The 72,089-nt window shown below is 43.0% G+C and overlaps 1 protein-coding gene across 1 annotated transcript; it reads left to right on the forward strand.

Moving 5' to 3' along the window:
* Nucleotides 1-48,375: 48,375 nt before the first annotated feature.
* Nucleotides 48,376-52,333, forward strand: LOC123166304 (ribose-phosphate pyrophosphokinase 2, chloroplastic). Its single transcript, XM_044584088.1, has 8 exons — nt 48,376-48,613; nt 48,688-48,882; nt 49,249-49,497; nt 49,980-50,123; nt 50,252-50,416; nt 50,718-50,787; nt 50,883-50,964; nt 51,897-52,333. The coding sequence occupies exons 1-8, from the start codon at nt 48,494-48,496 to the stop codon at nt 52,075-52,077; spliced, it is 1,206 nt and encodes a 401-aa protein (XP_044440023.1). The 5' UTR covers nt 48,376-48,493; the 3' UTR covers nt 52,078-52,333.
* Nucleotides 52,334-72,089: the final 19,756 nt, after the last annotated feature.

The raw sequence follows: 72,089 nt of genomic DNA on the forward strand, positions 1-72,089 counted from the left end.
GTGGGAAATTTTCATATCAACCTTGTGTAAAAAATCAGAATTTTATATGCTTCTGTGATTTTTAAAAATTCTGCGACTGGCGCACAGAGTTTCTGTTTTTCAACAAGATCAAATCAGCTATCACCCAACATGATCCCAAAGGCTTTGCTTGGCACAAACACTAATTAAAACATAAAAAACACAATCATATATAACAGTAGCATAATTGTGCAAACACTCAAGAACAGAAAGAAAAAGACAAAAATAAATTTTATTCATTGGGTTGCCTCCCAACAAGCGCTATCGTTTTACGCCCCTAGCTAGGCATAAAGCAAAGATTCAAGTATTGTCATCTTTATTTCTAGATCCATAAGATGCCCTCATGATTGATTCATATGGTGGCTTAATTCTTGTTCTAGGCAAGTGTTCCATACCGTTCCTTAGTGGAAATTGAAATTTAATATTGCCTTCTTTCATATCAATCACGGCACCAATAGTACATCATTAATTCTTCCCATAGACTTTTTAATAGTAGAATCCGCCAAGTGTAAATTTAAAGAGCATTCTTCAATATCCATAAGACCAAGCACATCACATACAGATTTTGGAATTGTAGAAACACTAGCACCCAAGTCACACAAAGCAAAACACTCATAATTTTTAATCTTGACTTTTACGATAGGTTCCCATTCATCATGTAATTTTCTAGGAATTGAAATCCCTAATTCCAACTTTTCTTCCAAGGCTTTCATCATAGCATCAACGATATGTTTAGTAAAATATTTATTTTGTTCATAAGCATGGGGTGAATTTATCATGGATTGCAACAAAGAAATACAATCAATCAAACAGCAATTATCATAATTAAAGTCTTTGTAATCCAAAAGAGTGGCACATCACTAGTTAAAGTTTTGACCTCTCCAAACCCACTTTTATCAATTTTCTTAACAAGATTTTCACCATCCAAATTATCGGACGCCTTCTAGCTAAAGTTGAGTCTTCTCTAGTCCCTTTATCATCAATTTTAATTTTACTAAACAAGGAATCAATAGAAGAAACACCAATCCTTTTAAGATCTTCATCATTTTTATGAAAGCAATCGCTAGAAAATGCCTTTTCTAAAAAATTCTCTCTTAGCTCTAAGCATAGCGATTATTTTCTTACTTTCATCCATAGAAACATATAAAGCTTTAATTCTACCAAAATTTTCATCCTTAGGCACAAAAAATTTCATCCTTTTATGGTCTTCTTCAACCTTAGGCACAAATATTTTCATCTTGAGATTTTCTACATCATGCGAAATTCTACCAATGCTTCTAGACATATCATCAATCTTACTCAACTTTTCTTTTTATCGTAGTATTAAAATTATTTTGAGCATTGATAAATTCTTTAATATTATTCTCAAGATCAGAGGTGTTCCTATTATTATTATTATAAGAAGGATTACCATAATTATTATAGGAATTTCCCGAAAAGATCTAGGATTAAAATTACCTCTATAAGCATTATTATTAAAATTGTTTCGCGAAACAAAATTCACATCTACGGCATCACTATTTTGCTCAATCAATGTATACAAAGGAACATCATTAAGATCAATAGGAGCATTTTTATTAGCAACCAACTTCATAAGAGCATCAACTTTTTCACTCAAAGAATTTATCTCTTCTACCGAATTAACCTTTTTACTAGTAGGAGCTCTTTCGGTATGCCATTGTGAATAATTTGCCATAATATTGTCAAGCAATTTAGTCGCTTCACCCTATGTAATTTCCATAAAATTACCACCCACGGCGGAATCTAAAATATTTCTAGAAACAAAATTCAATCCCGCATAAATTTTTTGTATGATCATCCAAAGATTTAAACCATGAGTAGGACAATTTCTTAGCATCAATTTCATTCTTTCCCAAGATTGTACAACATGTTCATGCTCATGTTGTTTAAAATTCATGATTTGTGTCTTAAGGGAAATAATTTTCGCGGGAGGAAAATACTTAGTAATAAAAGCATCTTTGCACTTATCCCAAGAATTGATACTATTGCGAGGCAAAGAAGAAAAACAAATTTTTGCATGATCTCGCAAAGAAAACGGGAATAATTTGAACTTCACAATATCCCACATCTTTTTTCTTTTGCATATCGCATAATTCCACGAATGTGTTAAGATGGGACGCGGCATCCTCACTAGGAGTACCGGAAAATTGATCTTTCATAACAAGATTCAACAAAGCGGCATTAATGTCACAAGACTCCGCACTAGTGGAGGAAGGAGCAATCGGAGTGCTAATAAAATCATTGTTGTTGGTACTGGAGAAATCACACAACTTGGTGTTCTCTTGATTCATCGTGACTATGCAACAAGATTGCACTAAAAACAGATCTGACGAGAAAAGCGGCGAACGAAAAAGTGAAGGAAATATGCCCCAGAGGAAATAATAAAGTTGTTATTTATATTTCCGTATATCAAGATCAATGTTTATTATTCATGCTAGAATTGTATTAACTGGAAACTTAGTACATGTGTGAATACATAGACAAACAGAGTGTCCCTAGTATGCCTCTGCTTGACTAGCTCGTTAATCACAGATGGTTAAGTTTCCTAACCATAGACATGTGTTGTCATTTGATGAACGGGATCACATCATTAGAGAATGATGTGATGGACAACACCCATCCGTTAGCTTAGCGTTATGATCGTTTAGTTTTATTGCTATTTCTTTCTTCATGACTTATACATATTCCTCTGACTATGAGATTATGCAACTCCCGAATACCGGAGGAACACCTTGTGTGCTATCAAACGTCACAACGTAACTGGGTGAATATAAAGATGCTCTACAGGTGTCTCCGAAGGTGTTTGTTGAGTTGGCATAGATCGAGATTAGGATTTGTCACTCCGAGTATCAGAGAGGTATCTCTGGGCCCTCTCGGTAATGCACATCACTATAAGCCTTGCAAGCAATGTGACTAATGAGTTAGTTGCGGGATGATGCATTACGGAACGAGTAAGACTTGCCGGTAACGAGATTGAACTAGGTATGATGATATCGATGATCGAATCTCGGGTAAGTAACATACCCATAACAAAGGGAATGACGTATGTTGTTATGCGGTTTGACCGATAAAGATCTTCGTAGAATATTTAGGAACCAATATGAGTATCCAGGTTCGGCTATTGGTTATTGACCGGAGATGTGTCTCGGTCATGTCTACATAGTTCTCGAACCCGTAGGGTCCGCACACTTAACATTCGATGATGATTTGTATTACGAGTTGTGTATTTTGGTGACCGAAGTTTGTTCGGAGTCCCAGATGAGATCACGGACATGATGAGGAGTCTCTAAATGGTCGTGAGATAAAGATTCATATATTGGAAGGTTATATTCGGACATCGGAATGGTTCCAAGTGATTCGGGTATTTTACCGGAGTACCGAGAGGTTACCGGAACCTCCCGGGGGGAATATTGGGCCTTAGTGGGCCTTAGTGGAGAGAGAGGAGGGCCGCAAGGGGTGGCTGCGCCCCCCCCATGGCAGTTCGAATTGGACTAGGGGGAGGGGGCGGCACCCCCTTTCCCTCTCCCTCTCCCACTCCTTCCTTTTCCCTCCGATGGAGAAAGGAAAAGGGGGGAGCGGCGAATCCTACTGACTCCCCCCATGGCGCGTCCCTCCTGGCCGCTGGCCTCCTCCTCCCCTCCTTTATATACGGGGGTGAGGGGCACCCCAAAGACACATCAATTGTTCTCTTATCCATGTGCGTTGCCCCCTCCACAGTTTACTCCTCCGGTCATAGCGTCGTAGTGCTTAGGCGAAGCCCTGCGCGGATCACATCACCATCACCGTCACCATGCTGGCGTGCTGACGGAACTCTCCCTCAACTAGATCAAGAGTTTGAGGGACTTCATCGAGCTGAACGTGTGTAGAACACGGAGGTGCCGTATGTTCGGTACTTGAATCGGTTGGATTGTGAAGACGTTCAACTACATCAACCGCGTTAATCTAATGCTTCCGCTTTCGGTCTATGAGGGTACGTGGACACACTCTCCCCTCTCGTTGCTATGCATCTCCTAGATAGATCTTGCGTGATCGTAGTAATTTTTTTGAAATTGCATGCTACGTTCCTGTACAGTAGCATCCGAGCCAGGTCTATGCGTAGATGATATGCACAAGTAGAACACAAAGAGTTGTGGGCGATAATAGTCATACTGCTTACCACCAACATCTTACTTTGATTCAGTGGTATTGTTGGATGAAGCGGCCCAGACCAATATTACATGACCATGTTCATGAGACCGGTTCTAGTGTTCTACCGACGTGCTTCACACACAGCTGAATCGAGTTTGACTATGGCCGGTCCTTGTTGAAGGTTAAAACAACACACTTGATGAAAAATCATTGTGGTTTTGATGCGTAGCTAAGAATTGTTCTTGCTAGAAGCCCGTAGCAGCCATGTAAAACTTGCAACAACAAAGTAGAGGACGTCTAACTTGTTTTTGCAGGGCATGTTGTGAGGTGATATGGTCAAGACGTCATGAGATATAAATTGTTGTATGAGATGATCATGTTTTGTAAAAGTTATCGGCACCTGGCAGGAGCTTTATGGTTGTCGCTTTATTGTATGAAATGCAATCGCCATGTAATTGCTTTACTTTATCACTAAGGGGTAGCGGTAGTCGTAGAAGCAATAGTTGACGAGACGACAACGACGCTACGATGGTGATCAAGGTGTCAAGCCGGTGACAATGGAGATCATGACGGTGCTTTGGAGATGGAGATCAAAGGCACAAGATGATGATGACCATATCATGTCACATATTTTGATTGCATGTGATGTTTATCTTTTATACATCTTATTTTGCTTAGTATGACGGTAGCATTATAAGATGATCCCTCACTAAATTTAAAGGTATAAGTGTTCTCCCTGAGTATGCACCATTGCTACAGTTCGTCGTGCCGAGACACCACGTGATGATCGGGTGTGATAAGCTCTATGTTCACATACAATGGGTGCAAGCCAGTTTTGCACGTGCAGAATACTCGGGTTAAACTTGACGAGCCTAGCATATGCAGATATGGCCTCAGAACATTGAGAACGAAAGGTCGAACGTGAATCATATAGTAGATATGATCAACAGAGAGATGTTCACCATTAAAAACTACTCCATCTCACGTGATGATCGGACATGGTTTAGTTGATATGGATCGCGTGACCATTTAGATGACTAGAGGGATGTCTATCTAAGTGGGAGTTCTTAAGTAATATGATTAATTGAACTTTAATTTATCATGAACTTAGTACCTGATAGTTTTTGCATATCTATGTTGTTGTAGATCAATGGCCCGTGCTACTGTTCCCTTGAATTTTAATGCGTTCCTAGAGAAAGGTAATTTGAAAGATGATAGTAACAACTACACGGACTGGGTCCGTAACTTGAGGATTATCCTCAATGCTGCACAGAAGAATTACGCCTTGGAAGCACCGCTAGGTGCAAGGCCCGCTGCAGGAGCAACTGCGGACGTTATGAATGTCTGGCAGAGCAAAGCTGATGACTACTCGATAGTTCAATGTGCCATGCTTTACGGCTTAGAATCGGGACTTCAAAGACGTTTTGAACGTCATGGAGCATATGAGATGTTCCAGGAGTTGAAGTTAATATTTCAAGCAAATGCCCGAGTTGAGAGATTTGAAGTCTCCAACAAGTTCTATAGCTGCAAGATGGAGGAGAATAGTTCTGACAGTGAACACATACTCAGAATGTCTGGGTACCATAACCACTTGACTCAGTTGGGAGTTAATCTTCCTGATGATAGTGTCATTGACAGAGTTCTTCAGTCACTGCCACCAAGCTATAAAGGCTTCGTGGTGAACTATAATATGCAAGGGATGGAAATGACAATTCCCGAGCTCTTCGCAATGCTAAAGGCTGCGTAGGTAGAAATCAAGAAGGAGCATCAAGTGTTGATGGTTAACAAGACCACTAGTTTCAAGAAAAAGGGCAAAGAGAAGAAGGGGAACTTCAGGAAGAACAGCAAGCAAGTTGCTACTCAAGGGAAGAAGCCCAAGTCTGGACCTAAGCCTGAAACTGAGTGCTTCTACTTGAAAGGGACTGGTCACTGGAAGCGGAACTGCCCCAAGTATTTGGCGGATAAGAAGGATGATAAAGTGAAAGGTATATTTCAGCACCAAGACTCCATGGGTGTTAGAATCATTACTGTGTAATCTAGATTATTGACTCTAGTGCAAGTGGGAGACTGAAGGAAATATGCCCTGGAGGCAATAATAAAGTTGTTATTTATATTTCCTTATATCATGATAAATGTTTATTATTCATGCTAGAATTGTATTAACCGGAAACTTAGTACATGTTTGAATACATAGACAAACAGAGTGTCCCTAGTATGCCTCTACTTGACTAGCTCGTTAATCAAAGATGGTTAAGTTTCCTGACGATAGACACGTGTTGTCATTTGATGAACGGGATCACATCATTAGAGAATGATGTGATGGACAAGACCCGTCCGTTAGCTAAGCATTATGATCGTTTAGTTTTATTGCTATTGCTTTCTTCATGACTTATACATATTCCTCTGACTATGACATTATGCAACTCCCGAATACCGGAGGAACACCTTGTGTGCTATCAAACGTCACAGCGTAACTGGGTGATTATAAAGATGCTCTACAGGTGTCTCCGAAGGTGTTTGTTGAGTTGGCATAGATCAAGATTAGGATTTGTCACTCTGAGTATGGGAGAGGTATCTCTGGGCCCTCTCGGCAATGCACATCACTATAAGCCTAGCAAGCTATGTGACTAATGAGTTAGTTGAGGGATGATGCATTACGGAACGAGTAAAGAGACTTGCCGGTAATGAGATTGAACTTGGTATGATGATACCGACGATCGAATCTCGGGTAAGTAACATACCGATGACAAAGGGAATGACATATGTTGTTATGCGGTTTAACCGATAAAGATCTTCGTAGAATATGTAGGAACCAATATGAGCATCTAGGTTCCGCTATTGGTTATTGACCGGAGATGTGTCTCGGTCATGTCTACATAGTTCTCTAACCCGTAGGGTCCGCACACTTAACGTTCGATGACGATTTGTATTATGAGTTGTGTGTTTTGGTGACCGAAGTTTGTTCGCAGTCCCAGATGAGGTCACGGACATGACGAGGAGTCTCGAAATGGTCGAGAGGTAAATATTCATATATTGGAAGGTTATATTCGGACATCGGAATGGTTCCGAGTGATTCGGGTATTTTACCGGAGTACCGAGGGGTTACCGGAACCCCCCGGGGGAAATGTTGGGCCTTAGTGGAGAGAGAGGAGGGCCGCAAGGGGTGGCCGCCCCCCATGGTAGTCCAAATTGGACTAGGGGGAGGGGCGGCGCCCCCCTCTCCCTCTCCCTCTCCTTACTTTTCCCTCTGGTGGAGAAAGGAAAGGGGGGGCGAATCCTACTAGGACTCCCCCATGACGCGCCCCTCCTGGCTGCCGGCCTCCTCCTCCCCTCCTTTATATACTGGGGTGAGCGGCACCCCAAAGGCACATCAATTGTTCTCTTAGCCGTGTGCGGTGCCCCCCTCCACAACTTACTCCTCCGATAATAGCGTCGTAGTGGTTAGGCGAAGCCCTGTGCGGATCACATCACCATCACCGTCACCATGCCATCATGCTGACGGAACTCTCCCTCGACCCTCTACTGGATCAAGAGTTCGAGGGACATCATCGAGCTGAATATGTGTAGAACACAGAGGTGCCATACGTTCGGTACTTGGATCGGTTGGATCGTGAAGACGTTCGACTACATCAACCGCGTTAATCTAACGCTTCCTCTTTTGGTCTACGAGGGTACGTGGACACACTCTCCCCTCTCATTTCTATGCATCTCCTAGAAAGATCTTGCGTGATCATAGAATTTTTTTTGAAATTGCATGCTACGTTCCCCAACAAAAAGAGGGCGAATAAAACGATTTTTTTTGTGAAGTGGGGAGATGAAAACAGAAGGCAAATGGAAAATAATGTAAATTGCAAGGAGATTAGATTTTTTATTAGGAACCTGGTAGATGTTGATGATGTCTCCCCGGCAACGGCGCCGGAAATTCCTTTTGATGCGGCTTGAACTACGTCGGTATTTCCCGAAAGAGGAAGGGATGATGCAGAACAGCTATGGTAGGTATTTCCCTCAGTGATGGGGCCAAGGTTATCGAACCAGTAGGAGAACCACACAACACTATGTAAACGGTACCTGCACACAAAGAACAAATACTTGCAACCCGACGTAAAAGAGGGGTTGTCAATGCCTCCCGGGTAAAAAGATAAATAAAATTGTAGTAGATTGGATAGATAGATCTCGCGGGAACGCGAGATAACATAAATAACAAAAAATTGCAGCAAGGTATTTCTGGGTTTTTGGATTAATATATCTGAAAATAAAAGCAAATAAAAATATATCTCGAAGGCAAATATGATAAAGAAGAGACCCGGGGGCCGTAGATTTCACTAGTGGCTTCTCTCGAGAAAAATAGCATGCGGTGGGTAAACAAATTATTGTTGGGCAATTGATAGAACTTCAAATAATTATGACGATATCCAAGCAATGATCATTATATAGCCATTGCGTCCAAGATTATTAGACCGACTCCTGCCTGCATCTACTACTATTACTCCACACATCGACCGCTATCCAGCATGCATCTAGTGTATTAAGTTCATGGAGAAATGGAGTAATGCAATAGGAACGATGACATGATGTAGACAAGATCTATTCATGTAGGAATAGACCCCATCTTGTTATCCTTAATAGCAACGATACATACGTGTCATTTCCCTTTCTATCACTGGGATTGAGCACCGTAAGATCGAACCCATCACAAAGCACCTCTTCCCATGGCAAGAAAAATCGATCTAGTCGGCCTAACTAAACCAAAGATTCAAAGAAGAAATACGAGGCTATAAGCAATCATGTATATAAGAGATCAAAAGACACAAATAACTTTCATGGATAAAAACATAGATCTGATCATAAACTCAAACTTCATCGGATCCCAACAAACACACCGCAAAAAGAGTTACATCAAATAGATCTCCAAGGGACCATTGTATTGAGAATCAAAAGAGAGAGAGGAAGCCATCTAGATAATAACTACGGACCCGTAGGTCTACAATGAACTACTCACGCATCATCGGAGAGGCACTAATGAGGATGATGAACCCCTCCGTGATGGTGTCTAGATTGGATCTGTGGTTTCTGGAACTTGCGGCGGCTGGAATTGTTTTTCATCGATTCCCCTAGGGTTTCTGGAATATTGGGGTATTTATAGAGCAAAGAGGCGGTGCGGGAGGCCACCGAGGTGGGCACAACTGCTACCTCTTGAGCACTACGTTGGTTTTCCCTTAAAGAGGAAAGGGTGATGCAGCAAAGTATAACGTAAGTATTTCCCTCAAATTTTGAGAACCAAGGTATCAATCCAGTAGGAGACCACACGCAAGTCGCCTCGTACCTACACAAACAAATAAGAACCTTGCAACCAACGCGATAAAGGGGTTGTCATTCACTTCACGGCCACTTGCAAAAGTGAGATCTGATAGAGATAATAAGATAATTTTTTTGGTATTTTTTATGACAGATTGAAAGTAAAGAATGCAAAATAAACGGCGACAGAAATAGCTAATTGCGGGAGATTTAATATAATGGAAGATAGACCCGGGGGCCATAGGTTTCACTAGTGGCTTCTCTCAAGATAGCATAAGTATTACGGTGGGTGAACAAATTACTGTCGAGCAATTGATAGAAAAGTGCATAGTTATGAGAGTATCTAGGCATGATCATGTATATAGGCATCACGTCCGTGACAAGTAGACCGAAACGATTCTGCATCTACTACTATTACTCCACACATCGACCGCTATCCAGCATGCATCTAGAGTATTAAGTTCATAAGAACAGAGTAACACATTAGGCAAGATGACATGATGTAGAGGGATAAACTCAAGCAATATGATATAAACCCCATCTTTTTATCCTCGATGGCAACAATACAATACGTGTCGTTTCCCCTTCTGTCACTGGGATCGAGCACCGCAAGATTGAACCCAAAGCTAAGCACTTCTCACATTGAAGAAAGATCAATCTAGTAGGCCAAACCAAACTGATAATTCGGAGAGACTTGCAAAGATATCAAATCATAAATAAAAGAATTCAGAGAAGATTCAAATATTGTTCATAGATAATCTTGATCATAAACCCACAATTCATCAGATGTCGACAAACACACCGCAAAAGAGTTACATCGAATAGATCTCCAAGAAGATCGAGGAGAACTTTGTATTGAGATCCAAAGAGAGAGAAGAAGCCATCTAGCTAATAACTATGGACCCGAAGGTCTGAGGTAAACTACTCACACATCATCGGAGAGGCTATGGTGTTGATGTAGAAGCCCCCCGTGATCGATTCCCCTCCGACGGAGTGCCGGAAAAGGCCCCAAGATGGGATCTCACGGGTACAGAAGGTTGCGGCGGTGGAAATAGGGTTTCGTCGTGTTCTCGGATGTTTTCGGGGTATATGAGTGATACGTCTCCGTCGTATCTACTTTTCCAAACACTTTTGCCCTTGTTTTGGACTCTAACTTGCATGATTTGAATGGAACTAACCCGGACTGACGCTGTTTTCAGCAAAATTGCCATGGTGTTATCTTTGTGCAGAAACAAAAGTTCTCGGAATGACCTGAAACTTCACGGAGATTATTTTTGGAAATAATGAAAAATACTGGCGAAAGAATCAAGGCCAGGGGGCCCACACCCTTTCCACGAGGGTGGGGGGCACGCCTGCCCCCTGGGCGCGCCCTTGCCTCGTGGGCCCCCTGGAGCTCCACCGACCTCAACTCCAACTCCATATATTCGTGTTCGGGGAGAAAAAAATCAGAGAGAAAGATTCATCGCGTTTTACGATACGGAGCCGCCGCCAAGCCGTAAACTCTCTTGGGAGGGCTGATCTGGAGTCCGTTCGGGGCTCCGGAGAGGAGAATCCGTTGCCGTCGTCATCATCAACCATCCTCCATCACCAATTTCATGATGCTCACCACCGTGCGTGAGTAATTCCATCGTAGGCTTGCTGGACGGTGATGGGTTGGATGAGATTTATCATGTAATCGAGTTAGTTTTGTTAGGGTTTGATCCCTAGTATCCACTATGTTCTGAGATTGATGTTGCTATGACTTTGCTATGCTTAATGCTTGTCACTAGGGCCCGAGTGCCATGATTTCAGATCTGAACCTATTATGTTTTCATGAATATATGTGAGTTCTTGATCCTATCTTGCAAGTCTATAGTCACCTACTATGTGTTATGATCCGGCAACCCCGAAGTGACAATAATCGGGACCACTCCCGGTGATGACCATAGTTTGAGGAGTTCATGTATTCACTATGTGTTAATGCTTTGGTCCGGTACTCTATTAAAAGGAGGCCTTAATATCCCTTAGTTTCTGTTAGGACCCCGCTGCCACGGGACGGTAGGAAAAAAGATGTCATGCAAGTTCTTTTCCATAAGCACGTATGACTATATTCAGAATACATGACTACATTACATTGATGAATTGGAGCTAGTTCTGTGTCACCCTATGTTATGACTGTTACATGATGAACCACATCCGGCATAATTCTCCATCACCGATCCAATGCCTACGAGCTTTTCACCTATTGTTCTCCGCTTATTTACAATCACTACAAAACCCAAAAATATTACTTTTGCTACTGTTACCGCTACTTCCATACTACTTTGCTGCAGATATTAAGTTATCCAGGTGTGGTTGAATTGACAACTCAACTGCTAATACTTGAGAATATTCTTTGGCTCCCCTTGTGTCGAATCAATAAATTTGGGTTGAATACTCTACCCTCGAAAACTGTTGCGACCCCCTATACTTGTGGGTTATCAAGACTATTTTCTGGCGCCGCTGCCGGGGAGCATAGCTCTATTCTTTGAGCACTTGGGATTTATATCTGCTGGTCACTATGAAGAACTTGAAAGACGCGAAAACAAAAATTTATCCCTCAACTACGAGGGGGGGTAAGGAACTGCCATCTAGCTCTGCACTTGATTCACCTTCTGTTTTGAGTAAGCTTGCGACACCTAAACCTGCTTCTGCTATTAATTCTAATATGTCGCATGTTATTGATGATGCCACTTCTGCTATGCATGATACTTATGATGAAACTACTTCTATGCTTGATACTACTGTGCCACTTGGTGAATTTCTTGATGAACAACTTGCTAGGGCTAGAGAGAATGAAATTATTGAAACTGATAATATTGATGAAAGTGATGATGAAGATTCCCCCTAGATATGAATTGCCTATTGTGCCTGAGGGCTATGTTATGGATGAAGAAACTGCTAGAGACTTTCTTGCTTGCAATGATAGAAGTGATCTTAAGAAATTATTAGCTAAGCTGAAACAAAAAACTCTGAATGCTAGAATGAAATATGATCCTGCTTATGCTACTTCACCTATCTTTGTTACTGATAAGGATTATGAATTCTCTGTCGACCCTAATATAATTACTTTGGTTGAATCTGATCCTTTCTATGGCTATGAATCTGAAACTGTTGTGGCACACCTTACTAAATTAAATGACATAGCCACCCTATTCACTAATGATGAGAAAACTCGCTATTACTATATCCTTAAAATATTTCCGTTCTCATTAAAGGGTGATGCTAAGATATGGTTTAATTCTCTTGATCCTGGTTGTGTGCGTAGTCCCCAGGATATGATTTATTACTTCTCTGCTAAATATTTCCCTGCTCATAAGAAACAAGCTGCTTTAAGGGAAATATATAATTTTGTGCAAATTGAAGAAGAGAGTCTCCCACGAGCCTGGGGGAGGCTTCTCCAATTACTTAATGCTTTCCCTGATCATCCTCTTAAGAAAAATGGAATACTTGATATCTTTTATAATGGACTAACCGATGCTTCCAGAGACCACCTGGATAGTTGTGCTGGTTGTGTTTTCAGGGAAAGAACACCAGATGAAGCTGAAATTTTATTGAATAATATGTTGACCAATGAAAATAATTGGACACTTCCTGAGCCAACTCCTAAGCCAACTCTGAAGAAAAGGGGTATTCTATTTCTAAGTACAGAAGATATGCAAGAGGCAAAGAAATCTATGAAAGAAAAGGGTATTAAAGCTGAAGATGTTAAGAATTTACCTCCGGTTGAAGAAATACATGGTCTTAATTTACCGCTTGTTGAAGAAATACATGATTTTAATCCATCACCTATTGAAGAAACACATGGTCTTGATAACCCGACACAGGTAGTAAAGGTAAATTCTCTCTATAGATATGATAAAGCTGAAATCCCTCCTACTAAGTTTGCTAGCCAATGTCTAGATGAGTTTGATAATTTTATGGTTAAGCAAGAAAACTTCAATGCTTATTTTGGTAGAGAATTAAAACACAATGCTTATATGATTGAACACTTGAGTGATTATATGTCTAGAGTTAAAGGTGAACTTAAACTCATTAGTAAACATGCTTCTATGGTTACCACTCAAGTAGAACAAGTACTTAAAGCTCAGAATGATTTGCTCAATGAATTGAATAGTAAGAATAATGACTTTGTTGTTAGAGTTGCAACTAGAGGAGGTAAAGTGACTCAGGAACCTTTGTATCCTGAGGGCCACCCTAAGAGAATTGAGCAGGATTCTCAGAGAACTAATTTAGATGCACCTAGTCCTTCTAAAAAGAAGAAAAAGAAAAATGATAGGACTTTGCATGCTTCTAGTGAACCTGTTGCTGACACACCTGAGAATCCCAATGATATTTCTATCTCTGATGCTGAAACACAATCTGGTAATGAGCATGAACCTAGTGAAAATGCTAATGATGATGTTCATGTTGATGCTCAACCTAGCAATGATAATGATGTAGAAATTGAACCCGCCGTTGATCTTGACAACCCACAATCAAAGAATCAACGTTATGATAAGAGAGACTTTGTTGCTAGGAAGCACGGTAAAGAAAGAGAACCATGGGTTCAGAAACCCATGCCTTTTCCTCCCAAACCATCCAAGGAAAAGGATGATGAGGATTTAGCGCTTTGCTGAAATGATTAGACCTATCTTCTTGCGTATGCGTTTGACTGATATGCTCAAAATGAATCCTTATGCTAAGTATATGAAAGAAATTGTTACTAATAAAAGAAAGATACCGGAAGCTGAAATTTCCACCATGCTTGCTAATTACACTTTTAAGGGTGGAATACCTAAGAAGTTAGGAGATCCAGGAGTACCCACTATACCATGCTCCATTAAAAGAAATTATGTTAGAACTGCTTTATGTGATCTTGGAGCCGGTGTTAGTGTTATGCCTCTCTCTTTATATCGTAGACTTGACTTGAATAAGTTGACACCTACTTAAATATCTCTGCAAATGGCTGATAAATCAACTGCTATACCTGTCGGTATTTGTGAGGATGTGCCTGTTGTGGTTGCAAATGTTACTATTTTAACAGACTTTGTTATTCTTGATATTCCCGAGGACGATAGTATGTCTATTATTCTTGGAAGACCCTTTTTGAATACTGCAGGGGCTGTTATTTATTACAACAAAGGCAATGTCACATTTCATGTTAATGGCAATGAGCATACGGTACACTTTCGGAAGAAACAACCTCAAGTTCATAGTATCAACTCTATTGGAAAAATTCCATCGATTATTTTTGGAGGTTTTGAATTTCCTCTACCTACTGTCAACAACAGATATGATATTCTTATTATTGGGGATGTGCATATCCCTGTTGAGGTAACATAGTGTTATTCAAAATTTCTTCGGTTTCATGCGATTCGGAATGAGTTTGTTAACAAGACCTGATCAACCTTGTTACTGGATTCCTTTTGATGAGCATGAGATGGATGAAGCTAGAAGGCACAACCTTCTGTACCCTCCTTTTACTTTCTGTTATTTAGTTGAAATAAAGTAAAAATAGTATGGTTCCTCCAATGGTCCAATTAGTTTTTGTTCTAGTGCTTTATTCATTGCAAATTTGTGCTGCCTAGGTGACCATGTTCTTGAGCTTTCATGTCAAATTTATATGGTTCCAAGTAGTTCTAATGCATGATATAGTCTCTAGGCACTTGTGGGAGTAGTTGCTATCAATTTTGTTGAGCTTGGTTCACTTTTATTTGAAGTTACTAAAAATTTCAGAAATTTTCAGAAAATGATGAAGAGATTTTTGAGGGGCCCTTCGAGCCGAAGCTCGAAGGATAAGCAAAGTGAAGAAGAAGAGAGGCCCAAATATAATCTGCCTCGCACCACAGAGGTTCGGCCATGTGAATGGCCTTGTGATGATTTCTTGAGAGCAGCCGGGATTTATGATGATTTTTATGAATTGGCTGAGAAGCAGGCCTCACCGACTTCCTCCGCGACCAACGCAAACAGTGTCTCTTACTCACTAATACCTTTGTGCAAAATTTTCATTTCCATTCTAGGAGGTCACCACCTACGGTGGATTTTTATTTATATGATGAGTATAAGGAGATGACCCTTCGTGAATTTTGTGAGGTTTGCAAGCTTCCCTTTTCGGGCATCATAGAGGAACCACATCGTGACGATGTGGATGGGTTTATTGATACACATTGCTGTAGGGGAAACGAGGAAGGTTTCTGATGCACAAATTACTAGCATACACTTTCCTGTTCTACATTACTTTGCTATATTTGCTAGTAGATGCTTAATTGGTCGCAGAAACTGTGGCAACCTAAGTGCCCCTGACATTGTTATTTTGTTCCATGCCTTGTTTCGTGATGACACATTTAGTATGGGTGCTATTGTTGCAAAGCGGTTAAATCTTAACCGTACTAAGGGCCCTATCTTGGGAGGCATCTTCGCCTTGCGCCTCGCTGCATACTATAACATACTTATTAGGCACTATGAGAAAGAAGAAAAATTGATGCCTACTGTTTTTCTAGACTATAAGAGTATGGTAGCGCATGATTTATTGTTAAGAATAGGGAAAGGGCGCTTAAATACAAACTGTTATTTGATAAAAATCACCCTGAGACTATTACCTTGCCTGCTCCTTCCTTGTTTGATTTATCTGCATGCCAGTATCTCGTTCCGCTGGCGGCCATCCACGCCTACCGGAACCCTACATCAGCTACAGAGCCAGAGCCGGAACCACAATTTGATCCTCCATGACAGTCTGATTACCAGTGGGATCTGGAGGTGATTGCCAACTAGTGGCAATCCGAGGCTTCTTCTCAGTACGACCCCAACTATAACTTTGGATATCCGCCAGGCTAGCCGTGGCAATAGACCAACTTAGGCCAAAAGCCTAAGCTTGGGGGAGTACGTATTTCTCACCGACATTACATTCATGTTCACACACTCATTGCTAGTTGTCGGTGCTCATACTTTTTCACTGTAATATCTATGCTAGTTTATTTTCCTTTTTCCTGCTTTCTTCCTGTGTGTTTGAATAACTTTAAGAAAAACCAAAAAAATAGTTGTAGCGTTTAGCTAGTTTACTTTTCTTGCCGTAGTAGTAATAATTAAAAAGAAAACCCAAAAAGATTTCGTGTTCTTCTTTTGCTTGTTGGGAGCTTTCCCGTGTAAATAGTTTTATTTCTTTTCTTTTCTTTGGGGGTCGATAGGAGAAGACCATAATGAAAATGTTAAAGTGGCTCTTATATGCATTATTGTTGATTTAACCAAGAGCCCGTATTGCCTTGTCTTCTCCTGTTTATTGAATGCTCACAGATTCCAGCTTAGTCCAATGCACGTGCACTATTATTATTATTCACATCGTTCGGTCGTGCAAGTGAAAGGCAATTATGATGATATATGATGGACTGATTGAGATGAGAGAAGCTGGTATGAACTCGACCTCTCTTGTTTTTGTAAATATGATTAGTTCATCGTTCCTGATTCAGCCTATTATGAATAAACATGTTTGCAATGACAATTAGAGATTATAGTTGCTTATGCCATGCTTAATTTGCTAGGAGTTTATAATGGTTTACCTTGCGTGCCAACATGCTATTAAAATGGTTGTGATGTGGTATGATAGGGTGGTATCCTCCTTTGAATGATTCAAGTGACTTGACCTGGCACATGTTCACACATGTAGTTGAAACAAATTAACATAGCCTTCACGATATTTATGTTCATGGTGGATTATATCCTACTCATGCTTGCACTCAATGTTCATTAATTCTAATGCATGTTCATGACTGTTGTCGCTCTCTAGTTGGTCGCCTCCCAGTCTTTTGCAAGCCTTCACTTGTACTAAGCGGGAATACTGCTTGTGCATCCAATCCCTTAAACACCAAAGTTATTCCATATGAATCCACCATACCTTCCTATATGCGGTATCTACCTGCCGTTCCAAGTAAATTTGTATGTGTCAAACTCTAAACCTTCAAATGAAATTATGTTTTGTATGCTCGAATAGCTCATGTATCAACTAGGGCTGTCTGTATCTTCCATGCTAGGCGGGTTATTCTCAAGAGGAGTGGACTCCGCTCCTCACTCACGAGAAAATGGCTGGTCATCGGGATGCCCAGTCCCATGCCTTATGCAAATCAAATCAAAATAATTGCAAACAAAACTCCCCCGGGACTGTTGTTAGTTGGAGGCACTCGTTGTTTCGAGCAAGCCATGGATTGATGCTTGTTGGTGGAGGGGGAGTATAAACTTTACCATTCTGTTTGGGAACCGCCTATAATGTGTGTAGCATGGAAGATATCGCCATCTCTTGGTTGTTATGTTGACAATGAAAGTATGCCGCTCAAAATATTATTTATCCCTGCTTTAAAATCGAGCTTTGGCACCTCTACAAATCCCTGCTTCCCTGTGCGAAGGGCCTATCTATTTACTTTTATGTTGAGTCATCGCCCTCTTATTAAAAAGCATCAGCTGGAGAGCACCGCTGTCATTTGCATCCATTACTATTAATTTATATTTGGGTATGACTGGATCTCTTTTACCATGAATTACAATGTTTAGTCAGTCCTTGATCTTTAAAGGTGCTCTGCATTTATGTTTTGCGGTCTCAGAAAGGGCTAGCGAGATACCATCTTGTTATATCATATTATGATTGTTTTGAGAAAGTGTTGTCATCCGAGATTTATTATTATTGCTCGCTAGTTGATTATGCCATTGATATGAGTAAACATGAGACCTAAGAGTTATTGTGAATATGGTTAGTACATAATCTTTGCTGAAAACTTGAATGCTGGCTTTACATATTTACAACAACAAGAGCAAACAGAGTTTGTAAAAGTTTTTCTTTATCACTTTCAGTTTATCAACTGAATTGCTTGAGGACAAGCAAAGGTTTAAGCTTGGGGAGTTGATACGTCTCCGTCGTATCTACTTTTCCAAACACTTTTGCCCTTGTTTTGAACTCTAACTTGCATGATTTGAATGGAACTAACCCGGACTGACGCTGTTTTCAGCAAAATTTCCATGGTGTTATCTTTGTGCAGAAACAAAAGTTCTCGGAATGACCTGAAACTTCACGGAGATTATTTTTGGAAATAATGAAAAATACTGGCGAAAGAATCAAGTCCAGGGGGCCCACACCCTTTCCACGAGGGTGGGGGGCACGCCTGCCCCCTGGGCGCGCCCTTGCCTCGTGGGCCCCCTGGAGCTCCACCGACCTCAACTCCAACTCCATATATTCGTGTTCGGGGAGAAAAAAATCAGAGAGAAAGATTCATCGCGTTTTACGATACGGAGCCGCCGCCAAGCCCTAAACTCTCTCGGGAGGGCTGATCTGGAGTCCGTTCGGGGCTCCGGAGAGGAGAATCCGTTGCCGTCGTCATCATCAACCATCCTCCATCACCAATTTCATGATGCTCACCACCGTGCGTGAGTAATTCCATCGTAGGCTTGCTGGACGGTGATGGGTTGGATGAGATTTATCATGTAATCGAGTTAGTTTTGTTAGGGTTTGATCCCTAGTATCCACTATGTTCTGAGATTGATGTTGCTATGACTTTGCTATGCTTAATGCTTGTCACTAGGGCCCGAGTGCCATGATTTCAGATCTGAACCTATTATGTTTTCATGAATATATGTGAGTTCTTGATCCTATCTTGCAAGTCTATAGTCACCTACTATGTGTTATGATCCGGCAACCCCGAAGTGACAATAATCGGGACCACTCCCGGTGATGACCATAGTTTGAGGAGTTCATGTATTCACTATGTGTTAATGCTTTGGTCCGGTACTCTATTAAAAGGAGGCCTTAATATCCCTTAGTTTCTGTTAGGACCCCGCTGCCACGGGACGGTAGGACAAAAGATGTCATGCAAGTTCTTTTCCATAAGCACGTATGACTATATTCAGAATACATGACTACATTACATTGATGAATTGGAGCTAGTTCTGTGTCACCCTATGTTATGACTGTTACATGATGAACCACATCCGGTATAATTCTCCATCACCGATCCAATGCCTACGAGCTTTTCACCTATTGTTCTCCTCTTATTTACTTTTCTGCTGCTACTGTTACAATCACTACAAAACCCAAAAATATTACTTTTGCTACCGTTACCGCTACTTCCATACTACTTTGCTACTAAATACTTTGCTGCAGATATTAAGTTATCCAGGTGTGGTTGAATTGACAACTCAACTGCTAATACTTGAGAATATTCTTTGGCTCCCCTTGTGTCGAATCAATAAATTTGGGTTGAATATTCTACCCTCGGAAACTGTTGCGATCCCCTATACTTGTGGGTTATCAATGAGTATATATAGGCGAAGGAAGTCGGTCAGGGGAGCCACGAGGGTGGGTTGCGATCCCCTGGGTGCGCCTCCTTGCCTCGTGGCCTCCTCGCTTCTTTCTTGACGTCCACTCCAAGTCCCCTGGATTGCGTTTGTTTCAAAAATCACTCTCCCGAAGGTTTCATTCCGTTTGGATTCCGTTTGATATTCCTTTTCTGCGAAACACTGAAGTAGGCAAAAAAAACAGCAATTTGCACTGGGCCTTTGGTTAGTAGGTTAGTCAAAAAATAATATAAAAGTGTATAATTAAGCCCATTAAACATCCAAAACAGATAATATAATAGCATGGAACAATAAAAAATTATAGATACGTTGGAGACGTATTAACAACCCACCAGGGCGTGCCTGGGCCTCCAGGCGCGCCCACGTGGGTTGTGCCCCCTCGGAGCACCCCTCTGGTACTTATTTGGCCCATCCTGTGTCTTCTGGCCCAGAAAAATTCTCCAAAAAGTTTCGCTGCGTTTGGACTCCGTTTGGTATTGATTTTCTGCGAAGTAAAAAACAAGCAAAAAACAGTAACTGGCACTGGGCACTATGTCAATAGGTTAGTCCCAAAAATGATATAAAGATGCTATAAATGATTGTAAAACATCCAAGAATGATACTATAACAGTATGGAACAATCAAAAATTATAGATACGTTGGAGACGTATCAAGGGTCACCGTCTGTCTAGTCCTTCGTCGTCGCGTGTCATCGTAAAGGATCATATGGATCATGATCAATGGGTATGGATACGTCCATTTTGCATCACTATTTCCTATTATAATTCATCCTATTTCAGTGATAATTTTCCCATTATGATGCCATTCTAATGTATTTTTTATCTTAAAATACAAGGTAAACAAAGACGGGAAATTGTGTTTCTTGAAGTGGTTGAAATCCTCTTGAGGGCACATGTGAATTTTGAGTTGTCGTTTATTGTTTTGATAAGTGTTGTGTGGGTAAGGAACTACCCTTACTTGGAGGAGTACCTACTTATGATTATACCCTCCATGTAAACATCCACAGATATAAGAGAAGTAATTAAGATAATCTAACCATAGCATCAAACTTTAGGATCCAAAACATCCCCTTATGCAACAATTCATAAACTAGGGTGTTGGTTTTTATCACTCCCGCAATCCATCATCTATAAAGTGATTCCATAGTGCCTACTCCTACGCCCAATGATGGCGAAGTATCATGTAGTCGATGTTCATATAACATTACTAAAGGAAGAACTCCACAACATAATATCAAACAATTAAATGGTATTCAACTTCACATGATTACTAGCAACAAGACTTCACCCATGTCCTCAAGAACTATTGAATCTACTCACAAGCGATCATCTGGATCATGATCAATGGCTATGGATATATGGTAAATGTTACGTCCATTTTGCATCACTATTTCCTATTATAATTCATCCTATTTTAGTGATATTTTTCACGTTATGATGCAATTCTAATATATTTTCTAATTTAAAATACAAGGTAAACAAAGAAAGGGAAATTGCCGGACATCGGGAAATCTAGACCTAATTTACAACAAAAGAAGAAGTAATTTTTTGGAGATCCAAAAATGTCAGGGATTTTACCAAATTATTCCAGAAAATATGAAGATTGGAGATCGAAGATGGGTCAAAGCGGACCCACCAGGGCCCCACATGGCCAGGCCTCGCAAGTCACCCCCTGTCCGCCTAGGGTGGTAGTGTGGAGGCCTAGTGCCCCCCTCCTAATGCCCTTTGGCCATAAAATCCATGACCTAGAAAAAAAATCATATAAAATCCTTCGGACTTTCCACCGCCGTTTGCAAGGCGGAACTGGGGCGGAGCACTTTGGCCTGTGGAAGACGATGGGCGAAGGGCTCGGGTGGGGCACAAAGATCCCCATCTTGGCCAGGGTATTAGGAAAGATGATATTTACTCTGCTGCCACCATCCATCAGAATGCGAGGAAGGTGGAAGCTTTCCATGCTCGGATCTACTACCAAGGCGAACTTTCTCGGATGGGGAGCATAAGCCAGAACGCCAGCACGGTTGAAGGCGACCATGGAGTCGAACCACTCCAGGAACTCCGTGGGGGCCAGTGCGACCCCGTAGATAGCGCGTCGGGTGAGCTTATGGGCCCGACATGTTTCGGTGATTTGGAAGATCATGTTGACACTTTTAGAGCGAGCAGGCTAACGGGTTGATGAAGGCCTAGCCGTGGCGAGATTGGTTATGGATGACCTTGCCTCCGCGCTAAGGGTGATGGAGGGGCGCGAAAGCATATGGTGTCGCTGTGTTGATCAAAACGGAACTTGAGGCTCCCAAAGTGCATGTTGTCGATGAAGGCTGACGGCGTTACATCGTAAAGCAGCACCCAACAGTCGTCGATGAGATCGAAGGGGTCGAATATGAAGGTTTGGCACGACACGTAGTCGTTGGGCATGAACATAGATCTGATTTGGGCCCGTTCTTCTACAAACAAAACCCCTGCCGGGCGCACCAACTAATGGTTCGGGAAACCGTCAGTACCCTTGGTAGGGTAGTGAACACAACCATAAGTACTAGAAGGGAGTTCGCACAAGGGGGTTACCCAGGTTCAGGCCCTCATGGTGAGGTAACCCCCTGCGTCTTTGGATTTGTATTAATGGTAGCACCTTGTGCGAGGGGGTTATAGTGGAGAGGATGTATATGGCTACCGAGAGTATAGTCTACATTGTAGATGGTAATGGCTACCCCTAGCCCCGTCATATAGATGGCGAGGGCTAGGGTTTACATGGGGTCCAACCGATCTCATCCCACCGCCATGCCAAGATGATCTCCTAATCTTCTGCCCCCTTACGCCGGATCTTTGCCAGGCCACCTGGGCTCCGGGGCAGGCCTGCTATCAGGCATCACACCGAGGGGCCATCCTCGGTGCATTACACCGTTAGGGGCTACTGCATCGACGTTTCTCATGGTTTTTACGTGCAATATGGATTTCAGAGGAAGATTTCGATCCTCGGGTCGGCCATTTGTGCCCGAGCTGAGTCTAGGGGTCTACCGCATATCCGTTTGTTCCAAGTTAAAGTCTTCGAGCATGGATTCGATCCTCCATCGATTTTTTTCCAAATCGACCTAAGTCTCGGGGGCTACTAGATGAGCGGTCTCATTTTAACCATAAGCTACTATCCGAGGAAGATTTCGATCCTCATATCGAACACAATCGTCCACTCGTGTCCTTCCTAACTCTAGGGGTCACTACACATTTCATTTTTTCTTGCTAAGTCTAATGTTAAACGACTCACACTCTGGCTTGTCCCAAGCCTGATCACTCCTTAGGTGTTGCAGTGCACAAAAGTGCTAAGTATACAAAGAAAAGCTCATGGCACAGACCGGATCTAGCGCCAATCTGAACCTTGATCACTACTGGCTATATAACTCGGCAAAGAATAAATTGCACCAATAAAAAAATCCGCAAAAAATCAGCTCGGGGCGAGCCGGCTTGGAGGAAAAAAATGCGGAGGCCGGCTATCCTCATCGATAATTCAAGACCAAGGTGGTTTGCATCATTTCGGAGGCAGGTCGACATCTGGAGGCCGATTGCATACGAATGCTTCTAAGGATGCTTCGCTGAACCATTTCAAGCCTGACGACAGAAGACGACGTGCAACTCGGAGATTGCCGAGGTGCGGCCCAGGTTGAAGACCGGTTCAGGGGCTACTGACCGTGTTCTATCCAAGGGGTCTCTCACCATGTTGGTTCTCGGCCTGATGGGCTGGGCTGAGGACCCCTAAGTCGGTTCCGTCCTGGGCCACATTGACGGCCCATGATGTGTTATACAAAGACTCCGGAAGCCTTATCGTCCAAGACAAAGGAAGCCAGATACATGGAGGACTTGCATTCACCAATGTAACCGACTAGGACTCTTGTAATCATAGTCCTCCGGTATCATATATAAGTTGGGGTCGGGCTAGCCAATAAGACAACTTTGATACATACAATCTCTCAGTACTTTACCCGTACTCTATACATACCCAACGCAATATACAAGAGCATGACGTAGGGTATTATCTCCTCCGCGAGAGCCCGAACCTGGGTAAACCTTGCCTCTTATTACGTGCCAATCACATAGGTAGGATACCCTACCGAGGGATCTGCAATATCTAGCTTTGACAAGTAGCATGGCTATTTCATACTTTAGACCATGACATTTTTTAATTAGACCATGAAAATTTTAGTAATTAGAACATGGAAGTTTTTTTTGGAGTTAGCATGGCAATTTCAATATTTAAACCATGAAAATTTTATTAATCATACCATGATATTTTTCTCTGTCTTACCAGTATTTTTGGAAACATGGAAAAAATATTGGATGTGCAAAGAAAAACATATCATGGTAAATTCTTTTTTGTACTATCAGATTATTGACATGAGAAATTTCTGCCTTCTCACAAACTTAAACCTTTTTTTTGCAACGCAAAATTGGGCGTGCGAATGCTACATTTTTTAAATATTTGCCATGTTTTTTTAGAGAAACCAATTTTCTTATTAGCCAGACTTGTTAAACACTCCTACTTTTTCTATTTTTTAACCATGATTTAGATAAACATTTTTTGTGTTGAAGTTGCCTTCCGACCATTCTGAATATACCATGGTAAATTTATAATTAGTGGATGACAATTTTTATAAAGGACAACATGGCACTTTTCATAAATTAGACATGACGACTGTAAATTTATGTTTCTGTGGCTTTTAATATATGTAAGAAAAATATTCTTTTGTTCATGGATTTTTTTGCCGCAAAACACCATTAATAACCGGGCCTGTGTGCCAACTGAGAATGTATTAGATGGGGTTTAATTTTGAACCTGATAAGTGACACGTGTGACACGAAGCAATTTTGCCTGTTTTTTTGACAAGTTTAGTTACCCAATAATGATAACTTTAGTTGTGAAGCATGGTAACTTTTTGTTTAGATGGCAAGTTTCAGTTTTTTTGGGTATTTTTCTTCAGATGGCAATTTTAGTTATAAAAGTGTCAGGGCGGCGTTACTTCGTGCCACACGTATGGCACTTATCATTTGGGTTAATTTTTCAAACTAGATACTTTTCTCAACTATTACCTCACTTATTTCAGCGACCGTTAATGATGAGAACTCTATTTGTAAAGTATGGCAAGTTTAATTACCCGATGATGAGAACTCTATTTGTAAAGTTTGGCAAGTTTAATTACCCGATGATGAGAACTCTATTTATAAAGTATGGCAACTTTTTGTTTAGATGGCAAGTTTCAGTTTTTTTTTTGTGATATTTTTCTTCAGATGGCAGTTTTAGTTGTAAAAAGGTCAGAGCGGTATTACTTCGTGCCACACGTGTGACATTTATCATTTGGGTTAATTTTCCAAACTAGATATTTTTCTCAAATATTGGCTCACTCATTTCAGCGACCGTTAGTTCGGAACGGAGACGATATTACTTTTGATGAATACGCTAGAGATGTTCTTATTAGCTTGCCAAATAGCATGGGCGAAAGAACATCTGGTAGCAGCCGCAAAGTGTGCACTATACACGTTTTTTTTAGAAATGAATATATACACGGATTTAGATGAGAACATCTAGCGACCGCGGCAGCTCGTTTTGCACTTGCATTCGTAGTCTTGGTCTCGTCGCAAGCAGACAAGTCATGGCACAGCACGCCCCGGTGAATAGATAAGCGATCCTGTATTATCCTCGTGACAGTTCAGTGAGATACCGACAACTGAGACGGGCAGCATATAGCCATGCTCGGCACTATTTGAGGTTTTCCTCCAACTTGTGCAGGGCCGCCAGAGTGCGTGGATGGATGCGGCTCCTCGTAGAAGCGGAGAGTGGGCTGCCCAATGGCGATGTGCAAGTTTTTTCGGTGTACCGTACCTTTTATTTCTCCGTTCCTAAATATTTGTCTTTTTAGAGATTTTAAATAAACTATCATATACATATGTATATAGACATATTTTAAAGTGTAGATTCACTCATTTTACTTCATATATAGTCACTTGTTGAAATTTGTAGAAAAACAAATTTTTAGGAATGAAGGGAGTAGTTGTCAAGAAAAAAAAACTTGTCTAGGGTGCAGGTAGAACCAAACAGTTTATACCCCTCCGTACCGATGTATTAACCACCTTAGAGCATCTACAGCCGAATTTGGCAAATCCGACCCCTCAAACGTCTACGGACACGCCCGCGCGTCATCGGGCAGTGACCGGTCATGCCTCAAAAGATGTATTTCACATCCGGATACCTCAAATTAGAAACCTCAAATCCATATTATTACATGGAATGTAGCGATCTTTAACCGGAGCTCGTCCGATCGCCGTGGCCATGTCCGGCGGCTAGTTGCGCTCCCCCGAATGTTGGCCCGGTCGCCGGCAAGGTAGAGTAGGGCATGGGACACGAGGCGGCCCACGGGACTCAATGCGCCGCCATCTCCCATGCCCTACTCTTTCTCGTCGGAGCCCGGAACCCGTTGGGTGCCGCTGGACGTCAGATCGATGACGGATCCGTCCGGGGACGAGCCGCCGATGTCCACCATGATGCGGTTGCGTCAGCCAGACTGATGCGCCTCTGCCTCGCCGATGTCTGCCGCCGCGAGGGCTGCCACTGCCTCCCACGCCCGGTGCCTTGTGCGGCGGGCACGCCGTGCCATGGCCTCGTCGGAAGATGGTGCGTCCCGAATATTGGTGCGCCAATGGAGGGGTTGCGCGTCTGCCAGCGTGTTCGGACGCCAGACGAACCGCACGGCCTCCGGTGAGGCAGCTGCGGGTGGCCTAGAGCCGGATCTGTGCGCCATTTGGACGGATGCAATGGATTCCCGACGGGTGGAGTCCGAGTGCACCCGTGCACGAGCCTCCTCCCGGGCGCGGCGGAGCGCAAGCCGGACGTCCATCTCCTCCTTGGGGCCATGTGGCATGAGCTCAGGGTCGATGGATCTGTAGGTGAAGGACTCGGATCGGCTGCCCTCCATGCCGGAGAAGACCTAAAGGAGCCGGAGACGAGTTTGGGTGGCGGAGGGGAGTGAAGTGGCTAGGGTTTGGTCCGACGAGCAGATGGGGAGGAATTTATGTGGGGTCGGGTGGGCCGGGTCCGACGTGGCAGCGTGACTGGGCGCCCCCATATCCGCTCCATATTTGAGCTGGATATGAAGGGTGCCGATCAGCCCGAACGTTTGAGCCGTTTGAGGAGCCCGCCCGATCGTATGAGGAGGGTCTGAGGCGCCCGCTGTAGATGCTCATAGGCCACTTCCAATATATTGGTGCTAAGATGAGGTGCTGAGTTCATTAAAGAATTTAGCAACTAAAAACCCCAATGCATAAGGGCATCTCCAAGGCCGACCCGCAAAACTCCCGCAACCGTCCAGACCGCAGAAGCTATCCAACGCTGACCTGTATCGGTCTGCAGAGTGGTCCGAACGCGATTTCTCTCGCGAACCGAAGACAAAAGTGAGGAGGTTTGCGGGAGTCCAGACCGCTCCCAAGCCCGCTTCTGACCACCCTGGCCCACCAAAAAACCACTTTCTCTCTCGCGCGCTGCCGCCTAGCGCCACCTGCCCACATTCATGCCGATGTAGAGTGCGTCGCTCCGCATGGAAGACGGCTCAGGGCGGACGCGACGTCTCACTGTCTCCGCCATTGAAGCGGTGCGCTAGCCGAGGGCGCCGCCCGCTGCATAGCCGGCTGAACAGCCTCCTCATGGCATTCATAAACCCCATTAACCCCGCATGGAAGCCAAGGAATCTACTCCGGCCACACGTCCGTTCATGAGCGGGTCGGCATTAAAAGCAACACCGGCCGAGCTCCTACTGTATGGCCTCCATGTAAACGAGGGCAGACGCCGGGCAAGAACCACATATCTCTGCCGGTCCCCCAATCTCCTCCACTTCTACTCCTCCGATGGCTTCCGAAGATCTGTTCTCCGGCATACAAGCCGACTGGGTGGCCCGCCAAGCCGGCCGGATACGAGCGAGGCAGCTCGCTGCTCCACCTCTTGAGCCTCACCCAACGGAGCAAGCTGCCTCCCCAAGTCGCCGCGTGGTTCAACAACTCGCCGCTCCAGGCCCACTCGATGAGGAGTGGCCAGTTGCTCGACGCCGGCACGGGCGTCAACGCTGCCGTCGTCAACCGTGCCTCCCGTGTCTGCGGCCGCGCCTCTCGTGCCTGCGACCGCGCCTCCCATGCCTGCGGACCGCGGCTCCCATGTCTACGACCGCGCCACGTAGGCAGAGGCAGAAGCCGTGTGCGCGGAGAGCGACGAGTCGATGGCCAGCGCCTCCGCGTCCGCCGCCATCACCAAGGAGAAGTAGAACATGGGAGTCCGCCGCCGCCTAGGCGACACTGGCGTACACAACCGATGTCTTGCCTGGCTCTTCTCTTTCGAGGACCTCCGTCGATCCCACATGGGCTTCACGGAAGCAAAGGCACCGCCTTCCATTCATGCTGAAGCATCAGCCGGGGGTTCCACTCCGATGAGTGGTGGGGAAGCGAGTCGTCCTTTGCGCTGAAGCATATACCTCCGGGGGTCCCATCGGACTGCCGGACATGAGGAAGATAAAAGGATCCGTGGGCAGCGATTTAGATTAGGCATTAATTATACCTTCAGAGCCAGACTAGCACCGTTGATGTAAATGTACAAAATCCGTCATGTTTATATGAAAATCCGGATTTTCCATATGAAATTCGTCATGTTTGCATGAAGTCCGACCATGTTTGCACGAATTTCACCCTGTTGGTTTGAATTGTTGTGAGAATATATGTGGCTAGCGTTGGATGGCTGCCTCCCGCATCTGTGTCTGCGGACTGGTCTCCCCTGTCCGTGAACGGGCGGGCACCCATCTCTCTCCTCTTAATTACCTTGCCACATCATATTTTTCGCCTACATGGCAGTCTTAACACGTGTACAAGTTGGAGCATTGGGAAGGGCCTTAGGTTGTGCACCGCGACCAAGGTGGGGGAAAACGAGACAATTTGATGTTTATTCGTTATTTAATGTCATTGCATGCAGAGAATTTACCACTCCATGTTGTGCTAAGTAGTCTCAAGTAATTGAGTGCATACACATCCCACGTCTCGTATTAGCTAACTTTTTTTCGTGGCAAAAATAGAAAACGAGATGGGTAGTTAACGCACCACATCTAATAGTTTTGGAATTATTTGGTTTTCGCAATTTTACTTATGCACTGATATGGAGGAAGTACCTAACTTGGTCTTGGTCAAATGTTTCTAATTTGAAGCGTGAACAAGTTTCTATGCAAAAATTATACTCCCTCCATTAAAATATTTATAATATGTCTTGGATATTTCAATATGAACTATACAGGAACTGAAATGAGTGAAAAAATATGTTAAAGCCTTTCTGTATACATCCGATTCGGAAGTTCTTTAGACCATTTTTTATTTGTGCACATAAGAAGTACTCTCCCAGTCCCAAAAAGTTTGTCTTGAATTTGTCTAGATACTGCGAGGTAATACTTGACAAGCGCGGTATGCGTCATACGACTATGGTATGCTCGAAATCCGACGATGTACCTCTGCCCTACTCCATCCGAATGAATCGATGGAGGGTGGATGGATTCCAACCGTCGTACCAAAACCGTCATACTCCATCATTTTTAAGGCAATCATTTTTAGTACATGTGTGAATACATAGACAAATAGAGTGTCCCTAGTATGCCTCTACTTGACTAGCTCGTTAATCAAAGATGGTTAAGTTTCCTAGCCATAGACATGTGTTGTCATTTGATGAACGGGATCACATCATTAGAGAATGATGTGATGGACAGGACCCATCCGTTAGCTTAGCACTATATGATCGTTTAGTTTATTGTTATTGCTTTCTTCATGACTTATACATGTTCCTATGATTATGAGGTTATACAACTCCCGAATACCGAAGGAACACTTAGTGTGCTATCAAACATCACAACGTAACTGGGTGATTATAAAGATGCTCTACAGGTGTCTCCGATGGTGTTCGTTGAGTTGGCATAGATCGAGATTAGGATTTGTCACTCCGTGTTTCGGAGAGGTATCTCTCGGCCCTCTCGGTAATGCACATCACTATAAGCCTTGCAAGCAATGTGACTAATAAGTTAGTTACGGGATGATGCATTACGGAACGAGTAAAGAGACTTGCCAGTAACGAGCTTGAACTAGGTATGATGATACCGACGATCGAATCTCGGGCAAGTAACATACCGATGACAAAGGGAACAACGTATGTTGTTATGCGGTTTGACCGATAAAGATCTTCGTAGAATATGTAGGAACCAATATGAGCATCCAGGTTCCGCTATTGGTTATTGACTAGATATGTGTCTCGGTCATGTGTACATAGTTCTCGAACCCGTAGGGTCCGCACGCTTAACGTTCGATGACGAATTGTATTACGAGTTATGTGATTTGATGTACCGAAGTTTGTTCGAAGTCCCGGATGAGATCACGGACATGACGAGGAGTCTTGAAATGGTCGAGACATAAAGATTGATATATTGGAAGGTTATGTTTGGACATCGGAATGGTTTCGGATAGGTTCGGGCATTTACCGGAGTACCGTGGGGTTACCGGAACCCCCCGGGGGGTTAATGGGCCATCATAGGCCCTAGTGGAAGAGAGGAGGCAGCTGAAGAAATATTCCCTAGAGGCAATAATAAAGTTCTTATTTATATTTCCTTATATCATGATAAATGTTTATTATTCATGCTAGAATTGTATTAACCAGAAACTTAGTACATGTGTGAATACATAGACAAAACAGAGTGCCCCTAGTATGCCTCTACTTGACTAGCTCGTTAATCAAAGATGGTTATGTTTCCTGACCATAGACATGTGTTGTCATTTGGTGAACGGGATCACATCATTAGAGAATTATGTGATGGACAAGACCCATCCGTTAGCTTAGAATAATGATCGTTTAGTTTTATTGCTATTGCTTTCATCATGACTTATACATGTTCCTCTGACTATGGGATTATGCAACTCCCGAATACCGAAGGAACACCTTGTGTGCTATCAAACATCACAACGTAACTGGGTGATTGTAAAGATGCTCTAAAGATGTCTCCGAAGGTGTTTGTTGGGTTGGCATAGATCGAGATTAGGATTTATCACTCCGTGTATCGGAGAGGTGTATCTCTGGGCCCTCTCGGTAATGCACATAACTATAAGCCTTGCAAGCAATGTGACTAATGAGTTAGTTACGGGATGATGCATTACAGAACGAGTAAAGAGACTTGCCAGTAACAATATTGAACTAGGTATGGGGATATCGACGATCGAATCTCGGGCAAGTAACAAACCGATGACAAAGGGAATAAAGTATGTTGTTATGCGGTTTGACCGATAAAGATCTTCATAGAATATGTAGGAGCCAATATGAGCATCCAGGTTCCGCTATTGGTTATTGACCGGAGATGTGTCTCGGTCATGTCTACATAGTTCTCGAACCCGTAGAGTCCGCACGCTTAACGTTCGATGACAATTTGTATTATGAGTTATGTGATTTGATGTACCGAAGTTTGTTCGGAGTACCGGATGAGATGACAGAGATGACGAGGAGTCTCGAAATGGTTGAGAGGTAAGGATTCATATATTGGAAGGTGTCATTTGGACATCGGAATGGTTCCGAGTAATTCGGGCATTTTTTTGGAGTCCCGGGAAATTACCGGAACCCCCAGGGAGAAGTTATGGGCCTTATGGGCCATAAGAGGGAAGCACACCAGCCCACAAGGGGTTGGTGCGCCCCCCCTTGGGCAGGAGGCTGATTAGGACTAGGAAAAGGGGTCCGGCCCGCCCCCCTTTCCTTCTCCTTCTCCCTTCCCCCTTTCCTACTCCGTGTGGGAGGTGGAATCCTATTAGGACTAGGGAGTCTTAGTAGGACTCCACACCTTGGCGCGCCCCCTAGGGCCGGCTGCTTCTCCCTCTCCCTCCTTTATATACAGAGGTAGGGGCACCCCAAATACACACAAGTTGATCCTTTACCCATGTGCGGTGCCCCCCTCCACAGTTACACACCTCGGTCATATTGTCGTAGTGCTTAGGCGAAGCCCTGCGCCGGTAACTTCATCATCACTGTCACCATGCCATCATGCTGACGGAACTCTCCCTCGGCCTCAACTAGATCAAGAGTATGAGAGACGTCATCGAGATGAACGTGTGCTGAACACGGAGGTGCCATACGTTCGGTTCTAGGATCGGTCGGATCGTGAAGACGTACGACCACATCAACCGCGTTGATAAATGCTTACACTTTTGGTCTACGAGGGTACATGGACACACTCTCCCCGCTCGTTGCTATGCTTATCCTAGATAGATCTTGCGTGATCGTAGGAATTTTTTTGACATACTACGTTCCCCAACGTGGCATCCGAGCCAGGTCTATGCGTAGATGTTATATGCACGAGTAGAACACGATGAGTTGTGGGCGATAATAGTCATACTGCTTGCCAGCAATGTCTTACTTTGATTTGGCGGTATTGTTGGATGAAGCGGCCCGGACCGACATTACATGACCACGTTCATGAGACTGGTTCTACCGACGTGCTTCGCACACAGGGGCTAGCGGGTGTCTGTTTCTCCAACTTTAGTTGAATCGAGTTTGACTACGCCCGGTCCTTGTTGAATGTTAAAAGAGCACACTTGACGATTCATTGTGGTTTTGATGCGTAGGTAAGAATGGTTCTTGCTATAAGCCCGTAGTAGCCATGTAAAACTTGCAACAACAAAGTCGAGGACGTCTAACTTGTTTTTGCAGGGCATGTTGTGATGTGATATGGTCAAGACATGATGAGATATAAATTGTTGTATGAGATGATCATGTTTTGTTCAAGTTATCGACAACTGGCAGGAGCCTTATGGTTGTCTCTTTATTGCATAAGATGCAAGCGCCATATGATTGCTTTACTTTATCATTATGCGATAGCAATAGTTGGCGAGATGACCATGTGACGACACGTTGATAAAGATTAAGATGATGGAGATCATGGTGTCATGCCGGTGACGATGGAGATCATGACGGTACTTTGGAGATGCAGATCAAAGGCACAAGATGATGATGGCCATATCATGTCACATATTTTGATTGCATGTGATGTTTATCTTTTGTGCATCTTATTTTGCTTAGTACGACGGTGGCATTATGAGATGATCCCTTACTAAAAATTTCAAGGTATAAGTGTTCTCAGTGAGTATGCAGCGTTCTGACAGTTCTTCGTGCTGAGACACCACGTGATGATCGGGTGTGATAAGCTCTACGTTCACATACAACGGGTGCAAGCCAGTTTTGCACACGCGGAATAGTCGGGTTAAACTTGACGAGCCTAGCATATGCAGATATGGCCTCGGAACACTGAGATCGAAAGGTCGAATGCGAATCATATAGTAGATATGATCAACATAGTGATGTTCACCATTGAAAGCTACTCCATCTCACGTGATGATCAGACATGGTTTAGTTGATATGGATCACGTGATTATTTAGATGACTAGAGGGATGTCTATCTAAGTGGGAGTTCTTAAGTAATATGATTAATTGAACCTAAATTTATCATGAACTTAGTCCTGATAGTATTTGCATATCTATGTTGTAGATCAATTGCTCGCGTATAGCTTCCCCGTTTTATTTATGATATGTTCCTAGAGAAAACTAAGTTGAAAGTTGATAGTAGCAATGATGCGGACTAGGTCCGTGATCTGAGGATTATCCTCATTGCTGCACAGAAGAATTATGTCCTTGATGCACCGCTAGGTGACAGAACTATTGCAGGAGCAAATGCAGACGTTATGAACGTTTGACCAGCTCGGTATTATGACTACTTGATAGTTTAGTGCACCATGATTTACGGCTTAGAACCGGGACTTCAAAAATGTTTTGAAATGCCATGGAGCATATGAGATATTCCAAGAGTTGAAATTGGTATTTCAGACTCATGCCCGAGTCGAGAGGTATGAGACCTCTGACAAGTATTTTGCCTACAAGATGGAGGAGAATAGCTCAACCAGTGAGCATGTGCTCAGAATGTCTGAGTACTACAATCGCTTGAATCAAGTGGGAGTTAATCTTACAGATAAGATAGCGATTGACATAGTTCTCTAGTCACTGTCACCAAGTTACTAGAACTTTGTGATGAACTATAATATGCAAGGGATGACGAAAACGATTCCCGAGCTCTTCACGATGCTGAAATCGACGAAGGTAGAAATCAAGAAAAGCATCAAGTGTTGATGGTTGACAAGACCACTAGTTTCGAGTAAAAGGGCAAGGGAAAGAAAGGGAACTTCAAGAAGAATGACAAACAAGTTGCCACTCCCATGAAGAAGCCCAAAGCTAGACCCAAGCCTGAAACTAAGTGCTTCTACTGCAAAGGAAATGGTCACTGGAAGCGGAACTGCCCCAAACACTTGGCGGATAAGAAGGATGGCAAAGTAAACAAAAGTATATATGATATGCATGTTATTGATGTGTACTTTACTAGTATTCATAGTAGCCCCTGGGTATTTGATACTGGTTCAGTTGCTATGATTAGTAACTTGAAACAGGAGTTATAAAATGAACAGAGACTAGTTGAGGGCAAGGTGACGATGTGTGCTGGAAGTGATTCCAAGGTTGATAAGATCACCATCGCACACTCCCTTTACCTTCGGGATTAGTGTTGAACCTAAAATAAATGTTATTTGGTGTTTGCGTTGAGCATAATATGATTTGATCATGTTTATTGCAATACGGTTATTCATTTAAGTCAAAGAATAATTGTTATTCTGTTTACATGAATAAAACCTTCTGTGGTCATACACCCAAGGTGAATGGTTTATTGAATCTCGATTGTAGTGATACACATATTCATAATATTGAAGCCAAAAGATGCAAGGTTAATAATGATAGTGCAACTTATTTGTGGCACTGTCGTTTAGGTCATATTGGTGTAAAGCACATGAAGAAACTCCATGCTGATGGGCTTTTGGAATCACTTGATTATGAATCACTTGATGCTTGCGGACTATGCCTCATGGGCAAGATGACTAAGACTTCGTTCTCCGGAACAATGGAGCGAGCCACTAACTTATTGGAAATAATACATACCGATGTATGCGGTCCGATGAGTGTTGAGGCGCGCGGCGGGTATCGTTATTTTCTGACCTTCACAGATGATTTGAGCAGATATGGGCATATCTACTTAATGAAACACAAGTCTGAAACATTTGAAAAGTTCAAGAATTTCAGAGTGAAGTCGAGAATCATCGTAACAAGAAAATAAAGTTTCTACGATCTGATCACAGAGGCGAATATTTGAGTTACGAGTTTGGCCTTCATTTGAAACAATGTGGAATAGTTTCGCAACTCACGCCACCTGGAACACCACAGCGTAATGGTGTGTCCGAACGTCATAACCGTACTTTATTAGATATGGTGCGATCTATGATGTCTCTTACCGATTTACCACTGTCGTTTTGGGGTTATGCATTAGAGATAGTTGCATTCACGTTAAATAGGGCACCGTCTAAAAACCCGTTGAGACGACACCGTATGAATTGTGGTTTAGCAAGAAACCTAAGCTGTCGTTTCTTAAAGTTTGGGGTTGCGATGCTTATGTGAAAAAAAATTCAGCCTGATAAGCTCAAACCCAAATCGGAGAAGTGCGTCTTCATAGGATACCCAAAACAAACTATTGGGTACACCTTCTATCACATATCCGAAGGCAAGATCTTTGTTGCTAAGAGTGGATCCTTTCTAGAGAAGGAGTTTCTCTCGAAAGAAGTGAGTGGGAGGAAAGTAGAACTTGATGAGGTAATTGTACCTTCTCTCAAGTTGGAAAGTAGCTCATCACTGAAATCAGTTCCAGTGATGCCTACACCAATTAGTGAGGAAGTTAATGATGATGATCATGAAACTTCAGATCAAGTTACTACCGAACCTCGTAGGTCAACCAGAGTATGATCCGCACCAGAGTGGTACGGTAATCCTGTTGTGGAAGTCATGTTGCTAGACCATGATGAACCTATGAACTATGAGGAAGTGATGATGAGCCCAGATTCTTACAGATGGCTTAAGGCCATGAAATCTGAGATAGAATCCATGTATGAGAACAAAGTCTGGACTTTGGTGGACTTTCCCGATGATCGGCAAGCCATTGAGAATAAATGGATCTTCAAGAGGAAGACGGACGCTGATAGTAGTGTTACTATCTACAAAGCTCGACTTGTCGAAAAGGGTTTCTGACAAATTCAAGATGTTGACTACGATGAGATTTTCTCACTCGTATCGATGCTTAAAGTCTATCCAAATCATGTTAGCAATTGCCACATTTTATGAAATCTGACAAATGGATATCAAAACTGCATTCATTAATGGATTTATTAAAGAAGAGTTGTATATGATACAACCAGAAGGTTTTGTCAATCCTAAAGGTGCTAACAAAATGTGCAAGCTCCAGCGATCCATCTATGGACCGGTGCAAGCATCTCAGAGTTGGAATATACGCTTTGATAAGTTGATCAAAGCATATAGTTTTATACATACTTGCGGTGAAGCCTGTATTTACAAGAAAGTGAGTTGGAGCACTACAACCTTTCTGATAAGTATATGTGAATGACATATTGTTGATCGCAAATGATGTAGAATTTTCTGGAAAGCATAAAGGAGTGTTTGAAAGGAGTTTTTCAAAGAAAGTCCTCGGTGAAGCTGCTTACATATTGGGCATCAAGATCTATAGAGATAGATCAAGACGCTCGATAAGATTTTTCAATGAGTACATACCTTGACAAGATTTTTGAAGTTGTTCAAAATGGAATAGTCAAAGAAGGAGTTCTTGCCTGTATTGCAAGGTGTAATGTTGAGTAAGACTCAAAACACTACCACGGCAGAAAATAGAAAAAGAGAATGAAAGTCATTCCCTATGCCTCAACCATAGGTTCTATAAAGTATGATATGATGTGTACCAAACCTATTGTGTACCTTGCCATGAGTTTGGCAAGGGGGTAGGATATTGATCTAGGAGTGGATCACTTGACAGCGGTCAAAATTATCCTTAGAATACTAAGGAGATATTTCTCGATTATGGAGGTGATAAAAAGTTCGTCGTAAAGAGACGCCGATGCAAGCTTTTACACCGATTTGAATGACTCTGAGTCTCAATCTGGATACATATTGAAAGTGGGAGCAATTAGCTAGAGTAGCCACATGCAGAGCATTGTAGACATAGAAAATTTGCAAAATACATACGGCTCTAAGTGTGACAGACCCATTGACTAAGCTTCTCTCACAAGCAAAACATCATCACACCTTAAAACCCTTTGGGTATTAGTCACATGGCTATGTGAACTAATCACATGGTGATGTGAACTATTGGTGTTAAATCACATGGCAATGTGAACTAGATTATTGACTCTAGTGCAAGTGGGAGACTGAAGCAAATATGCCCTAGAGGCAATAATAAAGTTGTTATTTATATTTCCTTATATTACGATACATGTTTATTATTCATGCTAGAATTGTATTAACCGGAAACTTAGTACATGTGTGAATACATAGACAAAACAGAGTGTCCCTGGTATGCCTCTACTTGCCTAGCTCGTTAATCAAAGATGGTTATGTTTCCTGACCATAGACATGTGTTGTCATTTGATGAATGGGATCACATCATTAGAGAATTATGTGATGGACAAGACCCATCCGTTAGCTTAGCATAATGATCGTTTAGTTTTGTTGCTATTGCTTTCATCATGACTTATACATGTTCCTCTGACTATGAGATTATGCAACTCCTGAATACTGGAGGTACACCTTATGTGCTATCAAACGTCACAACATAACTGGGTGATTATAAAGATGCTCTACAGATGTCTCCGAAGGTGTTTGTTGGGTTGGCATAGATCGAGATTAGGATTTGTCACTCCGTGTATCGGAGAGGTATCTATGGGCCCTCTCGATAATGCACATCACTATAAGCCTTGCAAGCAATGTGACTAATGAGTTAGTTGCGGGATGATGCATTACGGAACGGGTAAAGAGACTTGCCGGTAACGAGATTGAACTAGGTATGAGGATACCAACGATCGAATCTCGGGCAAGTAACATACCGATGACAAAGGGAATAAAGTATGTTGTTATGCGGTTTGACCGATAAAGATCTTCGTAGAATATGTAGGATCCAATATGAGCATCCAGGTTCCGCTATTGGTTATTGACCGGAGATGTGTCTCGGTCATGTCCACATAGTTCTCGAACCCATAGGGTCCGCACGCTTAACGTTCGATGATGATTTGTATTATGAGTTATGTGATTTGATGTACCGAAGTTTGTTCGGAGTCCCGTATGAGATCAAGGACATGACGAGGAGTCTCGAAATGGTCGAGAGGTAAAGATTCATATATTGGAAGGTTGCATTTGAACATCGGAATGGTTCCGAGTGATTCGGGCATTTTTCTAGAGTACCGGGAGGTTCCTGGAACCCCCGGGAGATGTTATGGGCCTTATGGGCCATAAGAGGGAAGCACACCAGCCCACAAGGGGCTGGTGCGCCCCCCCTGGGCAGGAGGCCGATTAGGACTAGGAAAAGGGGGCCGCCCTCCTTTCCTACTCCTTCTCCCTTCCCCATTTCCTACTCCGTGTGGGAGGTGGAATCCTACTAGGACTAGGGAGTCCTAGTAGGACTCCACACCTTGGCGTGCCCCCCTAGGGCCGGCTGCCTCTCCCTCTCCCTACTTTATTTACGGAGGCAGGGGCACCCCAAAGACACACAAGTTGATCTTTTAGCCTTGTGCGGTGCCCCCCTCCACAGTTACACACCTCGATCATATCGTCGTAGTGCTTAGGCGAAGCCCTCCGCTGGTAACTTCATCATCAACGTCACCACGCCATCGTGCTGACAGAACTCTCCCTCGGCCTCAACTGGATCAAGAGTATGAGGGACGTCATCGAGCTGAACGTGTGCTGAACACGGAGGTGCCGTACGTTCGGTGCTAGGATCGGTCGGATCGTGAAGACGTACGACTACATCAACATCGTTGATAAACGCTTCCGCTTTCGGTCTACGAGGGTACGTGGACACACTCTCCCCGCTCGTTGCTATGCTTATCCTAGATAGATCTTGCATGATCGTAGGATTTTTTTGAAATACTACGTTCCCCAACAGCGGCGGCCAGGTGGAGGCGCGTGCCCCCCAAGCCCAATCCGAATTGGACTAGGGTTGGGGGGGCTTTCCTTCTATCCTCCCCCTCTTTCCCCCTTCTCCTTGTGGAAATAGGAAGGGGGGGCGAATCCTACTTGGACCGGGAGTCCAAGTAGGACTCCCCCTTGGCGCGCCACACCTTGGCCGGCCTCCTCCTCCCCTCCTCCTTTATATACGTGGGAGGGGGCATCCCAAAGACACACCAAAGTTTCTCTTAGCCGTGTGCGGTGCCCCCTCCACAGTTACGCACCTCAGTCATATCGTCGTAGTACTTAGGCGAAGCCCTGCGCCGGTAAACTTCATCATCACCGTCGCCACGCCGTCGTGCTGATGGAACTCTCCCTCGGCCTCAACTAGATCAAGAGTTCGAGGGACGTCACCAAGCTGAACGTGTGCTGATCGCGGAGGTGCCGTACGTTCGGTACTTGGATCAGTTGGATTGCGAAGACGTTCGACTACATCAACCGCGCTACTAAATGCTTCCGCTTTCGGTCTATGAGGGTACATGGACACACTCTTCCCCGCTCGTTGCTATGCATCTCCTAGATGGATCTTGCGTGATTGTAGGATTTTTTTTGAAATTCTGTGTTCCCCAACAGTGGCATCCGAGCTAGGTCTATGCGTAGATGTTATATGCACGAGTAGAACACAATGAGTTGTGGGCGATAATAGTCATACTGCTTACCAGCAACGTCTTACTTTGATTCGGCGGTATTGTTGGATGAAGCGGCCCAGACCGACATTACATGACTGTGTTCATGAGACTGGTTCTACCTACGTGCTTCGCACACAGGTGGCTAGCAGGTGTCTCTTTCTCCAGCTTTAGTTGAATCGAGTTTGACTACGCCCGGTCCTTGTTGAAGGTTAAAACAACACACTTGACGAAAAATCATTGTGGTTTTGATGCGTACGTAAGAACGGTTCTTGCTAGAAGCCCGTAGCAGCCACATAAAACTTGCAACAACAAAGTAGAGGACGTCTCACTTATTTTTGCAGGGCTTGTTGTGATGTGATATGGTCAAGACGTGATGATATATAAATTATTGTATGAGATGATCATATTTTGTAACGGTTATCGGCAACTGGCAGGAGCCATATGGTTGTCGCTTTATTGTATGAAATGCAATCGCCACGTAATTGCTTTACTTTATCACCAAGCGGTAGCGATAGTCGTAGAAGCAATAGTTGGCGAGACGACAACGATGCTACGATGGAGATCAAGGTGTCAAGCCGGTGACGATGGTGATCATGACGGTGCTTTGGAGATGGAGATCAAAGGCACAAGATGATGATGACCATATCATATCACTTATATTGATTGCATGCCATGTTTATCCTTTATGCATCTTATTTTGCTTAGTACGGCGGTAGCATTATAAGATGATCTCTCACTAAATTTCAAGGTGTAAGTGTTCTCCCTGAGTATGCACCGTTGCTACAATTCGTCGTGCCGAGACACCACGTGATGATCATGTGTGATAAGCTCTACGTTCACATACAACGGGTGCAAGCCAGTTTTGCACACGCAGAATACTCGGGTTAAACTTGACGAGCCTAGCATATGCAAATATGGCCTCGGAACACCGAGACCGAAAGGTCGAGCGTGAATCGTATAGTAGATATGATCAACATAGTGATGTTCACCATTGAAAACTACTCCATCTCACGTGATGATCGGACATGGTTTAGTTCATATGGATCACGTGATCATTTAGATGACTAGAGGGATGTCTATCTAAGTGAGAGTTCTTAAGTAATATGATTAATTGAACTTTAATTTATCATGAACTTAGTACATGATAGTATTTTGCATGTCTATGTTGTTGTTGATAAATGGCCCGTGCTACTGTTCCTTTGAATTTTAATGCGTTCCTAGAGAAAGCTAAGTTGAAAGATGATGGTAGCAACTACATGGACTGGGTCCGTAACTTGAGGATTATCCTCATTGCTGCACAGAGGAATTACATCTTGGAAGCACCGCTGGGTGCCAAACCCGCTGCAGGAGCAACTCCAGACGTTGTGAACGTCTGGCAGAGCAAAGATGATGGCTACTCGATAGTTCAGTGTGCCATGCTTTACGGCTTAGAACTGGGACTTCAACGTCATTTTGAACGTCATGGAGCATCTGAGATGTTCCAGGAGTTGAAGTTAATATTTCAAGCAAATGCCCGGATTGAGAGATATGAAGTCTCCAATAAGTTCTATAGCTGCAAAATGGAGGAGAATAGTTCTGTCAGTGAACATATACTCAGAATGTCTGGGTACCACAATCACTTGACTCAACTGGGAGTTAATCTTCGTGTTGATAGTGTCATTGACAGAGTTCTTAAATCACTGCCACCAAGCTACAAAAGCTTCGTGATGAACTATAATATTCAAGGTGTGGATAAGACAATTCCCGAGCTCTTCGCGATGCTAAAGGCTGCGGTGGTAGAAATCAAGAAGGAGCATCAAATTTTGATGGTTAACAAGACCAATAGTTTCAAGAAAAAGGGTAAAGGGAAGAAAGGGAACTTCAAGAAGAACGGCAAGCAAGTTACTGCTCAAGTGAAGAAGCCCAAGTCTGGACCTAAGCCTGAGACTGAGTGCTTCTACTGCAAAGGGACTGGTCACTGGAAGCGGAACTGCCCCAAGTATTTGGCGGATAAGAAGGATGGCAAAGTGAAAGGTATATTTGATATACATGTTATTGATGTGTACCTTACTAATGCTCATAGTAGCGCCTGGGTATTTGATACTGGTTCTGTTGCTCATATTTGCAACTCGAAACAGGGGCTACGAATTAAGCGAAGATTGGCTAAGGACGAGGTGACGATGCGCGTGGGAAATGGTTCCAAAGTCGATGTGATCGCGGTGGGCATGCTACCTCTACATCTACCTTCGAGATTAGTTTTAGACCCGAATAATTGTTATTTGGTGCCAGCATTAAGCATGAACATTATATCTAGATCTTGTTTGATGTGAGACGGTTATTCATTTAAATCAGAGAATAATGGTTGTTCTATTAATATGAGTAGTATCTTTTATGGTCATGCACCCTTGATGAGTGGTCTATTTTTGTTGAATCTCAATAGTAGTGATACACATATTCATAGTATTGAAGCCAAAAGATACAAGTTTAATAATGATAGTTGATGACCCACAAGTATAGGGGATCAATTGTAGCTCTTTTCGATAAGTAAGAGTGTCGAACCCAACGAGGAGCAGAAGGAAATGACAAGTAGCTTTCAGTAAAATAATGTCTGCAAGTGCTGAAATTGTAAGTAGCGAGTAGTTTGATAGCAAGATAATTTGTAACGAGCAAGTAACAATATTAGTAACAAGTATGTAGCAAGGTAGACCAATCCTTTTGAGGCAAAGGACAGGCGGGAACGGTCTCTTATGATAAGCTAAGCGTTCTTTGAGGGTACACGGGAATTTCATCTAGTCACTTTCATCATGTTGGTTTGATTTGTGTTCGCTACTTTGATAATTTGATATGTGGGTGGACCGGTGCTTAGGTGCTATTCTTACTTGAAAAAACCTCCTACTTATGATTAACCCTCCCGCAAGCATCCGCAACTACGAGAAAAGTATTAAGAATAAATTCTAACCATAGCATTAAACTCTAGGATCCAATCGGTCCCTTACGGAATAGTGCATAAACTGGGATTTAAGTTTCTGTCACTCTCACAACCCACCATCTATTTACTACTCCACAATGCATTCCCTTAGGCCCAAATATGGCGAAGTGTCATGTAGTCGACGTTCACATGACACCACTAAGGGAATCACAACATACATACTATCAAAATATCGAACACATATCAAATTCACATGATTACTTGCAACATGATTTATCCCGTGAACTCAAGAACAAATGCAACTACTCACAAACAATAAACATGCTCATGATCAGAGGGGTATTAATATGCATAATGTATCTGAACATATAATCTTCCACCAAATAAACCATATAGTAATCAACTACAAGATGCAATCAACACTACTAGTCACCCCCTAGCAACAATCTATAGTTCCGGTAACATGATTAAATACAAGAGATGAACTAGGGTTTGAGATGAGATGGTGCTGGTGAAGATGCTGATGGAGATTTCCCTCCCCAAGATGGGAGAGTTGTTGGTGATGATGATGACGATGATTTCCCCCTACGGGAGGGAAGTTCCCCCGGCAGAATCGCTCCGCCGGAGGGCAAAAGTGTTCCTGTCCAAGTTCCGCCTCGAGACGGCGACGCTTCGTCCCGAAAGCCTCCTCCCTATTTTTTCTATGTAAAAATGACTTATATACCAAAAGATGGGCACCGGAGGTGGGCCGAGGAGGCCACAACCCACCAGGGCGCACCAGAGGGGCCTGGCGTGCCCAGGTGGGTTGTGCCCACCAGGTGGCCCCCTCTGGTGTTTATTGACTCCAGTATTTCTTAAATATTCCATAAAAAATCCTCGTGGAGTTTCAACTCATTTGGAGATGTGCAGAATAGGTGGCTTGACGTAGCTTTTTCAGGTCCAGATTTCCAGCTATCGGAATTCTCCCTCTTGGTGTGTACCTTGTAAATTATGAGAGAAAAGGCATTAGAATTACTCCAAAAAACATTATTATGGATAAAAACATTATAAATAACAGTAAGAAAACATGATGCAAAATGGACGTATCAATAGTGCAACTTATTTGTGGCACTGCCGTTAAGTCATATTGGTGTAAAGCGCATGAAGAAACTCCATGCTGATGGGCTTTTGGAATCACTTGATTATGGATCACTTGATGCTTGCGAACCATGCCTCATGGGCAAGATGACTAAGACTCCGTTCTCCGGAACAATGGAGCGAGCAACGCACTTATCGGAAATAATACATACTGATGTATGCGGTCCAATGAGTGTTGATGCTTGCGGCGGGTATCGTTATTTTCAGACCTTCACATATGCTTTGAGCAGATATGGGTATATCTACTTGATGAAACATAAGTCTAAAACATTTGAAAATTTCAAAGAATTTCAGAGTGAAGTGGAAAATCATCGTAACAAGAAAATAAAGTTTCTACGATCTGATCGTGGAGGTGAATATTTGAGTTATGAGTTTGGTCTTCATTTGAAACAATGCAGAATAGTTTCACAACTCACTCCACCTGGAACACCACAGCGTAATGGTGTGTCCGAACGTCGTAATAGCACTTTATTAGATATGGTGCGGTCTATGATGTCTCTTACTGATCTACCGCTGTCGTTTTGGGGTTATGCTTTAGAGATGGCTGCATTCACGTTAAATAGGGCACCATCTAAATCCGTTGAGACAACACCATATGAACTGTGGTTTGGCAAGAAACCCAAGTTGTCGTTTCTTAAAGTTTGGGGTTGCGATGCTTATGTGAAAAAGCTTCAACCTGGTAAGCTCGAACCCAAATCGAAAAAATGTGTCTTCATAGGATACCCAAAGGAGACTGTTGGGTACACCTTCTATCACAGATCCGAATGCAAGATATTCGTTGCTAAGAATGGATCCTTTTTAGAGAAGGAGTTTCTCTCGAAAGAAGTGAGTGGGAGGAAAGTAGAACTTCATGAGGTAATTGTACCTTCTCCCGAATTGGAAAGTAGTCCATCACATAAATTAGTTCCAGTGATTCCTACACCAATTAGTGAGGAAGCTAATGATGATGATCATAAAACTTCCGATGAAGTTACTACTGAACCTCGTAGGTCAATCAAAGTAAGATCCGCACCAGAGTGGTACGGTAATCATGTTCTGGAAGTCATGTTACTTGACCATGACGAACCTACGAACTATGAGGAAGCGATGATGAGCCCAGATTCCGCGAAATGGCTAGAGGCCATGAAATCTGAGATGGGATCCATGTATGAGAACAAAGTGTGGACTTTGGTTGACTTGCCCGATGATCGGCAAGCCATAGAGAATAAATGGATCTTCAAGAAGAAGACTGACGCTAACGGTAATGTTACTGTATACAAAGCTTGACTTGTTGCGAAAGGTTTTCGACAAGTTCAAGGAGTTGACTACGATGAGACTTTCTCACCCGTAGCGACGCTTAAGTCTGTCCGAATCATGTTAGCAATTGCCACATTTTATGATTATGAAATTTGGCAAATGGATGTCAACAGTCCTTAATGGATATCTTAAAGAAGAGTTGTATATGATGCAACCAGAAGGTTTTGTCGATCCAAAAGGTGCTAACAAAGTGTGCAAGCTCCAGCGATCGATTTATGGACTGGTGCAAGCCTCTCGGAGTTGGAATATACGCTTTGATAGTGTGATCAAAGCATAAGGTTTTATACAGACTTTTGGAGAAGCCTGTATTTACAAGAAAGTGAGTGGGAGCTCTGTAGCATTTCTGATATTATATGTGGTTGACATATTGTTGATCGGAAATGACACTGAATTTCTGAATAGCATAAAAGGATACTTGAATAAGAATATTTCAATGAAAGACCTCGGTGAAGCTGCTTATATATTGGGCATCAAGATCTATAGAGATAGATCAAGACGCTTAATTGGACTTTCACAAAGCACGTACCTTGATAAAGTTTTGAAGAAGTTCAAAATGGATCAAGCAAAGAAAGGGTTCTTGCCTGTGTTACAAGGTGTGAAGTTGAGTCAAACTCAATGCCCGACCACTGCAGAAGATAGAGAGAAAATGAAAGTCATTCCCTATGCTTCAGCCATAGGTTCTATCAGGTATGCAATGCTGTGTACCAGACCTGATGTGTGCCTTGCTATTAGTTTAGCAGGGAGGTACCAACAAAGTAATCCATGAGTGGATCACCGGACAGCGGTCAAGAACATCCTGAAATACCTAAAAAGGACTAAGGACATGTTTCTCGTTCATGGAGGTGACAAAGAGCTCGTCGTAAACGGTTGCGTCGATGCAAGCTTTGACACTAATCCGGATGACTCTAAGTCACAAATCGGATACGTATTTGTATTGAATGGTGGAGCTGTAAGTTGGTGCAGTTCCAGACAGAGCGTCGTGGCGGGATCTACATGTGAAGCGGAGTACATAGCTGCTTCGAAAGCAGCAAATGAAGGAGTCTGGATGCAGGAGTTCATATCCGATCTAGGTGTCATACCTAGTGCATCGGGTCCAATGAAAATCTTTTGTGACAATACTGGTGCAATTGCCTTGGCAAAGGAATCCAGATTTCACAAGAGAACCAAGCACATCAAAAGACGCTTCAATTCCATCCGCGATCAAGTCAAGGAGGGAGACATAGAGATTTGCAAGATACATACGAATCTGAATATTGCAGACCCATTGACTAAGCCTCTCTCACGAGCAAAACATGATCAGCACCAAGACTCCATGGGTGTTAGAATCATTACTGTGTAATCTAGATTATTGACTCTAGTGCAAGTGGGAGACTGAAGGAAATATGCCCTAGAGGCAATAATAAAATTGTTATTTATATTTCCTTATATCATGATAAATGTTTATTATTCATGCTAGAATTGTATTAACAGGAAACTTAGTACATGTGTGAATACATAGACAAATAGAGTGTCCCTAGTATGCCTCTACTTGACTAGCTCGTTAATCAAAGATGGTTAAGTTTCCTAGCCATAGACATGTGTTGTCATTTGATGAACGGGATCACATCATTAGAGAATTATGTGATGGACAAGACCCATCCGTTAGCTTTGCACTATGATCGTTTAGTTTATTGCTATTGCTTTCTTCATGACTTATACATGTTCCTATGACTATGAGATTATGCAACTCCCGAATACCGGAGGAACACTTAGTGTGCTATCAAACGTCACAACGTAACTGGGTGATTATAAAGATGCTCTACAGGTGTCTCCGATGGTGTTTGTTGGGTTGGCATAGATCGAGATTAGGATTTGTCACTCCGTGTATCAGAGAGGTATCTCTGGGCCCTCTCGGTAATGCACATCACTATAAGCCTTGCAAGCAATGTGACTAATGAGTTAGTTACGGGATGATGCATTATGGAACGAGTAAAGAGACTTGCCGGTAACGAGATTGAACTAGGTATGATGATACCGACGATCGAATCTCGGGGAAGTAACATACCGATGAAAAAGGGAACAATGTATGTTGTTATGCGGTTTGACCGATAAAGATCTTCGTAGAATATGTAGGAACCAATATGAGCATCCAGGTTCCGCTATTGGTTATTGACTAGAGATGTGTCTCGGTCATGTGTACATAGTTCTCGAACCTGTAGGGTCCGCACGCTTAACGTTCGATGACGATTTGTATTATGAGTTATGTGATTTGATGTATCGAAGTTTGCTCGGAGTCCTGGATGAGATCACGGACATGACGAGGAGTCTCGAAATGGTCGAGACATAAAGATTGATATATTGGAAGGTTATGTTTAGACATCGAAATGGTTTCGGATAGGTTCAGGCATTTACCGGAGTACCGGGGGTTACCGAAACCCCCCGGGGGGTTAATGGGCCTTCATGGGCCCTAGTGGAAGAGAGGAGGCGGCGGCCAGGTGGAGGCGCGCGCCCCCAAGCCCAATTCGAATTGGACTAGGGTTGAGGAAGGGGGGGCGGCCCCCCTTTCCTTCTCTCCTCCTCCTCTTTCCCCCCTTCTCCTTGTGGGAATAGGAAAGGGGGGGGGCGAATCCTACTTGGACCGGGAGTCCAAGTAGGACCCCCCTGGCGCGCCACACCTTGGCCGGCCTCCTCTTCCCCTCCTCCTTTATATACGTGGGAGGGGGGCACCCCAAAGACACACCAAAGTTTCTCTTAGCAGTGTGCGGTGCCCCCTCCATAGTTACACACCTCGTTCATATCGTCGTAGTGCTTAGGCGAAGCCCTGCGCCGGTAAACTTCATCATCACCGTCGCCACGCCGTCGTGCTGACGGAACTCTCCCTCGGCCTCAACTGGATCAAGAGTTCGAGATACGTCACCGAGCTGAACGTGTGCTGGTCGCGGAGGTGCCGTACGTTCGGGATCGGTTGGATCGCGAAGACGTTCGACTACATCAACCACGTTACTAAACGCTTTCACTTTCGGTTTACGAGGGTACGTGGACACACTCTTCCGCGCTCGTTGCTATGCATCTCCTAGATGGATCTTGCGTGATCGTAGAATTTTTTTTGAAATACTGCGTTCCCCAACAATTTTTTATCTGTAGTTTTTGTGTGTGGGGTTTATGTATAGAATGTTAAACTAAAATGAATTCAACATAACAGACTTTAGCAAGCACAAATTGACCGCACACGTTTATCTCAAGCAACTGTTTACAGTTTTATCTTTTATCATCAATCTTTTCCAAAGTTACGGCCGCCAATTTATTCTCTTCCCAATTAACGGGTCGCACCACTTTTAGCGAGGAAACGTGCCGAAAGCAAGGAGTTAACGCGCAATCGCCATTGGCATCACGGCGAATGGAGGGGCGGCTACGAGGAAGCAAGATTCTATATAAACCCCACCCGTAAATAGCCCGGCTCGAGCCGAGGACAGGACAGAGACCACGGACCACCGCGCCACCGCCCCCGACTCCCGAGGGCCCGGACTCCGACAAGCGCCCGCCCGCCCGCCCATCACTCCTCTTCCCCGAACCCTAGCCTCCCATGGCGGCTACCGCGGCGGCGTCGCGCTCCTCCTCCCTGCTCCTCTCCCGCCGCCACGGCGCGTCCTTGTCCTCCTCCTCGTCGGCGTCCCGCGCCGGCGCCTCCCGCCTCCGCGCGCCGGTGAGCGTTCGGTCCCGCTCGTCGCTGGCCCTGGCTGCGGGGTTGTGATTTTTATCTTTTTGGGTTGCGCGCAGAGGTGCGTGCTCGGGACGGCGGAGCAGCTGCGGGTGGTCGAGGCGGGGAAGCCGGTGGGCGGGGCCGACCCGTGGGCCGCGGCCTGGACGCCCAAGACGCCCGCGCAGGAGGCCAGGCTCGCCGCGCTGCCGCAGGAGGCGCGCGACTCCAGGCTCAAGATCTTCTCCGGCACCGCCAACCGCCCGCTCGCGCAGGTGGGGTTCCTGTCCCGCCGCTCCCTGTCCCCTGTCCCCGAAAAGAAAATAAAAAAGCACCTTTTTATCCGATTTGTAGCAGTATGGGGGTCTGATTCGTACTGGTTGGACAGGAATAATTTCAGAATTCAATAATAATTTCTTGATTGCATTTGAGTTCGGCCCTTTTTAGATGACGAAAGGGAAAGGGGTTTGCGCCGTCGCCGCAGTTGCAATGCTGCCACTCAAGAATATACACCCAAAACCTATCAGACGTTTACACTTTATTTTATGATTGTCTGTATGTGCCATCATTCAATGCGTTGGCGATTACGACCTATTTGGCTTGTACTTCTAAAATGTATGACTTTTTGTATATTGCGTCAGGAAATTGCTTCTTATCTGGGCGTAGACCTTGGCAAGATCCTTATCAAGCGCTTTGCTGATGGAGAAATCTACGTGCAACTGCAAGAGAGTGTGAGGGGCTGTGATGTCTTCTTGGTGCAGCCCACTTGCTCTCCTGTCAATGAAAACCTCATGGAGCTCTTCATCATGATTGATGCATGTCGGCGGGCCTCAGCGCGATCTATTACCGTTGTCATTCCGTACTTTGGATATGCCAGAGCAGACAGAAAGGTATGGCCAAATGATTAAACTGGCTGATTGCTTTTGAAAAAAGTTGGTGTATTGTTGTAACCAAGCTGTGAAGTACCAGATTTATTTAACTGGATTTGCTTCTTCCCAGCTCATGATATATAATTACAGACCCGTTCAACGAAAAACGATATCTAATTGCCCTGTCAATTTTTTTCCCGTGTCAATGCAACTGAATGGGATATCCACATACTGAGATTTTCCTTGTAAAGATTTTTATTAATTTAGTGTATTTTACTTCTTGCCCTGCTGGTTCTTCTATTCTAAGGACTTGTTTGGCGAACCAACTTCTCTTATGGACACCTTATTTGGTCATTGTTTGGCATACTTAATACCGACCAGTTAAATGTTGAAAGGGGGAGGAGTTTAAAGTTGAATATTGCCCTCAATTGGTGAATATGTTCTGCCCCCTTTGTGCGATGTGCGAAAATTTTGTATGCTGACTTATTTCTTTTGTAATGCAGGCTCAAGGACGTGAGGCAATTACTGCCAAACTGGCTGCAAATTTACTCACGGAAGCTGGCAGTGACCGTGTCATTGTATGTGATATGCATTCTGCACAAGCATTGGGATACTTCGATATTCCTGTGGACCATATATATGGACAGGTACTGTTAACAGAACAGGAAGGAACACTTCCTTCACAATGTATAAATACTGTCTTCCCTTTCGAAGAAGTTTCTTAGCTGAACTTGAGTTGATAAACTGTTAGTGAACACATCTTCTTTTTATGTAGCCTGTGATTCTGGATTACCTTGCTAGCAAGACAATTTCTAAGGATCTTGTGGTTGTTTCTCCTGATGTGGGTGGTGTTGTTAGAGCACGTGCCTTTGCCAAGAAATTGTCTGACGCCCCTTTAGCTATTGTTGACAAAAGAAGACAGGGTCACAATCTGTCAGAGGTAAGAATCGATTTTTTTGGAGTGTATCTATTCTATTTTTTCATCAGTTCTTACATGCACACATTTCAGTTTTAGTTCTACTCTTATTACAGCATAGTGTTAAACATGTGCCCTAATAGAACTAGAAATAACATATAACCTTTTTATCAGCCGATTATTAATTAGCTGGATGCTTTATTTCATTTTACAAAGCCATACACCTCTTGACTCCTTGACTAAGCAGCAACCACATATATTCATGAAGTGATTGTGTGAAAATGGTAGATTATAATTTCAAATTCCTATCTGTGATCACCTGCAGGTCATGCACTTAATTGGTGATGTGAAGGGGAAAGTTGCTATCATGGTTGATGACATGATTGACACAGCGGGTTAGCAATATTTTCTTCGTTGGTGTTGGACTGAAATTTAACATACTTTGTTGTGTGTTCTTTGTCATTTAGCCCCACTTTTTTCTTCAAAACAGGGACAATTACTAGCGGAGCAGCATTGTTAAAACAGGAGGGAGCAGAGGCTGTTTATGCTTGTTGCACACATGCTGTCCTCAGGTTTGAATTTCGATAGTTACTTTATTCCTTATAATTATAATTTAGCATTGATATTATTAGTCTATTGCAGACAACTCACACAATATAGTGCTTTGTTGTTGATTCTATCATATGACTATGCAAACTGAGACACGACTGGTGAAATCCTTGCATTTGTCCTTGATTCCTGCTAAGCGTAACCATGAAGTTATATAAGTTCGAGAAACTATGAGATTCTACTTGCGGCACACATGGACAATAAGCTAGTATTTTTAGACAAATAGTGTCTTGACAAGGTAGTCAGAAAATATCAGTTTCCTAGCTAATTTTCTTTGACCATGGATTTTCTAGTTCAGTATAGGATAAATTTAACTTTTCAGTGAGTTTGTTTTTTCTTGGGGTTTCTCTGTTTCCTTATTATTATTAAAGTTGCCGTGAAAATGAAGTTGGCAAAGTCTGTTACTCTTTTGGTAATACAGTATATTTAGATAAACCCCATTGCATTTGTTATTAATTTGTGAAATCCATCTTTTTGCAACATGATTAAAAAAAAACAAGTACACAGAAGGGGCACAATGATACAATTGTTATAAACCACTGGAATGCCAAACGGAGTATAATTGAATCCAATTCATTCGTATGCTGGGCATTTTGACATCCTGTGTACTTTGATGCGGGGAGAGATCTCAGGGTCAATCTTGATTCTTACCTCCGTTGGTATGCATGCTTGACAAAAGTTTACTTGAAACAAAAATGCGAGTGTAAAGTTGACCATAATAAATAATAATTGAATGCATGTATGATGTTCATTAATATAGTAACATAAAGTAGCTTGATTTTTAAATTTAGCATGACGCTGGGGTCGATTTCGGTTGCGACTATTGCTGTCTTCTATTCTCTATTGTTTGGCAAAAGCGGGCCACCCTTTTCCACTAATGCCATTTACTTTGCAGCCCACCTGCAATTGAAAGGCTTTCTGGAGGCATCTTTGAGGAAGTTATAGTTACGAACTCCATCCTGCTACCAGAGGACAAATGCTTCCCTCAGCTGACAGTGCTCTCCATGGCAAACCTTGTAGCAGAAACTATCTGGCATGTTCACCGCGACGGCTCAGTGAGCAGCATCTTCCAATAACGGCGAGCATCTTCTTACATTTGGGTGGTATAGAGAAGGCACCGGATGCTTGTGCCATTGGTGTAGGAATCAATTTTGGTGACATGACAAATAAAGTTGCATTGCCGTGCAGGCATTGTACTTGTACCGGATGATCAATTTTGCGTCAACACCTAGTCAAGGGTGTTTAGTTTCTGATCCGCGTCTTGACATAAGCTTTCTCGTAGTAAAAAATATGACTCATGGCACTTATTCGAAGGAATTGATACTGTTGGAATGTCCCATTTGCCACCGACCAAGGAACGGCAAATTGGTTGTCGCCAAAGATCTATGCTTTGTGTTTGTCCTTTTTATTTTGGGCAATTGTTGCAGGGTCTGTGTTTCACGTTTTCCATTGTATATATTCATGTGGCCACTCACCTCTCTCATTTCTGAGTAAAGAAAAGAAATAACTTGTGGGATCATGAACAGATGTTGACATGAGAAAGGGATTCACAGTGCAATATGAAGTTTTGTTAGCCGCGAGCACAGGGCAGCCATTAGGAAAGTGGCTCCTGTAGCTTGTTTACAAAGAAAACGGTCAAGTTGAGGCCGGATTCTCCAATGACCCGGGGAGCTTTGAAGGTTCCTGGGCTCCTCGCAGGTGCTGCTGAAGCCAGTGCGTGAATGACTGAAAAAAGTGGCGTCCAGGAGATTTAAGTGGCCAATTCCTACTGGACGCACGAGATCAAATACTGCATAGGATATGGTTGCTCGCTGCCCTGCAACCGTTAGAGGCTGACCCAGTGCTGTCGCTGGCTCGCTGTGGATCCCTAGCAGCTGCCCAGGATTGTGGTTGTGCTGACTTTCCCACGTTCTCATGGCATCGACATTACGAGTGAGGCTGCGACGTACTCCCTCCGTCCCATAATATAAGAGCATTTTTGATACTACACTAATGCCAAAAAATTCTTATATTATGAGACGGAGGAAGTACTAGATAATAACGATGGGACGTTGAACGTTAGCGTGCTTCACTATGACTATGATTCACTTTTGTGAAGCGCGCCCTGTAGAGATGCAAGCTACTCTCTCCGTCCCATAATATAAGAGCGTTTTTGACACTAGTGTAGTGTAAAAAACGCTTTTATATTATGGGACAGAGAGAGTAGTTGGGAGGCCATTGATTTCAGATGGCTCCTTTTCCTATCCGACCTACATGAGCTTGCCCGTGAAGCTTGCCTTTTTATTTCCCTCTATTTCTCCGGCTACACTTCTCACATAGTTAGACAATTTTTTTCATGTTGGCTTGCTCCAAGTAACATACTACTATTTATCGTGGAAACCATCGGCTAGACAACCACTCTCCCATTGAGATCACAATGATGCTCAAATGTACTAGATCATAACTTGAGATTTATGTTAGTCACCAACCATTAGGCGGATTGTCCATAAGGTAGGTCTACGGCCCTCCGCAAGTTCACCTTGGTAGGCTCTTTATGCTTGTTGCACACATGATGTCCTTATGCTTGAATTTCTACTAAGTTCACATTAGTGCCTTTTGTTTTGTCTTTCCCGACCATATGCAAACTGAGACACCACTGATAAAATAATGGGATAGGTTCTTGGTTTCTGCTAAGCGTAACTGTTTAGTTATACAAGTCTGAGAAACTATGAGATTCTACTTGTGGCCCACGTAGACAAGAAGCTAGTGTTTTTTACTTTTCTTTAGACAAGAGGAGTCTCACAAATATCAGATTCGTAGCTAATTTCTTTTGATCACAAATTTTCTAGTTAAGTATGGGTTTGATTTCTTTTTTTACTTTTATAGTAGTGAGTTTGTATTTTTATTGGTGTTTCTTGATTTCCTTATTATTATTAGAGTTGCTGCGAAAATGAAGTTCACAAAGTTGATTACTCGTTTGGTAAGACAGAGTAAACTTAGTAAAACCCTATCACCTTTGTTATCATAATTTGTGGAATCCATCCTTTTGCAACCTGATTATAAGAAAAAAAAGTAAACAGAAGAGGCAGAACAAAACAAAATTGTTATGAACCTCTGGAATGCAAATGGATTATAAATGAATCTGAGTCATTCAGATGCTATCCTGGGCATTGACATCCTGTGTATTTTGACGCAGGAACAGACCTCGGGGAGAATCTTGACTTTTATCTCCGTTGTTGTGCATGCTTGACTAAGGTTTACTTGAAATAAAAGTGTATGAGTAAAGTTGACCATGCTAAATAACTGAATACAAGTCGGATCTCGGTAAGATGGTAACATACAGTTGCTTGACTTCACAAATTAGCATGGCATTGGGGTTGATTCTATTTGTGACTATTGCTCTCTTTCTATTCTCCATTGTTTTGTGCAGTAACATACCCCAATAGTGAACATACTCTCACTCTTTTCCACTAACGCAATTGACTTTGTAGCCCACCTGCAATTGAAAGGCTTTCCATGGGCATCTTTGAGGAAGTTATAGTGACGAACTTCATCCTGCTAAGAGGACAAATGCTTCCCCTCAACCGACGGTATCTTTTCCCAACACACATCTGTAGGGAATCCAGTGTCGTGGTGTAGTGCACCGCGGTGGCTTAGTGAGAAGCATGTTCCAATAACGGCAAGCATCTTCTTACATTTGGGTGGAATAGAGAAGGCAACAGATCGTTGTGCCATTAGTGTAGGAACCAATTTTCAGTGACATGACAATAAAGTTGCATTGCCGTGTAGGCATCGTACTTGTTCGGGTGATACATTTTTCAGCAACTCCTAGTAAAGGGTCTTTAGTTTCTGACCTGTGTCTTGACAAAAGCTCTCTTGTAGTCAAAAAACATGTCTTATGTCTGTTGTAGCTATTCGAAGGAATTTATATTATCGGAATGTCCCATTGACCATTGACTAAGGAATGAAAAATTGGTTATCGCCAAGGATCTATGCTTTGTGTTTGTCCTTTTTATTATTTTGAGCGATTGTTACATAGATTTTGGGTTTCATGCTTCCATTATATATATTCAGCTGGCCACTCGCCTCTCTCATTTTTGAGTAAATAAAGGAATAATTTGTGGGATCATGAGCAGATTTTGACATAAAAAAGGGATTCACACTACAATATGAAGGTATTTAGCCGCCAAGACAGGGCATTGATATGTCTCCGTCGTATCTATAATTTTTTATTGTTTCATGCCAATATTATTCAACTTTCATATACTTTTGGCAACTTTTTATATTATTTTTGGGACTAACATATTGATCCAGTGCCCAGTGCTAGTTCCTGTTTGTTGCCTGTTTTATATTTCGCAGAAACCCAATATCAAACGGAGTCCAAACGGGATAAAAACGAACGGAGAATTATTTTGGAATATTTATGATTTTTGGGAAGTAAAATCAACGCGAGACGGTGCCCGAGGGGGCCACGAGGCAGGGGGGCGTGCCCCGGGGGGCAGGCGCGCCCTGGACCCTCGTGGGCACCCCGTAAGGCGGTGGATGCTCTTCTTCGGCCGCAAGAAAGCTAATTTTTAGGAAAAAATCATGGCGAAGATTTCAGTCCAATCGGAGTTACGGATCTCCGGATATAAAAGAAACGGTGAAATGGCAGCAGAACAGAACGCATAAACAGAGAGAGACAGATCCAATCTCGGAGGGGCTCTCGCCCCTCCCACGCCATGGAGACCATGGACCAGAGGGGAAACCCTTCTCCCATCTAGGGAGAAGGTCAAGGAAGAAGAAGAAGGCCCCCCCCCCCCTCTTCCCTTCTCTTCCGGTGGCGCCGGAACGCTGCCGTGGCCACCATCATCATCACCGCAATCTTCACCAACAACTTCACCGCCATCATCACCAACTCTTCCCCCCTCTATGCAGCGGTGTAACCTCTCTCTTACCCTCTGTAATCTCTACTTAAACATGGTGCTCAACACTATATATTATTTCCCAATGATGTATGGCTATCCTATGATGTTTGGGTAGATCCGTTTTGTCCTATGGGCTATTTGACGATCAAGATTAGTTTGAGTTGCATGTTTTATTATTGGTGCTGTCCTATGGTGCTCTCCGTGTCGCGCAAGCGTGAGGGATCCCCGCTGTAGGGTTTGCAATATGTTCATGATTTGCTTATGGTGGGTGGCGTGAGTGACAGAAGCACAGACCCGAGTAAGTAGGTTGTTTGCGTATGGGATAAAGAGGACTTGATGCTTTAATGCTATGGTTGGGTTTTACCTTAATGATCTTTAGTAGTTGCGGATGCTTGCTAGAGTTCCAATCATAAGTGCATATGATCCAAGTAGAGAAAGTATGTTAGCTTATGCCTCTCCCTCAAATAAAATTGCAATAATGATTACCGGTCTAGTTATCCATTGCCTAGGGACAAATAACTTTCTCGTGACAAAAAGCTCTTTACTAAAACTAATTTAGTTGTGTCTTTATCTAAACAGCCCCTAGCTTTTATTTACGCGCTCTTTATTATCTTGCAAACCTATCCAAAAACACCTACAAAGTACTTCTAGTTTCATACTTGTTCTAGGTAAAGCGAACGTGAAGCGTGCGTAGAGTTGTATCGGTGGTCGATAGAACTTGAGGGAATATTTGTTCTACCTTTAGCTCCTCGTTGGGTTCGACACTCTTACTTATCGAAAGAGGCTACAATTGATCCCCTATACTTGTGGGTTATCAAGACCTTTTTCTGGCGCCGTTGCCGGGGAGCAATAGCGTGGGGTTGATATTCTCGTGTGTGCTTGTTTGCTTTATCACTAAGTAATTTTTATTTGCTGTTCTTAGTTGTTTTCTATCTTTAGTTATGGGTAGGAACCGCAAAATACCAAAAAAATTAGTTGTACCTACTGAACCAATGGTTGAAGAACCACTCAAAATCTATCACACTCCTGAAGCTTATTACTTGGATGATCTTCGATCCCTATGTGCTCGTGCTGAAACCCCAACTAGCTTAGTTGAGGGCAAATCTTTAGATGAGCATGCTTGTTATGTGCGACACCGCATATCTGAAAAAGGAAAACTTTTACCGGGTCAAATTCATCGTTTGCAATGCTATGCTTGGAATTTATGTGAAAATATGATTTTACTTGTTGTTCTGAAACCCCTAAGAAACACCTTCCCTACCAATGTGAGTTTAGTGATAATGGCATCGTATCTTCGTATGCTAAGGGTGTTTATAATTACTATGATGTGCAACAAATTGAAGAATTTGTTGCTTTTAAGGGTGCTTACGAAATTGCTTCTTTGATTGAAAAGTATGGTGCTACTCTTTACAAATCTGAAAATTTTGCCATACTTAAATATTGCTATGATAATTATGCTTCTAATGCGTATATTGAACCATATATTGAGGACTACTCCGCTGTCCAATAAGAGACTAATATTTTACAGGAATCTATGGAAGAAGAAATTGATGAAACTTTGAGCTCATTGGATGAAAAAGATGAGGAGGAGAGCGAAGAACAAAAGGAGGAAGAACGGATTAGCTACCCGTGCCCACCTTCTAATGAGAGTAACTCTTCAACTCATACATTGTTTAATTTCCCTTCGTGCTTACCGAAGGATGATTGCTATCATGATTGTTATGACCCCGTTGATTCTTTTGAAATATCCCTTTTTGATGATGCTTGCTATGCTTGTGGCCAAGATGCCAATATGAATTATGCTTATGGAGATGAACTTGCTATAGTTCCTTATGTTAAACATGAAATTGTTTCTATTGCACCCACACATGATAGTCCTATTATCTTTTTGAATTCTCCCGACTACACTATATCGGAGAAGTTTGCACTTATTAAGGATTATATTGATGGGTTGCCTTTTACCGTTGCACATGATGATTTTGATGAATATAATATGCATGTGCTTGCTGCTCCTACTTGCAATTATTACGAGAGAGGAACTATATCTCCACCTCTCTATGTTTCCAACACGATAAAATTGCAAGAAACTGTTTATACTATGCATTGGCCTTTACTATGTGTGCATGAATTGTTCTTTTATGACATGCCGATGCATAGGAAGAGAGTTAGACTTCGTCATTGCTTGATATATGTTGCTTTCTGCTCACTACTAAATGTCAAATCATTGCTAATTAAAATTGGTTTTGATATACCCTGGGATCCGGGTGGATTCACTACTTAAGCACTATATGCCTAGCTTAATGGCTTTAAAGAAAGCGCTGCCAGGGAGACAACCCGGAAGTTTTAGAGAGTCATTTATTTATGTTGAGTGCTTTTATATAGTTTAAAAACAAAAAAATAAAGAGGGGAACCCAAAACTTTTCAAAAAGGAAAGTGAAAGTGAAAGAGACAAGCATTGTTGAAGTGGGGGAGCTCCTTGAACTTTGTTCATGCTCACGGAAACTTTGTGAATCTTGATTATAGAATTTTTTTAATAAAAATAATTATCCCCTTGTATAATTCCATTGTATTATAAAAATAATGTGCCAAGGTTTGCCTTTAGGATGTTTACAATGCTTGTTGGTTTGTGCGGTGCAGGACAGAAACTTTGGCTGTAGTGCTCGATTTTTAATTTTTTTACTGGAACGTCGAATGGTTCTGAAACTTTTTGCACTATCTTTCTATACAAATTGTTTATTTTTCCTAATTTTGGCAGAATTTTTCAAGTATCAGAAGTATGGTGAATGTTTAGATTATTACAGACTGTTCTGTTTTAGACAGATTCTGTTTTTGATGCATAGTTTGCTTGTTTTGATGAAACTATCGATTTATATCATTGGATTAAGCCATGCAAAAGTTATATTACAGTAGACACAATGCAAAAACAAAATATGAATTGGTTTGCAACAGTACTTAGAGTAGTGATTTGCTTTATTATACTAACGGATCTTACCGAGTCTTCTGTTGAAGTTTTGTGTGGATGAAGTGTTCGATGATCGAGGATGTCTCGATGTGAGAAGAAGGAAGAGAGGCAAGAGCGCAAGCTTGGGGATGCCCGAGGCACCCCAAGTAAATATTCAAGGAGACTCAAGCGTCTAAGCTTGGGGATGCCCCGGAAGGCATCCCCTCTTTCTTCAACAAGTATCGGTATGTTTTCGGATTCGTTTCGTTCCTGCGATATGTGCAATCTTGGAGCGTCTTTTGCATTTAGTTTTTTTTTCTTTTATGCACCATGCTGGTATGAGATAGTCCATGGTTGATTTATAGAATGCTCTTTGCACTTCACTTAAATCTTTTGAGTATGGCTTTATAAAATGCTTCATGTGATTCACTTATATCATTTGAAGTTTGGGTTGCCTGTTTCTCTTCACATAGAAAACCGCCATTTGTAGAATGCTCTTTTCCTTCACTTATATTTGTTAGAGTGTGGGCATATCTTTTGTAGAAAGAATTAAACTCTCTTGCTTCACTTATATCTATTTAGAGAGATGACAGGAACTGGTCATTCACATGGTTAGTCATAAAATCCTACATAAAACTTGTAGATCACTGAATATGATATGTTTGATTCCTTGCAATAGTTTTGCAATATAAAGATGGTGATACTAGAGTCATGCTAGTGGGTAGTTGTGGATTAGTAGAAATACTTGTGTTGAGGTTTGTGATTCCCTTAGCATGCACGTATGGTGAACCGTTATGTAACGAAGTCGGAGCATGATTTATTTATTGATTGTCTTCCTTATGAGTGGCGGTCGGGGACGAGCGATGGTCTTTTCCTACCAATCTATCCCCCTAGGGGCATGCATAGTAGTACTTTGCTTCGAGGGCTAATAAACTTTTGCAATAAGTATATGAGTTCTTTATGACTAATGTTGAGTCCATGGATTATACGCACTCTCACCCTTCCATCATTGCTAGCCTCTTCGGCACCGTGCATTGCCCTTTCTCACCTTGAGAGTTGGTGCAAACTTCGCCGGTGCATCCAAACCCCGTGATACGATACGCTCTATCACACATAAGCCTCATTATATCTTCCTCAAAACAGCCACCGTACCTACCTATCATGGCATTTCCATAGCCATTCCGAGATATATTGCCATGCAACTTCCATCATCATCATATACATGACTTGAGCATTTATTGTCATATTGCTTTGCATGATCGTAAGATAGCTAGCATGATGTTTTCATGGCTTGTCCGTTTTTTGATGTCATTGCTATGCTAGATCGTTGCACATCCCGGTACACTGCCGGAGGCATTCATATAGAGTCATATCTTTGTTCTAGTATCGAGTCGTAAGTAAATAAAAGTGTGATGATCATCATTATTAGAGCATTGCCCCAGTGAGGAAAGGATGATGGAGACTATGATTCCCCCACAAGTCGGGATGAGACTCCATACGAAAAAATAAAAATATAAAAAGGAGAAAGGCCAAAAAAAGAGAAGGCCCAGAAAAGAGAAAAAAAAACAAAAAAATAGAGAAAAAGAGAGAAGGGGCAATGTTACTATCCTTTCACCGCACTTGTGCTTCAGAGTAGCACCATGTTCTTTATATAGAGAGTCTCTTGAGTTATCACTTTCATATACTAGTGGGAATTTCCATTATAGAACTTGGCTTGTATATTCCAACGATGGGCTTCCTCAAACGCCCGAGGTCTTCATGAGCAAGCAAGTTGGATGCACACCTACTTAGTTTTCAGTCTGAGCTTTCATACACTTATAGCTCCTAGTGCATCCGTTGCATGGCAATCCCTACTCCTCACATTGACATCAATTGATGGGCATCTCCATAGCCCGTTGATTAGCCGCGTCGATGTGAGACTTTCTCCTTTTTTTGTCTTCTCCACACAACCTCCACCATCATATTCTATTCCACCTTTAGTTCTATGTCCATGGCTCACGCTTATGTATTGCGTGAGGGTTGAAAAGGCTGAAGTGCGTTAAAAAGTATGAACCAATTGCTCGGCTTGTCATCGGGGTTGTGCATGATGTGAATATTTTGTGTGGTGAAGATGGAGCATAGCCAGACTATATGATTTTGTAGGGATAACTTTCTTTGGCCATGTTATTTTGAAAAGAAATGATTGCTTTATTAGTAGGCTTGAAGTATTATTATTTTTATGTCAAATGATAGACTATTGCTTTGAATCGCTCGTATCTTAATATTCATGCCATGATTAGATACATGACCAAGATTATGCTAGGTAGCATTCCACATAAAAAATTATCTTTTTTTATCATTTCCCTACTCGAGGACGAGCAGGAATTAAGCTTGGGAATGCTGATACGTCTCCGTCGTATCTACAATTTTTTATTGTTCCATGCCAATATTATTCAACTTTCATATACTTTTGGCAACTTTTTATATTATTTTTGGGACTAACATATTGATCCAGTGCCAGTGCCAATTCCTGTTTGTTGCATATTTTATGTTTCGCAGAAACCCAATATCAAACGGAGTCCAAACGGGATAAAAATGGACGGAGAATTATTTTGGAATATTTATGATTTTTGGGAAGTAAAATCAATGCGAGACGGTGCCCGAGGGGGCCACGAGGCAGGGGGGCGCGCCCTGGACCCTCGTGGGCACCCCGTAAGGCGGTTGACGCACTTCTTCGGCCGCAAGAAAGCTAATTTTTAGGAAAAAATCACGGCGAAGATTTCAGTCCAATCGGAGTTACGGATCTCCGGATATAAAAGAAACGGTGAAAGGGCAACAGAACAGAACGCAGAAACAGAGAGAGACAGATCCAATCTTGGAGGGGCTCTCGCCCCTCCCACGCCATGGAGACCATGGACCAGAGGGGAAACCCTTCTCCCATCTAGGGAGAAGGTCAAGGAAGAAGAAGAAGGGGCCCCCCCTCTTCGCTTCTCTTCCGGTGGCACCGGAACGCTGCCGTGGCCATCATCATCATCACCGCAATCTTCACCAACAACTTCACCGCCATCATCACCAACTCTTCCCCCCTCTATGCAGCGGTGTAACCTCTCTCTTACCCTCTGTAATCTCTACTTAAACATGGTGCTCAACGCTATATATTATTTCCCAATGATGTATGGCTATCCTATGATGTTTGAGTAGATCCGTTTTGTCATATGGGCTATTTGATGATCAAGATTAGTTTGAGTTGCATGTTTTATTATTGGTGCTGTCCTATGGTGCTCTCCGTGTCGCGCAAGCGTGAGGGATCCCTGCTGTAGGGTTTGCAATATGTTCATGATTTGCTTACGGTGGGTGGCGTGAGTGACAGAGGCACAGACCCGAGTAAGTAGGTTGTTTGCGTATGGGATAAAGAGGACTTGATGCTTTAATGCTATGGTTGGGTTTTACCTTAATGATCTTTAGTAGTTGTGGATGCTTGGTAGAGTTCCAATCATAAGTGCATATGATCCAAGTAGAGAAAGTATGTTAGCTTATGCCTCTCCCTCAAATAAAATTGCAATAATGATTACCGGTCTAGTTATCGATTGCCTAGGGACAAATAACTTTCTCGTGACAAAAAGCTCTTTACTAAAACTAATTTAGTTGTGTCTTTATCCATCCCCTAGCTTTTATTACGCGCTCTTTATTATCTTGCAAACCTATCCAAAAACACCTACAAAGTACTTCTAGTTTCATACTTGTTCTAGGTAAAGCGAACGTTAAGCGTGCGTAGAGTTGTATCGGTGGCCGATAGAACTTGAGGGAATATTTGTTCTACCTTTAGCTCCTTGTTGGGTTCGACACTCTTACTTATCGAAAGAGGCTACAATTGATCCCCTATACTTGTGGGTTATCAGGCATCATTAAAAAAGTGGCTCCTCTTAATACAACAGGACGAAATGTCTTAGCTTGTTTACAACGAGGAGCTTTGCCGGGTGAAGGTGAAGGTTGACATTCCAACGAATGTGATGAAGTTTGGATTCCAATGACCCGAGGAGCTTTGAAGGTTCCTTGGAGATGCTTTCGAAGCAAGTACGTGAAAGCCTCTAGCATCGCCGAGATTTAAGTTGCCAGCCACTAAGACTTCATGTGGGTGATGACCGAGAAGGCAAGAATCAAGCTCGCAACATGATCATGTTTAGTGGAGGCACCTTCATGTTGCACCAACTGACCAGTTCCTGCTAGAGGCACGGGATCAGAAGCTATGTAAGGGCTGGTGGCTCGCTGCCATGCAAATGTTAGAGGCCAACCCATCGTTGTCGCTAGCTCATTGTGGATCCTTAGCAGCTGTCCAGAATTGCTATTGTGCTGGCTTTGTCCATGTTCTCGTGAGATGAGTATTACATGTAAGGATGCGATGTAGATAATGAACGATAGGCATTGCATGCTCCGTTCTCTTGAATGTTAGTGTGCTTGACTATGACTATGGTTCACTACTATGAAGCATTCTCCATGGAGATGCAAGCCAGCCGGAAGGCCATTAATTCCAGATGCCTCCTTTTCCTATCAGATACACATAGGTTGCCCGTGAAACTTGCCTTTCTAGCTTCCTCTATTTCTCCGACTACACTTCTCACATAGTTAGATGAATTTGGTCATGTTGGCTTGCTCCAGGTAACATACTACTATTATCGTGGAGGCTACAGGCTAGATAACCACTCTCACATTTGAGATCACAGTGATGCTCCAATGTACTATATCATAACTCACGATTTATGTTAGTCACCAACCATTAGCGGGTTTTCTTTTCTTCTTCTAGGGGATTAGCGGGTTGTACATCAGGTAGGTCTGTGGCCCTCCTCGCTTATAATATAGTATTGATGTTATTGATCTACTGCACGCAGCCCACACAATATAGTGCTCTGTTGTGTTGTTCTGTCTTTCCTACGACTATGCAAACTGAGACCCCACTGATGAAATCATGGCATTTGTTCTTGATTTCTTCTAAGCGCATCTCTTAAGTTATAAAGTCTACGAAACTATGAGTCTATGAGATTCTATTTGCGGCACACACAGACAAGAATCTAGTAGTTTTAGAGAAGAAGTCTTGACAAGGCGGTCAAAAAATATCAGATGTCTAGCTAATTTACGTCGATCACAAATTTTCTAGTTCAGTATAGGTTTCATTCAACTCTAACAGTGAGTTTTTATTTTTGTTAGGGTTTCTAGATTTCCTTATTATTATCATAGTTGCCATGAAAATGAAGTTCGCAAAGTCTATTACTCTTTTGTAAGACACCATATTTAGATAAATCCCATCACACTTGTTACTATAACTTATGGAATCCATCCTTTTGCAACATAATTAAGAAAAAACAAGTGCACATGCAACACAATGAAACATTTGTTATAAACCACCAAAATGCCGGATGGAGTATAAATGTTTGTTATAAACCACTGGAATGCCAAATGGAGTATAAATCAATCCAAGTCATCACTCATATGCTTGGCATTTGACATACTATATATTTTGAAACTGGAAGAGACCTTAGGGTCAATCTTCAATTTTTTAACACCATTGCCATGCATGCTTTACTAAAGTTTACTTGTGAAACAAAAACAATGTGTGAGTAAAGTTGACCATAGTAAATAAGAATGCAAGCATGATGCTTGGTAACTTGGTGACATACAATAGCTTGATTTCAGAAGTTACAACGACGTAGGGGCTGATTTCATTTGTGACTATTGCTGTCTTTGTATTTTCCACTGTTTTGTGCATTAACATACCACAAAAGTGAACATACTCTCACCCTTGTCCATTAATTCCATTGACCTTGCAACCCACCTGAAATTGAAGGGCTTTCTGGTGGCGTCTTTGAGGAAGTTATAGTGACGGATTCCATCATGCTATCAGAGGACAAATGCTTCCCTCAGCTGATGGTGCTCTCCATGGAAAACCTTGTAGAAGAAACTATCGGACATGTTCACCATGATGCCTTCATGAGCAGCATCTTCCAATATCGGCTATGATCTTCTTACATTTGGGTGGTATAGAGAAGGCACAAGATTCTTGTGTCATTGGCGTAGGAATCAATTTTTAATGACATGACAAATAAAGTCGTGTTGCCGTGTAGGCATCATACTTATACCAAGTGTTGTATTTTGCATTAACACCTAGTCAAGGGCGTTTAGTTTCTTACCTACGTCTCAACACATAAGCTCTCTCCTGGTCCAAGAAATATGACTCATGACACTTATCCGAAGGAACTGATACTGTCAAAATGTCCCGTTGGTCATTGACCAAGGAAAGACAGATTGCTTATCGCCAAGGATCTACGTTTTGTGTTTATTTATTTATTATTTTGTGCGAGTCTTGCACAAAGTTTGAGTTTTATATTTCCATTATACACATTCATCTGACCACCACCGCTCTCATTTCCAAGTACAAAATAGAAAATATTTTTTTGGATCATCAATAGATTTTGACACGAGAGATCAATAATTGGATGCATACATCATTCTGATGCAAAGGCCGGAGGGTAATCCTCCTTTTCTAAGAAAAGGAGAGATCAACATGTGTTAAATTTGTGAGCGAGATAACACAAATATAATGAAAATGGAGCAACTGTAGTTTAGTCAAGGGAGAATAAGAGACATTTCAAAACACACACGCACAAGCGCGCGCACACACACGCACACACACATGCACAAGGGGAGTGGGGAGAACCAGAGAAGTTCACACGTAAAACAGTAGTATGTCGACATGATTCTATTGTTGCGATGACTAAGAGATTATTACTTCCTCCTTCCGAAAAAGTTTGTCCCTCAGATGAATGTATCTAGCAACAAGTTAATGCTAGATACATTCATTTGAGAGACAAGCTTGGGACAAGTTTTTTTGAATGAAGGGAATATTCAACTAAAAGCACATTACAGACAGTATGAAGAGGGAGGGAGGGAGGGGGAGGTGTTTCTTACAAGAAGTGTTCCTTTTTTTCTTCCATCGAGCGGCTTTGCGCCCTGAACAAAAGTGAACCGTTTTAGCAGCTGTCTTGTACTCCCTCCGTTCCCAAATATAAGTCTTTTTAGAGATTTCAACAAGTGACTACATACGGAGCAAAATGAGTGAATCTACACTCTAAAATATGTCTACATATATTCGTATGTTGTAGTCCATTTAAAATGTCTAAAAAGACTTATAGTATTTAGGAATGGAGGGAGTACTCTACATTGCTTACATAGAGCGGCTTTGCATCCTGACGGTCGAGATGCGAGTGAGTTTTAGCAGCTCTTGAGCATTCTGTACCTCGCTGCACTGCAAATGATATAGGTGGATCCAGCGTTGTTGCTAGCTCGCCGTGCAGCTGAGTTGCCCAGGGTTGCTGTTGTGCGGGCTTTGCCCATGTTCTCGTGGTATTGGCGCTACGAGTATGATTGCTGCGTAGACTGTGAATGATGGGCATTGCGTGCTCCGGTCTCTTGAACGTAGGTGTGCTTGACCATGACTACGGTTCACTTATGTGCAAGAAGTCCCTGGGACAGGCAAGCCAGCCGGGCGGCTATTGATTCCAGATGCCTCTTCCTATCTGAACGTCATGCCCTTTCTCTATTTCCCAAGATACGCTTTGCACGTAGTTAGATGAAATTGGCTATGTTAACTTGCTCGGTAGCATGAACAAAACATACTACTCCCTTCATTCACTATTATAAAATGTTTTAACTTTTTCTAAATCAGCTATATGTAAACACGTTTTAGTGTGTTCGTACACTTATTTCAGTATGTATGTAGTCCATACTGAAATATGCAAACCATCTTATAATAGTGAATGGAGGAAGTACTATTTATTATCGAGGCTACCAGCTAGACAACAACTCTCACGAGCATATCATGATTCACGAGCATATAATGAGATATAATAGATCATAATTCACGACTTATGTTAGTAACCAACCATTAGTGCGTCATCCAAGGAGCCTCCCCTCGGCTATTAAAAGCCGACCTGTGACCGCCAAACCATAGGCACCCCCATTTCCCCACATGTGCAGCCACCGCATCCCCGTTCGAGCTCGCCATCCGCCATGCCATGATGCACGCACGAGCGTGTGACCTGGTATAAGCAGCTCTTGGCCGAGCGACAAATGGAACTCCCCGCCGAGGAGCATACGTACCACATGCGGTGCGTGGTGGTCGGTGTAGACCCGAGCTTGGAGGGGCGGAGCTTGGAGGAGAGGAGGGGATGGAGGTTGACCCTGCCGAGGGCGTGGTGCAAGCCTGCATGGACAGGGGTGACGACATCTTTCTCCTCTCATTGGAGGAGGTGGAGGTCCGATACCGCCTTGCCCAAGCTGAGGAGGCAGATCACATCGATAAGGAGGTGTGGCTCAAGTTCGAGTGCGCGGCCGCACTCACTGTGTCGAACTCGTCACCGAGAACCATGCGATCCTCGTGTCCCTTGAGGACGAGTGGGTGGTGGCTGCGAACCGTTGGTGCACTTCCATGACGCCCAGCGGGACCAACTCTTCACGGAGGACCCAGGCGACAAGGAGATGACCTCAATCGCCCAACCACCAATGACCACGAGGCCGATGACTCTAGCAAGGGGGTCAACGAGCTCTCATCCGACAAGAGTAGGGGAATTTTACTTTTGGTATATGTTTGACATGTAATATGTGAAATGTCACACTTGGCTATCATATGAATGAAAGCATGTATGCTCTATGCGTATGTGTTTGTATGGATTCGGAATTTTGGAAAAATGGGCGTCCTTGCTTGGACGAACAAATGAAGCTCGGTTGACTCCTGTCTATGAACACATACGAACATGTCCGCGGGTAGATTGGGGGCCAAAATAGCACAGCCCGACTGGAGATGCTCTATTCTTAAACTCTAGAAGCATGAAGGTGCATCTGTGTAGCAAAAGGCATGGCTTTGTCAATGGGTCCAAGCTAGGATCATTAGTTTTAGTGATTTGTTTACTTCTGTTGTTCAATTTCTTTTGAGGAACCGGCAGGAGCACTGCCTTTTCTTATAGAAGGAAAGCTGAAACTCAATTTACAGAGAGGCACACATTTTTAGGGAATGTGGCAAAATCCCAAGAACCAGGAAAAGCCTAGAACAGACTCACCTGATACCGACAGATGGCAAGGCCCCAACAAAAGCCAAATCACGCTACTTAATGGCCTCGAAAGATGGTAAATAAAGTAACCTCGCGGTGTGTCATCCGTTGGCCCATGAAAACTCGTTTGTTTCTCTCTTTCCAGATAGCCCAAAGGGTGTAGGTGATACCACTGCTCCCACTCGGCCGCACTTGGGATGGCTCGTTTACCAGCATTTTGACCCACCATTCGGAGACAACATCTATCTTAGGCAAGCAAGCTGACACCAAAACACCCTCATTTTTTCACGTGATCACTGGTTCCAAACAAAGATCGTGATCGAAGGGACAATCCTTGCAAAGGCGAGTCGCCGTTTCTGGCTACTGAAGACATAGATGGCACCTTGGGTCATGTGGCCAGCCTCGTATAGCCAACATGTCCGCGGTGAGAAGTCTACCATGCAGGACCAGCCAAGTGAAGAGTTTACACTTGGGGTCCGTATGAGCAGACCAGACCTTTAAAGAGTCAAATCTTGTGTGTGGGCCATAGAACCGTGCCATGTAAAAACAGGACGGTGCATCATGAGTTGACAAATGAAAACTGGATCAGAGTAGTCGCTGGCCTTCGATCCCTGCAACAGCCGGGGGAGTTTTTCAATATGTGGGAGTGGATCAGTCAGACAACTTTGTTGCCAGATCCGGACAATAGAATCTCCTGGAACCCGACCATAAATAAAGCTTACTCTTCCGCATCAGCCTATGCGACACAGTTCTATGGCTCACACCCGAGATTTGATTCTTCAAAGGTTTGGTCTGCTCATGCGGATCCCAAGTGCAAATTCTTCGCGTGGCTGGTCCTGCATGGTAGAATTCTCACCGCGGACATGTTGGCTATACGAGGCTGGCCACATGACCCGAGGTGCCAGCTATGTCTTCAATAGTTGCAAACGGTGACCCACCTTTCCAAGGATTATCCCTTCACGGTCCTGTTTGGAACCAGGTGATCACCTAGACAAACGAGGGTGTTTCTGTACCAGCTTTCTTGCCTGAGCCAGGCTTTCCTGTTTTGTTGTATTGTGCTATGTGCATGTAATCTTGGTTCAAACTCAACTGTCATCTCCAACCTCCTATCTAAAGAATATTGTATATGTAGTGAGGCTTATTAGTTTAAGCATGAATACTTTAAGAAAGAAGTGCATATTTCAACCCAAAGTCTATGACATGTTTAATTTACAACCTTAAACTATGAAACCAATTAGATCACACCCTCGAGCTTTCCAAACTAGGCAAGTTACCCCCTGAATTAGCTCAACGGTGGTTCGGGTCAATGTGGACAACACGTGGCTGCTTTGACCAAGTCAACGATTCCAATCAGCAATACACGAGAGCTCATGACCTATCTTCTTCTTCTTCTTCTTCTCTCTCTCTCTCTCTCTCTCTCAATTTCCCACTAGAAGGAGTAAAGCAATGGCAGGATGCTCAAAAAAATTGATTAGCGAGGGAGAAATAAAAGAAGATTAGGGGCTGACATGTGGGACCAACAATTATTTTAGTTAACTACCGCACACTAGAATGCCACCTCAACATTGACTAGTCAAATTGAAGTGCTACATCACACAAAACCACCTTCCCATCATCTAGGGGATAATTTTACTAGTATTAATAGTTGGAGGGTGTAGTCTAAGCGGTTTCATATATAATTTAGGGTTGTAGATTAAACTAGCGCTAAACCTGAGGGTTAAGATATGCACTTCTCTGATTTTGGAAACACATAGAATCTTGTTTTAATGGTTACAATCATGATTGTTGATGCACGATCCACTATTATCACTCTAAGTCTCTAACCTGTGCAAATGTCTATTGTCTCTAACACTTCGAACAAAATTACTCATATGCTATTATATATGATACATTGTCGTGTGTTGCGTGGCTGCACCCAGCCTATTGATGGAGCTGACGACCAACTGTATCAAAGCATTCAGCGCCTTCCGCGCCATGGATTCCCCATTTTCTAATAGATCTTGTCATGCAAATTCCAGAGTGCATGAAACTGGAACCAATTTTCACAGCAAATTATTTTGCATTAACCCGCAACCATTTTCACATTCAAGAACTCACATGAACAAAAATTTCGGATCCAAGAAACAATGAAAAGAATGTTTTGGATCCAAGAAGCATGAATAAGAATTTCAGATCCAACCAACATGAATATAATGTTTTGATCCAAGAAGCATGAACAAGAATTTTGGACCTGAGCCCATTGAGGCTCCAAGAAGCACGAACAATAATTTTTGATCTGAACTCATTAAGGCTCCAAGAAAGCGTGTACAACATACATTTTCTTTAATATGAGCTCATTGGGGATCCAAGAATCATGAACAACATCCAGGGTTACATAAATTAGAAGCACGAATGTCCATAAAGTTAAGCTATTACCGATCATCATGGGTTAATGGCGATTTTGCCTAGGCTAACCACACAATGTGACCCATGATGATGTCATTATTGTTGGAACATGCGGTACGCTACGCTAGCGCCAAATAAAATTTTCTACCGCGCACCCAAGATCATGCTGCTGGAAATAGATCACGGGATCGGGTTTACCACTAGACGCGCAGTCACCACAGCGGAAGTAGAGTTGGTGATGCGTGTTGCCGATCTCCCGGGCCGTCTCCTCCTCGCATTGCCGATCTCCCACGAACAGCGAAGACCCGTGAACGGTGATCTCCCGCGAACAGCACCTCGCGGTTCCCTCGAACGGTTCGTCCAAGCACCGCAGATGCGATGCCTCCAAGGTATCCACACGTACGGGAAGCAGCATCGAGCGGCGGACTGCTAGGTCTGGTCGCGCGGCATGGGCGTGGGGAGTGGCGGTAGCTAACCAGGGTTCAATCCCATCCATCTTAAGTGGTGTGCCCACTCCCCTTTATATAGACCTCCGAGGTGGGCTCAACACTTGAGCCCACTAGGAGTCCACATCCATTTTCCACTCAGATCCAATCCGAATGGGCTGCAGCCCCTTAAGTGTGCGACCCTATAGGTTCACGTACACATGGACACGACCAGAGTCGATAGTTGGTAGCGGCTCCTAGCAGAACGTGCCAACTCCCATGTGGGCGTAAAGTCATTTGACGAACCTCAACAATGTGGCATATGCAACATTCCTTTTGCCTCACGATATTTGTTGTCGAGCTCAAGGCGAGTACTTGTCACCCTTGTGTTAGCTCGACCTCTCTTCTCGAAACCATGATACAGATTCCCGAACTGGGTTAACACTTAACCCAAGTCGCATGGCCATGCTTTCCGAATCTGATCACTCGAGAGGGCCCAGAGAATATCTCTCCAAATAGGAGGGGCAAATTCCTTCTTGGTCAACCATGTCTCGCGGCATGTCTCACGACTCACCTGAAAGCTACCTTTATAACTACCCAGTTACGGAGTAGCGTTTGATAGACCCTAAGTGAGTCGATCCTCATCCCGAGAACATGCGAGGACCTCAGGTCTAGGACATGGCATAGACATTGCACTTGAGACTAACAGATGACTATATCTCGCTGCCTCTCAAAGTGGGTCTGTCCGGCTCGGTGATCACCATCACCGAGCCCATACTATCGGTTTAGCATCTCCATGCACATGACTTGTGAAACATAGTCATCAACCGAGTCGTATACTAGTCAAGGATATGTGTCCGCATAACCTTATCAACTAGGGACCATTAAAACAATCATCATACAATACATAGTTCCACAAACAAGTCACATACTTATTGATACGTATCATTGATGATGTTCAAGGACAATACAAAGGACTCATGAATACATATGGAAATATCATCATCACATGATTGCCTCTAGGGCATATCTCCAACAGTCTCCCACTTGCACTAGAGTCAATCATTTAGGCATCGTATGCCCATGGAGCTCATGTGCGCCTCATGCTTCGGACGTGGGAGAGGCTTCGTCAATGGATCAGCAACATTTGCATCCGTGTGTACCTTGCATATGTTTACATCACCTCTTTCGACAATGTCGCGAATAAGGTTAAAATGCCTGAGTATGTGTTGGGTTTTATGATGGTTCCGTGGTTCCTTGACTTGCGCAATGGCACCACTATTATCACAATAGAGGTCCAATGGATTAGACGCGCCCTCAACCACACCAAGATCAGAAATAAAATTCTTCACCCAAACACCTTCTTTTGCAGCT

Source organism: Triticum aestivum, chromosome 7D (genome assembly GCF_018294505.1).
Source record: "Triticum aestivum cultivar Chinese Spring chromosome 7D, IWGSC CS RefSeq v2.1, whole genome shotgun sequence".
Classification (NCBI taxonomy): Eukaryota; Viridiplantae; Streptophyta; class Magnoliopsida; order Poales; family Poaceae; genus Triticum; species Triticum aestivum.

Bases quoted from the DNA above. Each gene is read 5' to 3' on its own strand.
- LOC123166304 (XM_044584088.1), top strand. From the start codon at position 48,494: ATGGCGGCTACCGCGGCGGCGTCGCGCTCCTCCTCCCTGCTCCTCTCC. The intron at 50,124-50,251 runs GTACTGTTAACA...CTTTTTATGTAG, and splicing joins TGGACCATATATATGGACAG to CCTGTGATTCTGGATTACCT. The intron at 50,417-50,717 runs GTAAGAATCGAT...GATCACCTGCAG, and splicing joins AGGGTCACAATCTGTCAGAG to GTCATGCACTTAATTGGTGA.